Here is a 72,089-nt window from a genome sequence, read left to right as displayed (position 1 = left end):
TCCTGTTTCAGCTTAAGAGGAACACATCATATGTGCAGACTAGGGCTGTCAAAAAAAATAAATAAAACTTTGAATATTTGTTGAATTATTATAGGTGTGCGTCAGGAACCCTTATCAGTGGACACAAGATGCTTCTCAAAGCTAATCCAGCTGAAGCCACTAGATGCAGCGCTGCTATGTTATTCATTCTAAATACTGGGGGAAAAAAAACATCAATGCGGAGAAGATGTTGTTTACGTCAAACCTGAAACCAAGCCGTGCACACAGAACACATATTTATGGCATTTTCTAGAGGGACATCTATCACCATTGCACTTACGTCTCGCACAAGAGAGCCGCATGTTTAGAAAGCCTTGTAAAATTAACGCAAGTTCAACTTCAAAGTTCAACATGTCTCGAGACTTTATGGCGGTTTTTCCCTGTCCCACTGTATCTCATGTTCTTAGATAAAGAAAGTTCTCTTTGTGATTGGTTTTCGGTCCTTTGTATTAAACTATACATACATACATACATGATGCAGTTTTGTTTCTAACCGTTTAAGCAAATTAATTATTTATATATGGTTTATAAACATTATGCACTTTTTTCAAAGACAGTCGTGTTGTTTTATTGCTTTGAAGAAACGTGCTTTAGTAATATTTTGCTCGATGCGCAATCTTGTAGCCTCAGGAGAGAAGCCAAAAGCTTTATTTCCTCCTGACTGAAATTATGCATTTTAAATTTGAATATAATTTGAATCTTGATAACATTTAAGTACAAAATTCAAATTTAGTTTTCCAGCCATTTCGACAGTGCTAGTACAGACAGAATTCATCTGAGCAGCTTCTGTCAGGCCTGATGGCTGGTATCTACTGAGCTCTGTTACAGACTGAGGCTGAGCAGGATGAAGTACCGTCACACAGCCGCTCGCAGCTGCAGGAGGACACCAGCGAGAAGTCCTTGTGCGGCTGGCTGTGAGCGCACGACGCCAGCTCGATGTCATCCCCGCTGTCCCTGTCACACAGAGAGACATTCTTTAGCAACTACATCATTGCACAAAAATCAGTCTTCTTTTAAGTGTTTCATCTTTTTAAACATTTATCTGATGTCCTGGAATACAGAGTTTCTGATTGACTTCGTGCTTAAATTCCATTGTTGCTTTTTACTGTGTTTACATCAGACAACAGTTTCGATCAGTAAACAAAAGGGTTTAAACTGATGCTATTACACTGGTTCACTCTCTATCTACATCTGGTCTAAACCTCCTCATTTTCTCCCGGTGTTTTCCCAAGCTTTGCAAATCAATTCAAGTTTATTTGTATAGCGCTTTTCAGGATACAAATTGTTGCAAAGCAGCTTTACAGAAAATTTAAGTTTCTATTTTAAAGTTTCTACATTATATTTCATCCGTGTATATATCAGTGGTGACTAGTTAATGTACATATGGCAGAAATGTACAGTAAAATTCATGCAGTTAGTTAATGATGTAATCAAACAGACGGTGAACACTAGTAACTGCAATGGTTATATGCTGCGATTAAACTTATCACAAACTTTGGTAGTTTTAGGATGTTATATAATTCTTGGTTTCTAAACAAAAAAAAAAAAAAAAAAAAAAACTTGATTTCAAGATTTTTTTTTTTTTTAAACAAGTCTTACTATCGTGTTATTTTGCTTCTCAGGTAAATGCATCATGATTTAAGAATGTTTAGATGTAAGTAATGGACAACAAGTCAAAATACTAAGCAAGAAATTCTATTTTTGCATTGCTATAGACATAACAGTATGACTTTCTGTAAAGCTGCTTTGAAATCATGTGTAAATAAATTTGATTTGACTTGACAACAAGGCAACTAGCAGTAAGCTAAGGGATAATTAAATGACTCAAAACAGTTATGACCAGTGTATAGACACTAATAGTGCGTATCTTGTTTAAATCTGTGATTGTGTCTCTTGATTTTGATGTACTATTAAGTGACGGTGTTTCAGGACACTAATAATCCTCTGTCTCACCCGGGGTCAATGCAGTCCTGGATGTCAGCGACCCACGAGTTCTTCTGCAGAGAGTCGATGGTCTCCAAAATGTATTCAGCACCATTTTCTACCTACGATCCACAACACAGCATTGGTCTATGATCCACACGGCAGCATGCTTTTTCAAAGAAAAGTGGCATACATGACATGCACATGAGCATATGAGATGGAGGACTATCTAGAGTACCTTGAGCACGAATGTGTTGTCTTTGTCAGGCATCTCTAGAGGCATGGTGGTCCTCACCTCCACGATAGCAGACAGAGGGATGCTCACTTTGGGTTTAGATGTCTACAAACACAAATCAATGCCATTCAAATACACACACAGCATGTAATATGTTTGTAATATTGTTGTAGCATGTCAGTAGGAAATATCATGAAGAAACAGAACCAACTGAGGCAGACTAAATCCAGAATTGCTAAGAACTTTAAAGATGATTTTCTCAATATTTAGATTTTTTTGCTCCCTCAGATTCCAGATTTTCAAATAGTTGTATCTCAGACAAATATTGTCCTCCTAACAAACCATACACCAATGGAGAGATTATTTATTCAGCTTTCAGATGATGTATACATCTCAGTTTTATAAAATTGACCCTTATGACTGGTTTTGTGCTCCAGGGTCACATTTACATTCATTATTTCCAAAACTGTCTTTCCATCTGCTCAGCTTCTGGTTTTATCAATTATGGTCTCATTTGTTAGGAAAGAGGATGTTGTTCTGGAAACATCACAGTGAAACTGATGACTGAAGCGTTACTGCGTGAAGACACAGACCTCATCAGATTCATGACGCCGAACTCTCTGCTTCAGCTTCTGTCTCTCACGTGATTTTGACTGCATTATTTGTCCAGGGATCTCACTTACAGTCATTACAACATGCTTTATTAGTTTCTGAGGATACATGAAGACAGACAGGAGCTTGACTCAGCTCAAACACAGACACGATACGTCTGTTTATGCTGAAGTTAGCATGGATTCGCATTCACTCAGCCTCTATTTTTACCCTGTCTTTAGTTTGTTCAGGAAAAGGAAGTTATTAGTACTGTCTTGAGGGACTAAAATTGCTCTGAGATCCGCTTCCTGAAATCTCCCTGAAGCCTTCTGAACAAAACCAAAATGTGGAATAGGATTTAAAGAGGCCACATTTTAAATGAGGAAAACATTACTACTAACATACGTCTGGTTCATCTGTTCACTCGTGAAATCACCTCGTGTGTGATAGCTAACAGACTAGATCAACTCAACGGGAGGAAAAATGAACTCAAATAATTATTCATCAACCACATCCTCAATCAAACACCAACTTCAGATAATAAAAGCTGACAGACAAATATCGCATCTGTTCTGTTCGCTGACAGGCATACTGCAAAAGCACTTTTGCTAACATTACCGAGCGCACAGCAGGGTTTTTTTTATCAGTTTATCAGTCCATCAGGCTATTAAAGAAAAACTGCTCACTAGATTTGAAAAAAACAAAAACATTTAAAAACAACAATCCAAAACAAAAACAAAAACATATTTCAGAAAACCACCACACCAAACACTTGTGGATGGTCAGTCAGATGACCTAATGTGCGAGACTGCCGGTTTATTAGCCGCTGCAGGGAAATAATGAGAAGAATAACAGTAAACGGTTTGCACTACAAACCAGTGTGTTCATGATTAAGATATCACATTCAAATAATATGACAAGACACACCAGTTTGCAATATCAAGCAGCAAAACGTGCCATTTTATATAGCTAAAAATAGCAGGAAGCGGATGACACCGGAAGCCAGACACATTACATTTACAAATGGCTGCGCTCGCTCTATAGGAAAAAACAGGTGGATGCATCAAGATCTGATACTTTTTTGGTAGGGACGTGTTTGTTTTGATGATTTCAAATATCAGCAGCGTTTTCTAGAAATTGCTTAATGCACCTTTAACATACTTCATATGGTTTTTGAGTCTCAATCTGATTGCTTTATGCAAAAAAATGCACACACAAACCTTGATGGCTTGTGCATCTATCGTCAATGCAGTAAATCTGAATACAGAAAGTGAACACGATTTGAGAACTAGGGAAGTCTCCCACACCCATGCATCACGGGCTTCATCGCTGTATGGTACGGCAGCTGCAAAGCTCTTCAGGAAGTGGTGAGAACAGCTGAGCTCATCACTAGAAATACAGTCCTGGCTTTACAGCACGTTTACCAAACACGCAGTTACATCATGAAGGACTGCACTCGTCCTGCTCACCACCTGCTTGTGACACTGCCGTACCGTCGCATCCAGACAGACAACCAGCTTTCATTTTCCAAACATAAAACACAGCACATCAACAACTTATTATTCTGAACAACATTATAAAAAAAACAACACAACATCAACAAACAACACCACATGATAATAATCAAAACACCACGCTCGCCTCCATTAAATGATCTACTAAACTCTTTCATATCTTATAACTATAATAAAACTGAATAAAACAAAAACCTACTTCGCTAATATAACTTGAATTATATTGCCATTTAACCTGCATTCGAATTAGGCTTAATCATGCAGTGAATGCTTTTGGATGCATAAGCAATAATGTCAGCTCACACATTGTTAAAACAACAATTACGATATTATCATAGACGGCAAATATTGCACACCCCATAGACTCCAGGTATAGAAGAGCAGGGTTTGAATCCAGAGGGACACCAAATCAAAAAGAAACACTATTTGACAAAAAAGCCTAAGATGCCCAATACTCCAATGCAGTAGAGAAAGCTCTATCCTACAAAACAGAGGGCTTTAACCCTGCTCCTGGGGCCTGTACCATGAGGCCGGAGTAACTGGCAAGCCAGGTAAGTTTCACTTTAGTTTGCACCAATCCTGGGTTTTAGGTACCATGTAAGTGGCTTGGCTTTTTTGCGGCGTTCATTGCCATAATAACTTACACTCCGCGGCTAACCTGCTCCGAAGTAGGCTATGTTCTGAGTTTGAGATCTCAAACTGAAGTTGGACCAATCAGATGTGAGCAAAGTGACACATGTCTGACACATAAAGTCACTCCCCCATGTAAGAATCCACCCGCCAGCCCAAAAAGCAGAATCCAGCAGCCTTGTCGAAGGTTTAATGCGTATTCGGTCTTTCCAGAGACTCTGGCACACTGCATGGGGTTTTTTTCTGACTACAGATTCCCAAAGTAATGTTTGTCACTTCCCTTATATACCCAGACCAGCAACAAAGAAATAAACATAAAACAAGTTCTTGTAAAAACAAAGAACTTTTGGTATTATTTTAAAGGTCTCTGTGCGATTGGTAAAATGGTCTCAATTTCACAGTAGTCACTTGTATTCTAAGAAATATTGAAAGCTTTTATAGAATCTATCTATCTATCTATCTATCTATCTATCTATCTATCTATCTATCTATCTCCAAGCCAGGTGTGACCCTGGGACCACGAGAACCTAACAAACCAAAAGTTCTTCATGTTTTCACAACTTATTTGAAGATTTCTTTGTTTCTGGTCTGGGTATATAAGGGAAGTGACAAACATTACTTTGGGAATCTGTAGTCAGAAAAACCCCCATGCAGTGTGCCAGAGTCTCTGGAAAGACCGAATATGCATTAATCCTTCGACCAGGCCGCTGGATTCTGCTTTTTGAGCTGGCGGGTGGATTCTTACACCCAGTTCCTCTTGCTCCAAATTAAACGTCACTAATACTAATACTAAAACAAAACAAAAACACACACAAAATGTCTGGCTTTAATGACTTATTTTATATGATTTATATAATTATTATATAATTCATATTGTTATTAATCCATTACACACTCTAATAGATATAAAGAATTTTTACAACTCTTTTGCTTTAGACCATTTAAAAATGTTCAATCATTAAATAAAATGTTAAGGTTACCACTGCATATTTCTGATTTTAAAAAGGCAGTGATTAATATATATATATAATAGATATATATATATATATATATATATATAGATATATATATATATATATATATATATATATATATATATATAGTTTATTTATAGTTATTTTCACATCTTCAATGTACTGGTCATTATAGAATAACTTTATTTTTTTTTAAATTCATTCTAACAAATAAGTTCTTGTTAAAAACTAACCAAAAAATGTTATCGACCAAAATGAGTTGAAAATTATCGGCATATCGGATATCGGCAAAAATCCAATATCCTGCATTCCTACTTTAAACTTTAGATTGTCAAAATATTGCATCCTTTCCTGCATACTAAGTCCCTCTCTGTATGATTGAGCAGCTTCCACGTGTTTTTTCTGTGGTTCAGACATAGTAAATTATTAGAACAGCGTCTGCAGTAGTACATTAACTGTGCTGTTGTTTACATCCGAGTATCTCCAATAATGGGCACAGTCCGGGTAATAGACCAAACTATGGTGTATGTGCACTGATGTTTTTCTTCCCCAACCCACAAACCCACATACTAGCAAGAGTTTTATCAGAGTGCTCCTCTACCTTTGGTGGAACGTAGAACTCAAGCTGGAACTTCTCTCCTGCGTCCACTTGTGCAGCGGTCTTCCTCAACAGCAACCTGCATTTCTGCCACTGCGCCGCCCCCACACAGTTAGTGTCATCAGCCACCATGTATCGGAGCGCACCCTCCCTCTGGATCTCCAGCAGCTCCACTTTATGGCCCTGGGAGCCCCGCGGCAGCCGCAGCTTCTGGCTCCAGTGTTCGGACCCCACGGACTCGGCTCCATTGGTCCTCCTGGAGCTCCCCGAGGGGTCTGGTTCTGGAGAAGCCCTGCGGTGCCAGATCTCCTTCACCCCGTCCACCACGCTCAGACTCATGTTGCGGAGGGAAAAGCCCTTCTTGAATCGAGCCTTGCGTCGCCCCAATGACACATCCTCCGAACTCCTGGATTGGCTCACGGTTGGCATCTTACGGGTGGGGGTCTGCTGTTCCTGTCCGCTGGCTCCGCCCCCTCCGCTGTCCATGCTATCCAGCGATTCGCTCGAGGCCCCCACGTCTTTGCGCCGATGGTAGAGGTTGTGGCTGAGGGGCAGCGTGCAGCTCTGTATGCCCACGAAGGGCACAATGCTGTACTTCGGAGCGGAGGAGTCTCCCGGAGAGCTGGGACCTTGGTCAAGGGCGGCAGAGAAGCAGGTCAAGAAGTGTTGAGCGAAGTGTTGTGAGAAGCTGGCGTCAGCACCGGCCGAGTCGTAGCATGGGTTCTCGCTGATGAATCGCCGGAACTTGTAGGCAAAATCGGTGGCGGAAGCTCGAGCGTGAAGCTCACAGAACTCCTTCCAGTCGGGCAGCGTGCAGGAAGAGTGCTCCAGGCTGCTGGGAGCCCCGTCGCCATTCATTACAAGGCCATGCCAGTGCCCTGGCAAACCACTGACACACAGACACAGAGAGAGCGGAAGGTCAGTATGCAAATCAGAAAGTGTGAAGCAAAATGCCACATTTACATTACATGGTTCAAGAGACCCATTTCTTCCTCCAATGTGGCACAGATCTGATATGACACACAAACATGTAAGCAGAAAAAAAGCGCATGGATTCCAATATTCGCAGATCGGTTTCAGACCTCATTCATTTATTTCAATATATGAATCAGATATGTGCATTTGCATCTTTAGTTTCATATTCATATATATATTTAAAAAGTTTACACATGCATGTATATATTTTTGCACACACATGCATGTATATATTTTTAGAAAAATATGTTTATATATTATATATATATATATATATATAAACATATTTTTCTAAAAATACATACATGCATGTGTGTGTGAACTTTTTAAATTGCATGATCAGGGTAAATTGTACTTATCATTACCAAATGAAAATAAAATATTATTTTAAAACAAAATAATAAAAACATAAAAAACAAAAAAACCACCATATACACAAACAAAAATAAAAAAAAATTACACAACAAAATCACCCAAACCCCCCCATACCAGCTCTTAATGCATTGTTTTGCCTTCATGAGCATCAGTAAATGTTTTCCTCTTGTAATAGTTCTTTGCAATGCATGAGTCCCTCAGTTGTCCTCAGTGGTAAAATATGGATCTCAAAATCATAGTTACTGCTGGAAATGGTTCAAATATGCAGAAGATGCTGGAAAAGCAAAGAATGTGCACGAGCTGGAGGATTTTTCTGCTCAGGACTAACAAGAGACTCATGAACAACTATCACAAAATATAAAAACAGATTCAAGATTCAAGATTCAAGATTCATTCTTGTGAAGTATATATAAACATCGGTTGTGTGAAATATTTTTATTTAGAACTGTCCTGAATAAGCTAACACGCAATTTTCATGATCCCTCTTATTTGGTTAATTATTTAATATTTGCATATTCTGCAAGGGGTATGTAATCTAAATAACAAAAAAAAAAATATATGTTGTTATAAAAGCTGCAGTGTTATTATACATAATTTTTTACATTTTTGAGCCAAATCTCAAAAGTGTCCTGCGGTGTGTGACTGTCCCATACACGGTTCAATAGATCACAACTTTTATAAATTAAAAAGAAAAGCATGAAAATTTTAATAAATACCTCCGGCAATAATTGTACAAGTATCTATTTTAGTAAACAGCAATAGTTTTTCATCCATACATGTCTGAAAGCATAGGAACTTGATACATTTTGTATCTGAAACCCACGTCCTCTGGTGTGACTCCAGATCCTGGTTTAAATCGGCCAATTCCAGAGAAAACTTTGATTAGTTGAAAGACTCCACTCATGATCATGTGATCCTTTTTTTTTAACAGAAAGAATTGAGGGAGAGCAATTAGTTGAAAAGAAAGGACACGGAAATATAGAGAGAAAATGACCAGGGATCCACCAGAAGTCAGGATAACGATGCTGAGAGAAAACAGAATCAAAACGATGCCTTAAAAAGAGTAGCCATATAGTTTTACAAATCCATTCACATCTTACTGAATATAGTTTGAATATCCGTCATATTTAGCTCTGCCACACATGCAGCGAGGGGCTAGAAGAGTTTCAGTAACATACTGAGTGACTAAGAGACTGGATTTTGTTTTTGTTTTGTTTCAAAAACATGTTGAAATTGTTTGCATCAAAATTAAACTTTCTTTCTCCTTTGACATGTTCAAAATTACATAGGAATACTTTAATAACTACCATTTCCATTCTTTAGTGTGACAGTGTCCTATGGTGTGACACACATAAAAGAACCACAGATTTATTATCTCAAAATACCTTAATAAAATTAAAATAGATCTCCTAAAAAAAAAAAAAAAAAAAAAACGGTCGAGTATTGCAAAAAGGAGCGATATAATAATCACTCACTCATTAAACAGATAACAGCAAAGTTTGTCTTGAAATTATCCAAACAAGTCATGGGGAAAAATTATGTTAATTATAATTTCATATTAAATAAATAACACTATATGAAAAGTGTCTTATAATTAAGATAAATCTCTCTAATGCCATTTATATATTATTAAGAAATATATATATATTTTTTTTTCTTAATTTCTGCTATGTAACACCATTTACAAATATATGGTATAGTTCAGTAAAAATTATTATTAATAATAATAATAATAATAATAATAAATAAAAGCAAGGAAAGAATTGACGAAGTTAGTGACACTTTATATTTTCTCACTACATAAATATATGCATTTCTTCTTCTAAAAATTGTCTTTTATAAAATAATAATTTTTTAACTGCCCATTTGTCAACTACCCATACACACACACACACACACACACACACACACACACACACACGCACACACACACTTTAAGACAAGTATATTACACAAGATCAGTGTTTTAGACTGATACAGTACAATTCAATGGCCTCCACAAATATTGGCACCCTTGAAAAATACTTGCAAAACAGGCCATGGAAAAATGTTTTTTTGTCTTTCATTCAAAATATTTACACAAATCTAAACTGTAATTAAAGTAAAACAACTGAAAGAAAAATAATGTTGCATTTAATATTTTGTGCAAGCTCCCTTTGCCCAGATAGCATGCTCGGAGTCTTCTTGTATAATGTGTAGAGAGGTTGATAAACGAATGGCAAGTGATCTGAGAGCATCCCTTCAAACAGAATCTCTCCGGATCGTTCAGATTCGCAGGACTACGTTTGTGGTCTTCTTCAGCTCATCCCACAGGGTCTCTATGGAGCCAAAACCCTCGTTGTGCGCTCAGAGAAGCGTTTTGTTGATTTGTAGGTGTGCTTGTGATCGTTGCTGGAAGATCCGGCCACAGCCCAGCGGAAGCTTCCTGAGAGAGGTTTGCTGTTCGAGGACATCAAAGGCTTTGTGGTTATTTATGTGGCTGATCGTTGTTTTAGAGACGTTTCTGTGTCCTTGGACACAACCAGCATTTGCACTTCTCCAAATGTGATCTTTAAAGACTGTGTGGCCACTCAAAGCATCCTCCTCACCGTGAGACACACCTCTTCCATCTCCACTAGACTTTAAACACTCTAATTACTGCCCAGAGAACACAGATGAGCACTTCAACCAATGCACTAGTTTCTCCTGATCTGTGCAGCGGACTGGTACTGTATTCAGGTCTTTCCCACAGTCACTGATATTAGCTGAGTTACAGATAATGTACAGTATACACACACACACACACACACACACACACACACTTATATCTGAAAATAACAGATGGTAAAGCTGACTTTATGGATATTTAAGTGTTAACTGTTTAACTTACAAAGCATTTTTACAATAACATGAGGACACACAAAAATGTAAAAGAGAGTGAAAATATGAGCAATTAACCAAACTAACATTTCTCCAATAATATATTTGCGTGATGTTTTGTCTTACACATACTGTAGTTCTGCCCCAATTAGTTTACACTGATTTTGTGGCTCTAAATAAACATTTACGCATAGTTATGGGGGAATTTACATAAATACCAATTTTACCTATATTTTTTTAATTCTTGTATCATTCTAACAAATGCCATTCTATGTTCTAATAGTATTTGAGAGACTATGGCATTAATTGTTTATTTTTAACACTATTTTTTAAGAGAACTGCAAAAACTAAGAAGAGATTTAGCTTAAATGGTGGGAGAAAGTAACCAGTTACAGCTGGTCATTTACACATTTCCATTGTAAACCTAAAATCTTGCTGCTGGAGAAAGTGGATATGGTTTCCAGTGGTTTTCTGGATTTTAATGTTTACACTGGTAGGGTCCATTCTCATGTCCTTGTCTAGGGCCCCTCAAACCCCCAGAATCTCCATAAGTGTGTGTGTGTGTGTGTGTGTGTGTGTGTGTGTGTGTGTGTGTGTGTGTGTGTGTGTGTGTGTGTGTGTGTGTGTATACAGTAAGCTGCAGTGTGTTTATGCATCTCTGCACACATGCGTGTATCATTTGATAATTTCAGGTTCTCTGTTATTGGGTGGATGATACATGATGCTGTGAATTCCTGTGAATGAAGACAGTGCACGAGGCCTGAATCAATAACACACACACACACACACACACACGTCTGCATCGACACAAAACACAGTGCACATGACCAACAGTGAGGCAGCATCTCCAGAACCAGCGACTGTGGCCCGTGCTCCCCTCCACTCATCTGTCACCGCGCATGTGCCTGCATCTGAACGAGCTTCAAGCACAAATAAACACTCGCGAGCGCACACACGCAGGTAACGCTGCGCATAATGAATGAGAGCCAAGGGCCGTTCATTCAGGACGCGTTCCGACGCGGTGGTTCTCACCTCAGATAAAGGCGTCACTGCATCTGATGCCGGTGCTGTTACTCCAGATCCATCGACAGAGCTTTGTGGAGGAGTCCAGCGCATCGCATCGCTGTATGATCCGTAAGCGAGCAGGATAGAGACGGATACATGACGCGCGCGCATCTATTCTCCAGGCAATGCAGCTGCTCTTAAAGGGGACGCGGCGCGGTTTCTGATTGGTCCTTAAATGGGCCACGAAGTCATTGGTCCCCACTGAGTGAAGGTGATTCAGAGCATCCTCCTCCTCCATCAGGATCTGATCACATGAGTGTGCATACACACATGGAACACTAGCTTGTGCTTACTGTGTACGGCACACTACTTACTGTGTACTGTTTATGTACAGCCATTGCTCCTGGTCACATATCATCTCTCAGTGTTAGGGAGTAACTAGTTACATGCAATGGAATTATGCAATTTAATTACAAAATAAACGTAATTTTAATCAGTGACAGTTACTGAGAAAAAAAACAAGTGTCATTAAATTACAGTTTCTTATGAAAATGTTAACGATTACAAAGGGGGTGGCATCTGGAACACCCACATACAGATTTAATTGACTTCTTTCATTAATCGCAGTGACTGCTGCTCTAAAATATAAGACACCAGTGTTTCAGGAAATTAGGATACAGAATAAGACACGTTTTATTGTAATGATTGTTTATTTCCCATTTGGGTTTATGCATATGCTTTATTTTTTAGGTTTAAGATTATTATTTTGTTAGATACCAGTGTTTCCTTTAGCCGTGCAACGATTTGTTTTCAGAAACAGCATCATAGCTATTAAACTATCTGGATATGAATTTAAATCTGTATTTTTATGCCTAAGTCTGTTTTTGTGGCGGCTGTGCTTTAAAATGAAATGATTACAATCTTAATTCAAATGATGGAGATACAGCCAATCACATTGCCCTCACCTATTATGAGTTTAAAACACATTGATTTGGATATTCTAGAACCTTTTCACTTTTATTTTGCATCTGTCCCAACTTTTTTGGAGTGTGTTGCAGCCGTCAAGATCAAAATTTGCTTATATTTACAAAATAAATGCTGTAAGATTGTTTTCACATATAGTACACTTGAGATAACCCAAACTCAGCTGAACTACCCTAAAAAGGGATCCAGCCAAGTGACCTGTAAGTGCACTTAAAAGTGAACTCAGTCAAACCCCAAAACACAATGAGTACGGTTCAGTTGTGGGTGCTTTTATGGGCGTCCAAGAACAGTTGGTGTTTATTTGTTTATTTTTTCTGCTGGGATTGCTCAAATGAACTATAGATGTGAAAAACAACAACAACAACATCCTAAATATCACACAGGCTTCTGTCCAAACCAATAAGATGTACTAACACAGCACATATTAGCCTGGATCTCTGTGCCAGTTGCATTTCTACACACAATAACAACACAGCGTCCAAACATCACTGAGCCGCACAGGACTGTGGGAGCAGAGCGGATCCAAACGATCATGAGGAGCTGTACTCTAGACACATGTGCTATTCTCATCAAACAGCACAGTACTCAGACACACATCTGCTAAAGACTGTACTCCTGCTCATTCAAAACATGTTCTGTGAGATCCATTTCTGAAACCACACAGAATCACGTCAGAAATCTCAGATGGAGAGTAAACAGGAAAGAAAAGAGCGTCTGAGAGATTCATTATCATCAGGGCTGGGAAGGAACTTACATGTGCTAATTATAATCAGTTACAGTTACAGGGAAAAATGTGTAATTAAATTAAAGTTACTTGTGAAAATATTAACAATTACAAAGGGGGTTACATCTTTTTCACACACACACACACAAACACACACACACACACACACACACACACACACACCACACACACACACACACACCACACACACACACACACACACACACACACACACACACACACAACCCTACCCCTTACAGGAAACTTTGTGCATTTTTACTTTCTCAAAAAAACTAATACTGTATGGTTTATAAGCGTTTTGAAAAATGGGACATGGGTTATGTCCTCATAAGTCACCCTCTCCTTGAATACCTGTGCCATACCCATGTCATTATACAAAGTTGTGTCCTGATATGTCACAAACACACACACACACACACACACACACACAGATTTAACTGATTTCTTTCATAAATTGCATTGACTGATCTAAAATATGAAACAGCAGTGTTTCAGGAGTTTGGGACACATGTTAATGATAACTGTTTTATTTCTTTGGGTTTATGTATATACTTTTTTTTTTAAGATTAACTTTTTTTTCCCCAAGGCAATACTAGATGCCAATGTTTCCTGTCATAACTACGCAAAGATTTGATTTCAAAAACAGCATCATAAACTATTTACTAAACTATTTCTTGTTACACTCTTAAAAATAAAGGTGCTTAAAGTGTTCTTCACAGATGAAGCATTCAGTCAAAGGTTCTTTAAAGAATCACCTCTTTCTTATCTTTTTATAATCTGAAGAACCTTCTTTCGCCACAAAGTAGCTTTTGTGAAACAGAAAGGTTCTTCAGATGTTACAGTTTCTAAATGGAACCATTAAGACAAAAAAGGTTCTATGACATCATCAAGCCCTTTTATTTTTAAGAGAGTATGGTTTTAAATCTGAGAATGATCTCAAAGTTAGTCTGATTTTGTGGTGACTGTGCTTTAAAAATGAAATGATTATAATCTTAATTCAAGTGAGCTTTACATATTTGAAAATGCTTAACAGTTGAAAACATTCTAAATTTAGATAGAATGTAACCAGTTACTGTCATGTCTTTCTCAGACAAACAGCACAATAAATCTAAAGCATGCACTAAAAGCGTGTGTGTGTGTGTTAAAACCCTCTCCTGTTCAGATCCAGCTGCTCCTGGGAAAACTCTGCAGGCTCATGTAGAGCAGAATGAACTGCTGAGGATCTGGACTCATTAAGAGCCGTTAGATGAATTATTCAAGCACACAACACCCCGCTGGATGAAAATGATGAACCCATGAGCAGAAGCCCACTGCTCCAGCATCATCAGTGTACGTCCAGAAATATTCTCTGACCACAGGAAGCCCTTCATTTATTAATAATTAGGTTCATGCTGCTTTCAGTGTACAGGAGTCCATGCCATTTCACACATTTCATGTATTTAAAGCCACTCCACAGATGTTCCTCAGAGTCAATAAAGAAAATGTGGAAATATCTCCAATTACTGGATCATGCACAGTGCTGTTCAAAGGTGTGGAGTCAGTATGTTTGTTTTTTGGAAAGAAAACAATACTTTTATTCATTAAGGATGCATTAAATTGATCAAAAGTGGCAGTAAAGACATTTACAATGTTACAGATTTCTGTTTCAAATAAATGATGTTCTTTTGAATGTTCTTGTCATCTGTGAGTTCTGAAAAATAAAATGCATCACGGTTTCCACAAATAAATATAGTGCAGCACAACTGTTTCCAACATTGAAAATAATCAGAAATGTTTCTTGAGCAGCAGATCAGCATATTAGAATGATTTCTGAAGATCATGTGACACTGAAGACTGGAGTAATGATGCTGAAAATACAGCTGCGCATCACAGAAATAAATTACAGTTTAACAAACTCACACAGAAAACAGCTGTTTCAAATAGTAATAATATTTTACAATATTAATGCATTTTTGATCAAACAAATGCAGCTTTGATGAGCAGAAGAGACTCCTTTCAAGAACATGACCCCCAAACGTTTTAGTAATTTTATTTTATTAGTTGTAAAGAAAACACACATTCCCTAAAAGCTTAAATTTAATTTCAAGAGACTATACCTTTAGTCCCGATAGTTGAATATACAAAATGAAAGGATATCAATATAGTGCCAGATGCGTTGTGTCTAAGTATCTGGCAGACTGGCAGACCAGTAACTAAACACAAGCTCTGATTGTCATGATATAAAGATGTGATTGATGTGAACTCTAGTGGACAGAAGCCGCTACTGCAACTCATCTCCATTCTCATGGAAGCGGTGCAGGCGGTCCGAGTATCTGCAGGAAGAAAGAGTGTGTGAACCAGAAAACACACGCATTAAACACAGTTCATGTGAACACACAGTGGTTCAAAACCAGATCAGATGTCACTGAGGAATCTCAAGCACGGGGTAAAAACACTCACTTCTTTGCACAAAATGCAGCACAGTCACGACCGATACTCTCACTCCAGGCGGCTTTATACAGCACCTGATCACACACACACACACACAGGCACGACTCATGAAACAGCAGTGCTCTGTGATGGACCGCGTGAACCGAGGATCATGTGACTCACCAGGAAGACGAGGCAGTGCAGCATCAGCGTGTAGAAGAACGCCACAGTTCTGGCCGTTTGTTGGAGAGGATCACACGACCTTGAAACAGACTCCCAGCATCAGCACAGACGGCAGGAACAGCAAACGAGGAGGGAAACGACTAAACAACACTCCACTGAAAACATATGTGAGCTTAGCTCTGAATGTCTGTGCAAGCATCTGGATTTTTCCCCCAGTAACTAAAATGTAGGATCACTGTATGTTTAGATCACCAGTTACACACTGCAGATATCTGCCAACCTTGAGAAAATAGATTTGAGTACCACAATATCTCACCCCAAAAATAAAAAAAATTAAATAATATATTTACCCAAAAATGTAAAGTGCTGTGGATTACGATGATGTAGCAAATTTTAATTTTTGGGTGAACTGTTCCTTTAAATTATATATATAAAAATAATAATTAAGCCAATCGAAGAACTATGCTACTCCTTTAATTAATACCAATGTAGCATAAAATAGTAAACAGTATAAATATCTTAATAAAACTTTTCATGGAATAATTACAATGCTAATATTTATGGCTGTTGTTATTTTTACGTTTTCAAAATTTAAAGCATAGTTTTTCTCTTGATGGGAAACCCCAAGGAGACCTGAAATTTAGCATTCATTCCTATTGTGGAGTATATCGAAATGAAAAACATGTAGGTGGAGACTTGACTGGATCAGGTGATCACGATTAATCGCTAGACAGCACTGAACGATATGAGCGCAAACCCAGGTCACACACCAGACCGAGCTCTGATATCTCCGGAGACGCTCCTGAAGAGAAAACCACATTATAAACACATCACCACTAACACCTGAATGCACAGAACTAACAAACAAATCCAAAACTGAAGCTTGAACATGTTCACATTCTCACCTTTTTGCTGAAGGAGGTGAAGGGGTCGAGTCTCTCCTCATACTGAGACGAGTAACGCAGAGATCCAATAATACTACACAAACACACACACACACACACACACACACACACTTCAGTGCTCGTCATCTACTGTAACAAGACTTACAATCTCATTCATGCTCTCAACAAAACTGGCGTTTGAGATCCAATAATACTAGATGAAGTCCACATTCAGGCCGACACCATGCAGTGATGGCTCTAGTGAGGGTGTGCGATGTGTGTCATCTCCGACAATACCATTAGTGTTGTTTTAACAATGTGTGAGCACCTCTTGAGAGCAGTTAGAATGACCCCGAAATTGAAGATATTGGGGCTGTGTTTTTTCCCGAATATCAGCATCCATTAAAATTTGATACTGATTTTAAATAAATAGTTCAATAAACAATAATAATTACAGCATATTGAAAAATATACATCACTAGAAGAATCCATCATCAGTTCCACTGGGATAAAGGTCTATTCAGTGACTCATTCATAAAGAATTACTTGATTCATTCATATTTTAAATTTCTTTGAAAAAAAATATTTTTTTTTCATAATTGTAATTGCAGTGTAAATGCATTCATGCCAACTCCGAGCTGCATTAATCAATACATATGATTACTTCAGATGCAGCTTCTGTGCCACGTCTGGAGTGCTTTACTTTATTCGTCCTCCACACCGGAGCGAGGTGATGGTCGACTCGCCGTGACGTGACTTACTCTGTTTGGGTAGCTCTGCAGAAACTTGATATCTCTCCCTCTGACTGGAGATGATGGACAGCAGAGAGTCCATCTGACCCTGAGGAAGATCCGTCTGAGGAGAGCCGCCCACACCTCAACACACACATGCACACAGCTGTATGAGCATCTCGTGACTCGAGCGACTGATGACAGACTGTATTGTGTGTCCATGAGCATTATATGGTGAGCCGCTGGTATGAATGTGCTTTAGTTTACCTGAGAACAGAGCGCTGGCCTCTTTAATGGGCTCAGGGACGATCGCCGCGCTGCTGTCTGCACCCTAGATGACAAAAAACAATCAATCGTTATCACAAACAACAACTTTCATTTGGAATAGATTCACAAACGGCTTTTTTAACTCCTCCTACAAAGTGCATCAGTATTCTGAATATTAGGAGAAAACACTATGTTAAAGCAACTGTATTAATGTTTTTCAGTCTAGTGAGTGAGTCAGAATAGTGAGTGATTTTTCTTTTTGTGTTTTGGTTCACCCAAAAATAAAATACATTTAATTTATTAGTTATTATTTTTAATGTTCCTTGAGGTTTATCTATAATGTCATATAATTTTTTTTTAAATTATTTTCAGCCCTCATTCTGACCATCCGTCCGACATTTTCTCAGTTCCTTGTATTTTGTCAGTAAATCTTTGTCAGTATTTTTAAGGCTGGATAATGTTAATTTCTGCAATTAATATGGACAGTTTAGCATGTTAAAAATTCATTTCCTGAGTCTATGCTAATGTTTTTCCCCGAACTTTAATAGAAAAACATGAACATAAAGCTGTCGATGAAACAGAAACAGCAGATGGAGTGATGACATCATCTGCTAGTAAATAAAGGCAAAGCTAAATGATTATTGTGATAATAATAGGCTCCGAAGCTCATACTTGCGTCTGACCTCAGCGTCGGGTCGTGACTTCGTCTGGATGGTGCTGAGATCCTGCTCCAGTCTGAGGATGAGCTCTTTCTGTTCAGCGCTGGTCTTCACTGCTGCAGAGAACTCCAGCTGTAGAGACGCATAACGGCCTAAACACACACACACACACACACACACACACACACACACACACACACACACAAAAAAAAAAACAGACACAGACACACACAGACACACACACACACACAGACACACACACACACACACACACACACACACACACACACACACACACAGACACACACACACACACACAGACACACACACACACACACACACACACACACACACACACACACACACACACACACACACACACACACACAGACACACAGACACACACACACACACAGAGACACACACACACACACACACACACACACAGACACACACACACACACACACACACACACAGACACACACAGACACACACACACACACACACACACACACACACACAAAGACACACACACACACACACAAAGACACACACACGCAGAGACATGCAGAGACACACAGACACACACACACACACACACACACACACACACACACACACACACACACACACACACACACACACACACACACACACACACACACATACACACAAACACACACAGACACACACACACACACACACACACACACACTCACACACACACACACACACAGACACAGACACACACACACACACAGACACAGACACACACACACACACACACAGACAGCCACAGCCATAGCCACACACACACACACACAGACACACACACACACACAGACACAGACACAGAGACACACACACACACAGACACAGACACAGACACACACACACACACACACACACACACACACACACACACATACATATACACACACACACACACACATGCACACACACACACGCACGCACAGACACACACACAGACACAGACACACACACACACACACACACTTTAGCTGCTCTGGTACCTGTCTGCAGGGTCTGGGCTTTGAGTTCAGCTTCCTGTAGTTTACCAACCAAAGACTCATGTGACTGCTGGAACTTCCTGTTAGAACACAACAAGAGATACTTTACTCACCAACAAAACCGACGGGACACAGTAGCAAATGATGAGTCATTTGTGACAACAGACTCCGATTACATAATGCTGCTATTTAAATCTCCAGGCCTGATCAATAAGGCCTGAAAATCACAGGCAGGTGAGTTTGATCAGGGTTAAAAACAAAACACTGAAAGAGCTTCAGAATTACTTAAGTTAATCGCGTGGACAATTTTAACAACCTGCTAGACATCCACACTCTGAAGTGGCAGAGTAGAACTTTTAATGCTATTCAGTGGCTGGTCTAGTGCTCTGATGACAGTAGAGTGAGGTGACCGCTCATGAGTTTAGATATCTTAAGCTGTGTATTATATAAAGTTGAGATGGAGCACGATGGGTACTGACCTCTCCTTCTCCTCATAGTCTTTATGAATCTGTTGCTGTTTCTCCAGGGCCAGGTTCTCTGCCTGGTTCCTCATGCTCTGCTCATACTCTCTGATCTTCTCCTTTAGTGTTTTAATGGTCACCTCTACAAACAGATCGCAAGTTTCAGTCGAGCTGTGACTAACACACACAACCTGTGCTAATACACTCCTCTGATTCTCAGCCAGGAGCCTGCTGTTTAAACAGCCTTGAGAAATGAAATGATGTAGAGGGTTTGTGCTGCTATGACTGCTATGACCAGTTCAAGCAGAAAACAGTGTGCATCACAGTGTTCGTGCACATACTGTAGTAGGGGTGTAACATCATCCCTTCATATTTATTACTAGTTTTAATGCAAAATAAACATGAATGAACATCTGACCCCTCACAGTAATCGCTCAATCAGTGTTTCAACTACGAAAACACGACACTAAAACAGCTTAAACAGTCTTAATTATTTAATGCATATGTTTAAATAAATATTTCATGAAACAAGTCATGACTCTGTAAATTATTATATTTCAACAACAAATCGCAAGTGAAAAAAATATAAATTAATTCAAAAAAAATTTACAATTTTACAAATAAATTTAATTAAACAAAAATTAATATTATTAAAAATTAAAATAAATAGTAATTTTGACCTTGCATGCATGTCAACCTGTTGCTGGGGACTCCCAAAACCACAATATGAACCTTTCATAACTCATAATAGGGGCAATTTAACATAGCAAAGTAATGCAGCATGGTTCCAACAGCACTTTTTTCCAGAACAATATTTTTATGAACCAGGCCGTGTTATTTGAGTCTAAGCCAAAGCTCATCTCCACTTCATCATACAGGATGTTTCCAGTGTTGTGTGTGTGTGTGCGTGTCTCACCCTGGTTCTTGACCTCAGCAAACTCTTTGTTGTACTCCTCGAGCGTCTCACGCAGCTTCTGGTTCTCCGTGTCTATGTCGTGCATCCTCTGGAGCTTCAGCTGCAGCGACAACTCCAACGCCGGCACCGGATCTACACACACACACACACACACACACACACACACACACACACACACACACACACACACACACACACACACACACACACACACACACACACAGTTCAAACAGCTCATCTACACAGGCTCTTATAACAGACAATCTGCAAATCAGGGTATATGCAAGTTTAAAATGCTACTCAAACTGGTTTATGTACCAATATACCAATTAGGGATGATGCACCAATTAGGGCTGTAAATATAAAAAAAAGTGCACTCTTTTGGTGTTTGGCCAAATAAGCGTAAAGACTGAATAAACTGTACCGAACGATGATGTGACGTGATCAATATCAACCAGCTAGAGAGAGAGGCACGCACTCTTTACAGTGCAGCAAACATGTCAGCAGTGTCTGAGAAAGATCCAAAAATCTTTACCGACAGCCAGAGACGGTTTAGCACTGCATCTCATGTCTTCGATGAGAAGAGGAGGGTGGTTTCTGGTTACTGTGTGATGATTGAAATGGCCTTAAACAATCAGCAAATAAACCACAGGACGTTATGTTTTCTAATACATGCACAAATCGAAGAAAAATTTGAGATAAAATATGCATTCTTACAACCAACTAAAACATTACAATATAAACACCATAAAGTAAACACGGTCATGATTCACCAACAGTACTTCATAAGCAATCTATCTAATATACATTGATTATAAATGGCAGAATGCAGAACGGCAGCATGTTTTCCCGTGCAGCGCTCTCATTTAATTCAGTCATAGTCTTCTGAAGTGTAATAATCACATAAGGCCAGATCGCGATTACTGCTCTTCCATCCCCAAAATGTAAAACCTCTTAAACGATAGTTAAGACTTTTCTTACACCATTTAAGAAAAGTAAGATATTTTTACAACCCTAAATGTCATAAAGCCTAATTTTATGAAGGGCCCTTGAGAATTCTGGGGTCTTTGTAATGTTTCACTGCAGGGTCAGTGTCAACTTCCGGCTTTATATCTACAGAAGTCTTGAAAGAGTGCAGTCAGTGTGTTAATGTGGCTCATCTTCTGACTGGAAATGAATATTACTGCAATAAGCATAATAATACCTACCGTTATTGCATCATTAAAGGCAGTATTTGAGGATTGTGATGTTTTAATCACCCAGCTCATCTGGTTACGACACAGCATCAATCTAGAAGAGACACAGATGAGAAAACATCACCCACACACACACACACTTGTTCCCGACAGTCCCTCAAACACATCTACTCATAACGACTGTCCGGTGGTGTCGTCGTGTGCAGACTAATTAAATCACACCGCCTGAATAAATCCGTCATGCATCTGCTGGTTTACTTTTTTCATGGTTCAGGAGAAACCTCACCTCGGCCTGGAAGCTCTTCAGCAGCGGCGCCACAAGCTTCCTCAGATCCTGCACATACAGCACACAGACACTGTTAGCGAGGAGGAAGCAAGCATGCAGGAATAAACATGATCTGACGCTCATCATGACCATCATGCACACTTCAGTGCACTTACATGTGCACCAAAGGCCACAAAAACACTAAGTTATGTGCTAGTCTGAATGTGTACATCTCTCTCTACTTATAACAACACACTAGAACAGACATCTTAAGCACAGTGGGTTTACAAAACAGCATTGTAATGTCATTATAAAGTGCACACTCTGCACTTTTGTTCTCCGGTCCGGACCACAGGCTGCTGCAGCTCTAAATGCTCAACCTTTGTGGCCAAAATATAATTGAAGTATATGCTAAATATATGTTGCAATAAATAGGGAATATATTTTTGAAATAGGAAATATTTTATTTTCAATCTTCCTATAGCAAAATATTTTTCTAAATGTATTTCTGGGGCAAGAAAATGCATTTTCTTGGACTGAAATACATCGAGGTCCAAATATATTTTTGAAATGCTTTTAAAAATATACATTTCTAAATTCAAAATATATTTATAAAAATGGCCCCAAAATGCACTGGTAGAAAATAAATTTACTTAAATATATTTTAACAAATATAGCCTATTCTTTTGGCCATTTTTTGTATATTTTGAAAATATTTTTTTTTTTTGCTGTATGGGACAGCTGTCACTAAGGTCCTTGTGCCCATCTCTACTTTTATTTATTTAGGATATTTGATTCCAGTTCCAATATGTAGGTGTGTACACAGAATCAGAAGCAAACATCATCTGAAGTTCTGTGATGGATCGTGAGCGAGGAGCGTGTCCCAGAGACACACACCTAAATTTTTATTTTATTTATTTACATTTTTTTTGCGGGATTCCCCTGGTAAAATTCGCATTTCAGAGGCTAAATGTCACGTTATTGGGGTCGCTTCAACCCGCGGCGACAGTGTTAAAGTGGCCCAACTCCACGGGAAAACCGCAGACTTGGCAACACTGCACCGTTACACTCATCGAGCCGATTCAAAACTCACAACGCTTGTGCATAAAACAAAAAGTGCGATTAAAAATATAAAAGGATCGGTATCCAGGGTGCAAAATAAAATATGCCCCAGCGATCTCAATTAACTTAAATGACTGAAAGGAATACCCAAACGATAATTACAAACAACTGCGATTGGTTTATCCTGGTAAACGATGAGAAAAGTAACACAACACGTCAACGCGCTGGCAATATATTAGACCTAAAAGTTTAACAGACATTAAAATTGCCTTTGCTAGAGGCAGGTGAGAGTATAAATTATATTAAAGATGTCTTATGACTGCTTGTTTTCATGGTACTTTTCTAAAGTTTTGTGGCTGTAAACGTAACTAGTAAAGTAACACATTACTTTTTAATACTAGTTACTTTTTCAAATAACTAACGGCTGTTACTTTGTTTTCCCATTTATTGATTGACGCTCTCCTGTCCCCATGTTGAGAGAAACCAGTAATGTGTTACTGTCGTCTAGAATAAATGTGAACATGCATTAATTCAGCTCACTTGCAAAAAATCACAAAAAAAACAAAAACGATTTGTCTTCCTCAAAATGAATAAAAACCATGAAATGCGACTCCGAATATGACACAAACCTGCAATAATTAAATGTTAACACAAATATTTTAGTTATTTAATCACGTTTTATTAACCAGTGCCTTTGCTGCTGACCTTCGATGATCCAATTCAACCATCCTAATAAGCAAAAATGACTCTAAATAATCATTTGTTCTTCTTTTATTGCTGAAGTGTGCTGAACTTTCTCCTGCGTTCTACTGTTCAGACGTTAATTTACTTTTCCTTCAGTCTGAGGCTTATTCATTTCACTTCTGGTGTGAAGGGGCTTTTACTTTTGCTTTAAAAATAAACTTTTTTTTTTTTTTATTAAAAACAAACAAACAAGCCCTGCCCAGATTTAAAAAGTAACTCAAAAAGAATGTAAATAAAAAGTAACTAAGTAAAGTTATTGGTTACTTTTTTAGGGAGTAACGCATTAGTTTTAAAGTAACTTCCCCTGGGCTGGGTGTCACGTGAGCTGCTGTTATTGTAAGAGATTGACTGTAGTTGTGTGTTCTCCACAGGAATACTCTGAGTGCTCCGCAGCTCTCTCCTCTCAGGACGGGGCTGTGGGGGGATCGGTGTATCTGGGGAAGAGAGGCAGAGACTTCGAGTTCTCTCAGCTGTCCAGTCGAGTGCAGCGCACGTGGAAGCAAAGGAGATGGAGATGCTGATATCGAGGCTCTAGAGAAGTGCCTGGCCAAGCTCTGAAGAGCTCAAATCTCCACAACTAGAATTAATTTTAATTCAGAAACTTATGTAGAGCGGTTTCAGCAACTTCAGTACTGTTGTACCAATCCAAGAGTATACAGCACACTGTGTGTTCAGCCAGAATCAGTGTGTATCGTATGAATGAAGACACTTGTTTGCCTTACTCTTTTCACTTCAGGGCTCTCCGGAGTTAAAACTGGTGTCAGGTCAACATTGTACTTCTGTTCAGCTGTGTTGTGTTTTGTTTCGCTAGAGGCAAGAGTGAGTGTAAATTATATTAAAGATGGCTATGAGTGCTTGTTTCCAAAGTTTTGTGGCTAAAATGTTCAAGCTGTACTTTATTTTATTCCAGGTTCGAAACAAGTTCAGCTCTGGGTGGCCTGAGGCGATCTAAAGTCATTTGATAAACAAAACAACTGAATGTCTGTAAAGTTTATACAATATGGAGGTAATAGGGCTCAAAGCAATAATGTCAGCACTGACAGATGGTGAAATGGCACGTTAGACTACGAGCACAAGGCTGAGTATATTGCTTAAATGAGGTGAAACCTATTATTTACCACACAACCCATAAAACCAAAATGTTTTCCAAACACTGGGACTTCTCCAGGTGACATGCCTACACATCTTCAGCTCACCTCAAGCTGCAGTCGGTCAAACAAACAGGACAAAAAACTCAAATGCATTTAGTCTCCCTGAAAATGGCCAGAGGTGGACAGTAACAAAGTGCTTTTCAGCATATCTGTTCTGGAGACTTATGACTTTTACATTTGAAAGACAAGTATGGTACTTTTCACTCTACATTTGTATCAAAGTCCTTGAAGCAGAAAGTCATTACTGTGCAGCTTTGAAAGTCAGTGGCTGATTTTCCAGCACTTTCTGAACACTGACCAGCTGCAAATGAGATATTTATTCACAACAATTGAATAAGTTATTATTGTGAGTGATATTAGACACACGACTGTCTGATTTTGCAAAATTGTGTAAAAGAAAATATCACCTATAAAGCCACAGTAGAGCTGTTGTGTGTCTCCTGATAAAACACACGAGTGTTTGACTCGAAGACTGTTCTGTGTGGCATCCATATAACGTGAGAGTGAATAGAAAGCATTTTTTAAATGTTTGTTTTGATGTCAAATAAATCTTGCTGTTTTGCTAAAGCAGTGTTGCTGTTGTAAAGTTATACAGGTACTGTTGTGCTGCTGGGTTTCAAAGCAGGTTGTTTTGTTTATCTACAGCAGTTTCACTGTGAGGTCATTATCATCCTGCTTCTGTGGGGGCGTTAAATAAACTTTTTTTTTTTAACATTCTAAAAAAGCTTTTAATTCCAAAGTTACTACAAGCTAGTCGGTGTATTCAGTAGGCCTACTATACTGTAAGTTGCTTCAGAGGCATTGCAAGTATTACATACAATAATAAAACAGTGCATTGACATAAAACAGGAAAGGTACTTTTGGTAATTAAGTACTTTTACTCAAGTACTCAAGTCTTCACAATGGAATAATATTTGTGTTTGTATTTTCAACCAAGTCATGGAGTACTTGGTCCACCTCTGAAAATTGCTAAAATCAGACCAATGAATGACTGCGAAAGGCGTAATCTAAGCTGTAGCTCTTGCATTAAGTTGACATGATTTTAATAGGATTTCTCAAACATTATAGTTCATCCAGCGAATACACAGATGGACTGGAGCTCTGGTCTGTTACTATCAGACTCGGCTTTCCCTTTAGCACAGCTGGACAAACCCAGTTCACCTTCTCCCCGTGATTAAAAGACTGTTTTGGCACAGTTTTTCCACACGTCTCTGAACTACAGGAAGCACTGCCAGCTTCTGCTTCCTCGCCGCTCATCTGTTGTTTCTGGTGCTGAACTTCAGAGACTGCCTTCGCTCTGGCTTTAGGTTTCTTTTTGCGGCTCTTGCGCTTCCTCTCATTGGCCACCAGAGCGTCTTCACTGAGGTCCCAGAGAGCCACGAGGCCGTCGTTTCCTCCGGTGGCCAGCCAGTACGGATGGGACAGGAAGCTGATGAAGTGAGCCTGCGATGCTCCCTGAGAATGAGCCTTGAACATCCCTCGCTCCCTGAGCCTGGAGTCCTCAGACACCCGCAGGAGGTGGACGAAGCCGTCCTCAGCGGCACAGGCAAACACGTTCCCGCAGGACGCGACATCAACGCAGTGCGCGAGAGGAGGGTTGAACATCTGCCCCGCTCTCTGAGGACGAGCGTCTTCTTCCTGCGTGTCCTGCAGACTGTAGGTCCAGAGCGGACGCACCTTTGGCAGGCTCCACAGCATCACCTGCAAGCATCACACAAACCAAACAAGCTCTTTCATTCAGCATCACGAGCTTGATTTCTCAAGGCCGGTTTTAATTACTGATGCATTTACAGCGAGTGGGCTGGTTCTATTAATAAAACATGCTGACTTTAGCTATCTTAAATGCAATATATGCCAATACTGTCCATTCAAAAATGAGGAAAAAGCACCTTTCAGGCACCGTTTCTCCAAAGTTTGCATGAGTGTATCTCAACAAGAATTAAATATATCTGAATGACCTTTTAAATTCGGGGTCTTAACAAACTTTACTTTTGTCATCTTAATTCTAAAGGCCCTGCATGTTTCCATTCCAGAGATATTGGGATCTAATTGTTAAATTGTACACATTTTCAGTGGTCAGAAACCAAATGTATGTCACTTTACATACAGACGATACTTTTTTTTTTCTTTCAAAGAGGAATGTCTGAAGAACAAATATTGACACCAGAAATGTATCTTGTTTCCCTCTATTAAAATAACTGCTTAGAAGAGCCCTGCCCAAATGACATAAATATTACTTTCCCAAAGTCTGTGTGCTTGTAACTCAAGTTGTATAAAATATATCTCATTATCCTTTAGATGGTTTGGTTCTTAAGAAACTTTATTGTTTATTATTCATTAAAAAGACCCCTTGAAAAAAAATGATGGTCACACTTAATTTTAAATTCAATTCTCGCCATTAACAAACCATTAACTACGACTTTTGCTTCAATAAACCTCTAATTTGCTGCTTAATAATAGTAAGGTACCCTGGTCGTTAAGTTTCGCATGGAGAGATTAAGGATGTAGAATATGGTCATGCAGAATGTGCTTTAGAAATAGCCAATATGTTAATAATAGACATTTCTAATAAGCAATAAAGCAATCTAAATTAAGTGATTTCTCTGACATGTTCCACTCTGACTTTAACACATCAGAGAAGACGGCATTTCTCAAGCCCATCCACAGGAACTGTAACAGACTGTTTTGTGCGTACGCATAACTCACCTGCATGTCGAGTCCTGCAGACACTAAACTCTGAGGCCGGTGAGGTCGGAAGGTCACAGACGAGCAGATGTTGTCGTGTTTCCGCAGAGTCCTGATGACTTTCTCCAGCTGTAGGTCAACGACTCTCACGGCCCCGGAGTCGTCCGCCGCGGCGAGCAGAGCCCCGCTCTCGCTCACAGACAGAGCGTTTATCTCCTCCTCACCCACGTCTGTCAGCTCGCTCACAGCCGTCTTCAGGTTCCGGGTGTCTAGTGCACTGACCGTGCGTCCGTGAGAGGCGTACAGCATGCAGGGGGTGGACGGAGAGAAAGCCACGCACGTGACATCATCATCATCAGCGCTCAGGTGCAGCTGAGAGACCGGCGACCCGTCGTGAGTCCACAGGGTCAGATCACCTCCTTCTGCTCCAGTGGCCACCACATGCTCTGATTCAGAGGAGACTCTAGCACAAAGCACAGGTGTGGAGTGACCCCCCGTCCATGAGTGGGACATCCTGGTCAACACACAAACACAGAGTCACATAATCAGATTACTGCTGTTTCAAGTAACAAGTAATGCATTACTTTTTAATTTAGAAGGAAATATCTGCGTTACTTTGTTTCTCATGTGTTGAGTGACAGTTCTGCTGTTGCCATGGAGACAGAGATCAGGAGTCAGTGCAGAGTGTTGTGTGTGAACATGATCTTACTGTAGCTCTAGACTAAATATCAACATGTTTTACCCAAAAACACATTCAGTGTTCCTCAAAGTGAATAAAAACAGTCAAATGCTAAAAACTCAGAGTATGATGCAACCCTGCAATAATTAAATATGTTACATAAGGCAAATATCATTTATGTATTTGATTGCATTTTATTGACCAGTGTCTTTGCTACTGATCTTCGGTGATCCAACTCACCCATACTAATAAACAAAAGTGACATTTGAGCGAGTTTTGGAAGTAGAAAGCTGACGCTTCGAAGCCATGGAGGAAGCTGTAAACACGTTAAACGTGCACGCCAGTCGTCTTCACTGCGCATTTTGACCATAACCTAGATCACGAATTAAATGCGGTGTGCTTTTATATTCTTGTTAGCGATAATTAGAATCTTTTTTTTTATTTTGCTCTACGCAAACAACGATTATTAAACTCCACAAACCTGTTACGAGCTGCAGTCACTCGTGCGCGAGCTGATGACGTACGGGCATAGCCAACTCTCGCGAGACAAATAAGCAACCGCAGCTTCAAAAACAAGTACAAAACAAAGCCCGATATATATATTTTTTTTTATCATCAATTATTTATTATCAATTATTTATTTCCAATAGCTGAGCCTGCAACATATTAAACTGAATTTACCCCTTTATCTGAAAAGCAAAAACATAAGTTATTTTACAAAAATCAGCAAACTGCAACAAAGCAGGAACAAAACTCATCTCCAGTCACCTGTGAGCAGAGTAGGATTGAAGAGATGGAAAAGACCAAATATAAAATATATAAAAAAAACAAATATACTCTAAGTATTAGTAGGCTATAGGCCTACTATATACTGTAGGCTTACTTGTTTTTTATTACAGTGATAAAACATTGTAAAAAAAAAATAAAAATTAGGCTCCCTTATAAAGGAAAGAATGTGATCCCACTCCTCTGCATCTACTACTATCATTGCTTGGATTACAGCGTCATGCACATTCTTTTTCAATGTGATTTTTCTCCAAATCCTCATTGAATATAGGCAGAATATTTGGCAAATTATGCTTCAGCGCTTATATTTTTGCACTGATTGGCTATTAACTGTGAGCAGACAGAGTGTCAATCAATGCATTGGCGAATACAGTGAACATAAATGAAAAGAAACGAAGTTGCTTGTCAGGTTTTCCTAACAAGCAACCATATTGTATAAAATAAGCCCAAAAAAACGCAACCTGTGACCCAGGATTTTTTCACGCAACTTTACCAGAAAAAAAGAAGCCCAACGTTGAGTATAATACGCAGACTTGGCAACCTGCTGATGACGTCGCATACGGTCTTATAATCATTTTCATGTTGTTGTTTATTTAATATTTTAATTATTCTGATAGTGTTCGTGACATGTAAACTTATGACAGCAACTGTACCTGAGGAAAGAATTCCACAAGTGAATTTTTTTTTTCAATTTATTTCCAAAGCAAAGAGACAGACACAAAACATAATTCACACGAGTATTAAAAAGACCATCGATGCAGAAAACAAATGGACCACATCAATCTTGGCAGACACAGCAGATGATCCCATTGTCTCTTTATTTTTAACCTCTTCCCACAAATCATATTTCAGAAAGAAACCCCAAAGACTAACATTTTCATTCAGTTTATTACAATTTCCCCATTATTTCAGATTTAGAGAATACACAAATACTCCCAGGCAGCTTTTGTCAGGGTGCGTACCTGAAGATGTCAGTTTTACCGAGTCGAGTACAGACATCGTTTCCACATTAGTGCTAACAACAAAACAACTGCTCACCACAGACGTCTTCTGCAGTGAAGATCTGCTGCTATAAAACTGAGGTAATATAAAGCAGTTAATACCCCAACCCCGCAAAAACTGCAGGTCGTGGATCTCAGTTATGCATTTCTGAAAGGACGAGACTTTCACAGTTTTCCTCCTCTGTGTGTTCCAGACGTCCTCACTATACACACACTATCAGACCATCCTCTGGCGCACCACCTTCTCATCTTCAGGGCTTTTCAAGCCGCTGCCCTCCTGCAGCAGTGGAGAAATCTCTAGAGAAACACACACACATTCACTTACAGTCAGAGATCAGTGACATCTTCACTCTTTACTCAAGACGTCACTACTCTACCTTAAACCTTCCGAGACCGGACAGAAGGCATTCAAGTTCTTACATATAAACAGCTTAAGAAAATAATAGTCTGTGTTGTTTTTACACTTAATCAGGTGACTGTATCGTGACGAACTGATAGTTTAAGGCCATGTCCACACTAATACGTTTTCGTTTGAAAACGCATCTTTCTCTCTCCGTTTTGGCCTTCCGTCCACACCGAGACGGTGTTTTTATCAAGAAAAATGGTGCTTTTTAAAAACGCTCTCCAAAGTGGATCAATTTGAAAACGCCGTTTCCGCGTTGTAGTGTGGACTGCAGTGTTGCCAACTAATCTTCAGAGAAAGTTGCTAAAGGAAGGACAATTTGTTGCTAAAAGTTGCTAAATGACATTGTGATGTCATTGTGCGATGACGTAATTGCGTAATCACGATGCAAAATTGTCATGACATCAAATCTCAGCAAAAAAATAAAAATATTTTATATATATGTCAATATAGATTTGTTTGTAAAATAATATGCATAATAAAATTAAATATAAATAACTGTATTTTTAAATACATTGAATTATTGAACACACATTTTTGAATGATTACAATTTGAGTTTTTTTTAATAGCTAGTTAACTAGTAATACTACACATTCACAACAATTATGCTTTAAGCAGTGTATTAGTAGTTAGTTAGTATGCTACACTTTAAGAAATGTCTGTAAAAATAGGGCACGACGATCCTAGTATGTTAATATGAAATCATTTTCCGTATTGTTTTTTTACCTGCATTTTAAATTACGCATTGTGTTTTCAGGTTACAGTGGATAATGGATAATGTTATTATTATTAAATTCAATAATTGCAAATAGCATCTAACCTAATTCATGTGATGTGTGTACTGCTAGGCATCTTTGGTTTCCTCTTTTTGTGAAATTTGGATGGAAAACGTGTCACTTATCAAAAGTTGCTAAAAGTTGCCAAATAAGTTGGCAACACTGGTGGACTGTGAAAACGAAGGCTTTTGAAAATGATGACGCAAGTTTCCTCATGTGATGTACATTATACCAATAGATATCCGTGTTTATACTGGTATTGTGCACGTTATGTGCTATGCACTTCACACTATTGCTACAGATGTGTTACTTTGTACACTCTTCATATCACAGTCCTGCAAAGATGAAAGCAAATTTACTCGCGATCGCTAGTTGCGTTACAGAATCGTGAGTGTGCGCGACCTGGACGCGTCAGTGAATGGTGAGTTCTTTTCGTAAATAAAATATAGAATATTTCCTGTCAGAAAAACTGCATGAAAACGTTTCATGTCTGTTCCATGTGTATAATCTGCAGTGAGCTTTTTTGAGGCTTTACGCATGCGCAGAAAGTAGGGGTTGCACGACTACTGATTTCTGCTAGTCGATTACTTATTTAAAAAATACTTGAGTTACTCGACTACTCGTGGTTCATGCTACTGTAAATGAATTGACATTAAATAGTTTTTATCAATAAACGTTTATTAATTAACTATTAATTAATAGCCTAATGCAACATTTACATAACATACGTAAACTGTCAAAACTTTATAATTATGACAATACATATTTTAATTTCCATGTAACCAGTATTTGTATCTGTAACAGTCACAAAATTATTAGTATCTGTTTTTGGATAAAACCATGTATCGTACAGTTATCACAGAACAAATATGCTGCGTTAAAGTAAAATAATTATTCATTTAAAAAAATAAATTAATCATATAAGCAGAGATGTCATGACAAACGTTTAGTGATCATTTGAACACGACTGAATGAATTCAAGGCGCACATTTTTATTACTCTTTAAGCGAGTCTTTTTGAACTTACTAAACAAATGTGCATGTGCCACGCAAACCAGAAAAAAATAAAGAAGCAAACATAGAAAATCTATCTGCATCTAAGCTGATTATTAGCCTACTTTTAAGAGAGAACTGGCTTGGTTTTGGAGAGACTGAGACGCGCAACGTGGCTGTTTGATTGGTGAGCGCGCTGTTTATTCCATTCATTCATGTATCATTTCGTAGCTTACGGTTTAAATCATTGCCTTTTAAATATATACAAATAATAGACTGTGTATGATGTATTATTATAGGTGATATTACTCTGTGCCAAGCTCTGATTTCTGAGAGATGCACGGAAGGCAACATCCAATGCGGTGTTTGATTTGCGCTCTTTTCGTTCATAAAGAATTATTCCATATTCATTCACTTCAAACACTCATTATTGCGTGACTTTAGGTCTGTGTATAATATTGCACTGATCCCCTGGCTCAACTGTTGTCTAGCAAACAGCAGAGTGTGAAAGCTTCAGTTGAATATTCAGGCAGAATTATTCCTTATCCGTTATTCGTTTTTTAAGCCATTTTCCGTGCCACTTCGGCTTCGGGCACACCCCTAATTATTAAATTATATATTTTAATTTTACATGTAACAGAAAAAGTGATAGAAAGTAACAGCGACACGCAATATTGTAATCCTACAATTTGCGTTGTAGGCAAATTGTGCATGCATTATGGTTAATGCACGCTCGAGTAGTCGATTGTTTCCGACAGCGCCAACTAGTGGTTAAAGCAGAAAGCGAATGTAACTTTTTCTGATGTTTCTGTGTGGATGAGACACTTTTGGAAAACGCTTGAAAACGCTAGTGTGGACGGAGAGTGTTTTAAAACGAAAACGCCGTTTTCAAATGTATCCGGATTAATGTAGACGTAACCTAAATGGACTTGTGGTTTGACACCTCAATGAAGTTGTTTTTAATGTAAAGCCGTGTGAGAACAAGGCTTTTTATTTTTCACTATATGTCCGATTGCCCTGGCGTTATGAGTTTTTTGATGAACTAAGAAATCACGCATCCATGAGCGCCGATTTATTCACTTTATACCCCAGGTGCATTATATGCACACTTCTGAAGTATAAAACACCACACCTTTCATTTCAGCGTCACCATTGTTGGCGCTGGAGATTTTCCGGTCCTTTTCTGGCAATTTTCCGTCCACCACATCTGTTTTAACCTGTCCGAGCGTCTGCAGCAGCTGCATGGTGTCAAACGAGTCGTCTCCACGCTCTTTCAACAATGCCATCCAACAACACCAAAACAACAAACCAAAACATACTCAATAACAATTCTCCAGAACAATGCAGTCGATAAACAAATGCATTTTGAAATTGATTCCATAAAAAAATTGTAAGATTACAGCTAAACTGAATGAATGATTGAACAGGGATCGAGCGATCAACACACCTTCAGGCACTTGTAACTCTTCAGCTCACTGAGGTTCTCCTCCAGAAACAGCAGGTATAGTGCTTGATCATCCCAGGTCACCTGCCCAAACTGCATTACCCCTATAGTGGGTAACATCTCGTACGGTTTCAGGAAGCCCATGGTCCTTCTGAACGGAACCAACATGGCGTACAAGCACAATGGCACCAGCAGCAAATACACACACAGATTGATGTAGCTCAGGAGCTGAAAGACGCCCACGGCCACCAGCTTGCACTGCATGGCCGGAGGTACTGAGGAGTCGCTGAGAACCGCTCCAGTCCGGATGTCACACTGAAACTCATCTGTGAAGGAGAGACGGATGTAATAGCAAAGGTAGATGCAGGCCAACATGAGGGCCAAGAATGTGATGAGGCGGCAGAGGAGGTATCGGATCAGTAATCCTCGCGAGAAGCGCTTGGTCCTCAGGTACTGCTCCACCAGAGGATATTTAAAGTAGCTCTCGGTAAGATCTCTCACAGAGCTGAAGAAAAAGACAACATACAAGAATAGCAGGATTTAATGTTACAGGTGTGTCATAGGAATGGGCATGATTGGTGAGAGATAATGAAAGTGAAAAGAAAAAGTTTGTGAAAAAGCAGCTTTAACAGAAACATAATGTTGCGAGGTTAGTCTGTGTACGTGTGTGTGTGTGTGTGTGTGTGTGTGTGTGTGTGTATTTCAATAACTCTCTCAGAGTGAAACCATGTGACAGCCACGTGTGCTCTCCGCAAGTGTCAAGAAGAACTGTCAGACACGTGTGTGTGTTAGGGCTGTGCAAAAAATCGAATGCGATTTTCATGCGCATCTCATCAGTAAAGACGCTCCTGTGATTAGTAGTATATCTCCAGCATGTGCGTTAAGATCAGGGTTGCCATGTTACAAAAACAAACCATTCCCATCCGCTTCCCCCTTCCTCAAGCTAAACCAACACCAAAAAAAATGATAACTAGACACTAAAATGCCAAAAATGTGAACAATACCAAGGCAACCCTGCCAAAAAACGTATATTTTAACCCTGGGATGCAATTTTTATCGGGGAACCTCCTGGAAACGTGATTGGGCTAGTTTTGGACTAGTTTTGAGAAGCAACCAACTGGGTTGAGGGATTTGTTGTGAAAACCTGGCAACCCTGATCTTAACGCACATGTTAGAGATATACTACTAATTACAGGAGCACCTTTACTGATGAGATGCGCATGAAAATCATATTCGATTTTTTTTGCACAGCCCTAATTTTACCTTTTTTATCCCAAGTGGGCTGACTCTGTTTCCCGTTTACCTACCCCGTAAACCGATTAACAGCAGCTTTAAAGCTATTTAAAAAGTATGATCCATCTCTTATAATTATAAATCCAATACAAAGAACAGCATTTTATAAAGGTCAGATCAGAAGACAGCACAGGAGCTCCTGTAAACCGCCAATACAACGCTGGCAAGTACACTGACACTGCCACCAGCAGCAGCATGTAAGGGAAGAACTGCAGAGAGAGGGGAGAGAAGTGCATTTAAGGGGCTAAGAGTGCTGCAAGGATGTGTGAACCATTAATATTTGCTGTAACAGGTGGAATAATATTTGTGTGTCAGGTGCTATGCGGGTCGGATGGATGACAGGCACGAGGGCGTTGCATGTCGTAATATGATTGTACACATATTTTAATATTGTTTTTGACACAATGGATGTCCCACTCTCTCTCTTTCTCCCATTTTTTGGAAAAAATATTCTTTATTATTGTTTGAAGTGAATAAAACTCTTCACTTCTTGTGAAGCCTCTTTAGACTTCTGTACGTTGGAGACAATCATTATTTTAGCAATTTAAGTGCCAAAAATGCACACACTTCACCTTTAAGTAACCGGGGGGATAAAAAGTTTGTTTGGTATTGTCTCAGCTTTTGCATATCCTCACACAAACTTTAGAGATTTAATCTGTCTGTTATCACTTTGCATTGATAAATGAAGAAGTGTTATATAAATCACATGTCCATTATGGAGTGCCACAAGGCTCAATTTAAGGACCTCTGTTTAAGTTAGTTTTAATTGTTAAATTGAGGATAGACAGCCTTATATTTCCCCAAGGCCTCATAATATTTAAAGCTAGGATACTAGTCATTTTGTACCGCTTAACTCCAAAAAAGAAAAAAAAAAGGCCTTACTAATTGGACTGAAAACCTCCAAATGTAAGACTTAGAACACAACCTGTCTCGCCGAAAAAGTTAAGCCACACATTAATAATCTATAATAATGTAATAGGCCTGTAGCAAATTATCTCAAAAGGGAAATGTATATTAATCATTTAAATTATGATTAATTACATTTATATCAGCTGCCAGGAGTAACTGTAGCAGAATTAAATTGTCATCGACTAATCTGTTCGTCCAGCGAACATTCAGTGAAAGTTCATATCAACTCTAAAAAATGTTTAGTTGAATGTAAGATTTTTACATCGCCTTGAACGAGTGTCCGGATGCAGTCTCGGATGAAAGTTTAAATGGTTTGAAGGTTGATGAACTCTGAAAGATGTTATTCTGGCTCGGTAGTTACCTCCAAAACTTAACTCCAAGACAAAAGAGATCAGAGGAACAACACACATCTCGCAGAGACATCTGCTGAAACCCTTGGTGAATAGAAAGACGAGGCTGCAGCCTGAGACGACCTTAAGCTGTCCTTAGAAGAGTTCTAGCTCAGCATCCTCATCCTCTCAGGATCTAAGAGAACCACAGACTGAGCTGTGTCTGGGACTTAGCAACCAGAAGATGGGAAGGTGATGAGAGACGAGCGAAGAGACGAAAATCCAGGCGGGTCACTGAAGTAAAGCCTTCTAAGTTCCGTGGAGGTCACACCTCTCAAGGGTCAAAGAGCCAATGGTGACTTGCCCTTTTGGAGTGAAAGTTTACGACTCTTTGTCTCCGAATGTGGTAATATGTAGGGCTGGGGCAATAAATCGATGCATCATGATTCGTGGATCGATTCTGAGATTTTCTGAATGCATCGTGATTCTCTGTCGAATCGATTCTGAGTTTAGTTTTTAACAGCAGATGGCGCTCTAGGATAGTTTTTAACTGCACACTCAAATGCTCATGAAGAAGAGCGCTTGTGCCTTCTTGCACATCGGCTTTTATGCTTTTATGATGCGAAATTAATATAAACACAGCCCACTGTGAACATCCTTGTATTTCGCTTCAACCTTTTTGAACTTTATGAATGATTATTTTAGCTTCAAGTGGTGTGTGTGTAAGGATCTGGCAGCAAGCAGAATACGGCTGTTTCTGAAGCACGCAGTACTGTAGCTCTGGACTACAACACTAAGGGGAAGCCAGTAAAAAGTGTGAACGTGTTTGATGGGTTTACCTTGTGCAGCCACAGCGGCAGGCCTCCGGTGTCCTGTGTTTGCACTGCAGCCCAGCAGAACGAATCCACATAAGCAGCCTGACGCCAGGAGAACTTCGTGGGGGAGAAACAACTAATCTGTGTACCTAAGGAAAACAGAATCAGAGTTTTAGACTTTTGCATCTTTTTCTTTAAAGCTTGATGTTGGTCATTATTCACTGTCATTATACTGTATGGATGTGGTCAGGAAAAGAACGATGATACAGCATTAGAACAACACCAGGGGGAGAAAATAATGGCTTTTAATTTGGGTGGACCACCCCTTTAAACCTAAATTAAAACGATAGAGTCTCTTCAGAGAATTTGGACTAAACTGCTCAATTCATATGGAAGAGTTGTTATGATTACATTATGAACTTTATGAAGCGTCAAACTGATAGTCACACAGAAATCGCTCAGACCCCATTAAAAATATCTTCATTTGTGTTCTGAAGATTAACGATACTTCAAAAAATTATACGGTATGATTTCGATACAGGATAATATCGATCAATATTATTTTATTATATACCTATTTTAAACAACCATCTACATTTTTATTAACTCACAAATGCAACCAAAACATATAACAAGAACATTTATCTTAAATTTTCACATCCTGTTCCTCAGTTTGGGACACTGACAAAAAAAAAAAATAGGCCTACACTTTTTAAAAATAATAACAAAGAAAGAAATAAAATAATAAATAAAAGTAATAATCAAGTCACAAACAAGATCAGTAATCTTAAGATATGACAACAGTCAAGACAAGGTTTCTGTGATAAAATATGCAATGTGTAAAATAATGTAAATCCTCATTAGGAAACAACACAAAAACTTTAAAAAATACATTTTATACTTTCTATTATTGCCATCATTGCAACAGTGCAAAAGAACCTTTTCTACAGATAACCAAATGCCAAATAAGCAGTGCATTTTCATCTGCTAAACAAACTCGAACATTTGTGCTTGTAGTGTTTGTTTTTTTACCATCTTCCGTCTTACTCTATGAGAACAATCTCACTTTAACATTCATGTTATTGTTATTTATCAAAAAGTAAAATGACTCCAGATACATTATTATTCAACTTCTTCTTATTTTCCATCAAACCCTTTTAAATGTTTATTTGATGCTAAATAAAAATTATGATCAAACTAAAAAAAAAAAGTGTAAAGTAAGATGTAGCATGTATATTTTTTTAAAATATTTTTTTAATGCAGACTTATAACTTTTTAATGCAGAACTTCATGTTTAAATTGGAAAAAATAAATAATCATTTTGTGAGATAGTATACAATAAACTTCACTTATAATAATGCAAAAAAAATAAAAATCTCTCTCTCTCTCTCTATATATGTATAACTTAATGTAATGCACTCTGCTGTCACACCTACTGAAGCCAAATCCCTCTGAAGAAGAGATTTAGGGTATATTTACCTGCAGCAGCAGGAGCATACCTATCCAGAGCAGCTTCTGTGCAAAGAATAAGCTGCTATAACTACTTCTTGAAAATGAAAGTTAAAGAAACTCGTTTACTCTGTGCAAACACACATGCTTTCTGGAATCCCCCAGGTGTGGGGTGCTACCAGTTCAGTGATTATACTGGAAACTGATCTGTCATTGAACAGGTTCTACAAAAACTACCGTACAAACACCAAAAGAAAACATGGCACGTATGCAATTCAGAGCATGCATGAACAGAACAGCATCATCAGCTGGAAAATGGTTCCTAGGTGAAGTGAAACTCTGAGAAACTAAACAGACGAGCTAGATGTGAGTGAGAGTGACTCACCGACAGACACCTCCTGAGCGAAGGCGAGAGAGATGAGCAGCAGCGGCAGCCCCACCGCGACGCAGGTCACCATCTTATCCAGGCCCAGCTCCAGCCGGATGCCCCGGTACCGGTTCTCTGACGCGGGCTCCTTCAGCACGAAGTCCGTGAACACATAGTCTGTGGCGGCGTGCGCTATCGCCATCACCCTCTCTGTGATCACTACAAACTCCAATCACGAACATCCACAGCACTTTGACCTGACTGAAAACAACGCGGATCTGCTCAAAAAGTCCTCATTGATTCTCCCAGTTTGTACTGAATAGTTACACGCTTTATGTCTGAACAGATACAGTAATTGGCTTTAGAGTTAAATACGCAAACAACGACATTATTTCCGCAAACATTTCGCTCTTCTGGATCTTGTTGTTGTTGTTGTTCTTCTTCTTTTCTTCTTTTGGAGTTTTATGGCGGTTGGGAAACCATCACTATGCAGTATTGCCGCCACCTACTGGGCTGGAGTGTGGACCATTGATAGAAGAGGAAGAAATACATCAATAAAAAAACTACAACTTCTAAACCCTGTTAAAAAGATTTACTTTTTAAAGTATGTAATTAAAGCATTATATATTTTATAATGATTCAAGCCATTATTCAACAGAGTTTTAAGTGTAATATTTTCTATCCCTATTCCTTTATTTTTTATCGGCTTATTTATGGGCTTATTTATCGGCGGTTTTATCAGCTTATTTATCGGCTTATTTATCAGCAGTTTTATCTGATTATTTATCGGCGGTTTTATCCACTTATTTATTTGTGGTTTTATCGGATTATTTATGGGCGGTTTTATCGGTTTATTTATCTGCAGTTTTATCGGATTATTTATCGGCAGTTTTATCGGATTACTTATCGGCAGTTTTATCGGATTATTTATCGGCGGTTTTATCGGCTTATTTATTGGTGGTTTTATCGGCTTATTTATTGGCGGTTTTATCGGCTTATTTATCTGTGGTTTTATCGGCTTATTGGTGCATTACCGCCACCATCTGTTCCGGAGTGTGAATCAATCAGTGGTTTACAGTCTAATTATACACGATGAGATGACGATTTAGAAACAAAACATTATTTATCCATCATATCTTATAATAAAGCATAGTATCCCTTAAAAACGAACAGTTCTCTAACCTGAGCTCTTTCTGTCATCTCTACACCCCTGTCTCCTTAAGATTATTTTCCATCATCTCTCTGTGTGTCTTGTATTTCCTACACTGTAGAATTACATGCTCTGACTCTTCTTCTTGACAGACTAGACTGGTGTTTATCTACCCTACCAGTTTTATTTAGAGCACAATGTCCCAGCATCAATCAATAGTTTCCGCTTTCCTGTTCCCAATTCCAGATCATGCTTTTCACTTCTGCTTTACTGATTCTTATTTTCATTTCTATGTTATCCTTCTTCAAAGCCTTTTTCAACCTCCTTATATACTTTTTCATTCCCAATCACTCCTACATGCGCTGGAACCCTTACCAAAAAGTAGTATACTTCAAGTTTATTTTATTAAGTATACTTAAGTAAAGTTCAAGAATATTTTTAAGTATACTTTATGTAGCAAGTATACAAATATCAGTGTTCTAGTAGTATACTTGTAAGTGTACTGTTTCAATACTCCTTAGGACTAAATTGGTCCACTTTCTAGTATATAAAAGTATACTTTTAAGTATAACAGTAGTAAACTTTGAGTACACAACTAGTTTACCTTTATGTTTGTAGTTTGTACTGCAATTATACTAAAAGTGAACTTATAGGTATACTGATAGTTTACTAATTAAATACTTTGTACACTTTGAAGTATAGTCTCAGTAAACTACTAATTTAGTAGTTTTTATACTGCAAGTATACTCATAGTTTTTCTTTAAGTGAACTTTACATCATACTTTAAGTATACTACTATGTCCCTATTTAGGTTTTAATTTGTATATATTTTGTTATATGAATATCTGTACATACAAAACATCCAAAAAAGAACAGGGTATCTGCTTGTAAACAAAAACATTTTACTCTAGCTTCATGTATTCTTTTTTTTAAACACTTTAATGTGGGAAAATCAAAAAAAAAAATAAAGAAATAACATTTTTGAACAAAAAGCTGAAAAAACACTATGAATTGGATTCAGAATGATAATCAAAACGTAGATGGAGTCGATCAACACCCCAAAGCTTGACTGTAATTATTACTTCTTCGTCGGTCAACATTCTATTCCATAACGTTACAGTTTTGATGCTGTTTCATATCAGATGATCATGTTAAATAATGTGTTAGTATCTGTTGTTTCTTTTTCTTCTTCACTTGTGTTTTTTTTGGAAATTCTGTACTGAGGATATGTACTAGTGCCCTCCACTGTATAATAAAGCCAGTTTCCCTTTTCCTGTTCCCAATTCCAGATCATGCTTTTCACTTCTGCTTTACTGATTCTTTTTTTCATTTCTATGTTTTCCTTCTTCAAAGCCTTTTTTGCCACCTTATCTACTTTTTAATTCCTCTTTACTCCTACATGCACTGGAACCCTTACCAAAAAGTAGTATACTTAAAGTTTATTTTATTAAGTATACTCAAGTAAAGTTAAAGTATATTTTTAAGTATACTTTATGTAGCAAGTATACAAATATCAGTGTTCTAGTAGTATACTTACTAGTAAGTGTACTGTTTAAATACTTCTTGGGATTAAATTGGCCCACTTTCTAGTGTATAAAAGTATACTTTTAAGTATACTTTAAGTATAACAGTAGCAAACTTTGAGTACACAACAAGTTTACCTCTATGTTTGTAGTTTGTACTGCAGTTATACTAAAAGTGAACTTATAGAAATACTGCTAGTTTACTAATTAAATACTTTGTACACTTTGAAGTATAGTCTCAGGCAACTACTAGTTTAGTAGTTTTATACTGCAAGTATACTCATAAGTTCCCTCTCGAGAACGGTCTCTCGACATGGCGTTAACGTCTTGGGGACTCCCTTCCTTCCTAACCTACCTGAAATCTTATTGCACAATGCCAGTGAAGTTGCAACTCTCACTGGCCAATGCCAGCCAAGACGGTGAATGGGGGCCGGGCCCTGCCACTATATAATGCGGAGTATTGGCGGCATAAACTCAGAATCTTCCTCTTTCATGTATCCTACTGAAGACAGCTATAGACCCATCGAGGACCCATCAAGGCCCTGGACACCCACGAGTTCTGCATCCGTTGCCTGGGTCTCGCCCATGTGGAGGCAGCACTCACAGGGTCAGGTTGCCCGCACTGCGAGGAATTCACAGTGCGGGTGCTTAGGGCCCGGAGGAACATCACCCTCAGTGATTTCTCTTGGCAATTTCCCACCGCCGCCAGTGAGCCGCTGATGGGACGACAGCCGCACGTGGGCGACCGCGCAGAATGGCACAATTCACCTCACCCCACTCTCCAATATGCTTGGCAGAAGAGAATCTTTAACCCACCTCTGGCGCTTCGGAGATTATATTGTTCGGTGCGGCGGGGGAAAAATGATGATCTTGACGAGGCGCTGTCCCTAATGGTGTCCGAGAAAGACTGGGCCCACTCTCCAGAGGAGCTCTATGAAGTGGAGGGACACACTGCGTTTCAGGATGAACTCGTCCAGATTCTCACCAGGGCCATGAGCGATCTCGGCCTAGAGTGTGAATCCCCCGATGAACCAGCTTAGAGAAGCTGGATTCATGGTTCCTTCACTCGGGCCGCCGGCTGCTGCTCCAAATCGGCTCACGCTCACGCTGGTGGGTCGGAGATCTTCACTAAAGTCGACGGAGTGGAAGCCCGAGGATACACGGGCATTCCGTCCATCGAGGAATCCATCACCGCACACCTCTGCCCCTCCTCCCCCTCCCTGAAGACAGGTGCTACGCTGCTGTCAAGGCCCTGCCGTCTGACTGCACGTCGCGGACAAAGCGTACACTGCCTCGGGAGAAGTGATCTCAGCTCTGCACACGATAGCAGCACTCCAAGTTTTTCAGGAACAGCTTCTGAAATCCCTGGACGAGGGTGGGGCGGATCCCGAGGTGTTTAAAGATCTGCATGCAGCAACGGATTTCACGCTCAAAGTCACAAAGAAGACAGCCCAAGCGATCAGGCGGAGCATGGGCTACATGGTCGTGCTCCACCGGCACCTGTGGCTGACACTCACCGAGCTGAAGGACGCGGACAGGAGGGCGCTGCTCAATGCTCCTGTATCTCCATTTGGCCTATTTGGAAACGCAGTAGACGGTATTGTGGAGTGTTTCTCAGAGGCACAGAAATGCTCTAAGGCGATGAGTAACTTCCTGCCACGCCGGGCTGCAGCGCAGCCTCCTCCGTGCAGTAGATCCTCATCTGCTTCCAACCAGCTGTCGAAGCGGCCCCCCTCTGTTTCCACTTCATCAGCACCAGACCCGGAGCCGTCTGTTCGCGCCAAAACTCCTTTGCAGAGGACACAGAAAGAAAATTGTCACAGATTTCTAGAAAGGCGGAAACCGTCCCGGGGGAGCTCCTCCATGGGAACAAAAGCCTCGTTCCTGACGAGAGGGTACAGAGGAGCACGATCACGATCCTCTCTAACACACAGCGCTCCCACTCGTCCCGTGAGCTTTCTGAATATGACCCCGGTACGCAGCAGCATTGTTCAGAATTCAGAGGGCGAGGCACTCCGCCCTCTGTGTCTTTTTGCAAGAGCATGGCGGTCCATTCCGGGCATTTCGGTTTGGTTGCGGAACGCCATAGAGATGGCTACACGTTTCAGTTTCGACGCAGACCACCCCGGTTCAATGGTGTGGTCATGCCACCCTGTAGCACTGAATGAATATCAGAGGCTCTTGGCGACGGCCGCAAAGGTCTGTCACCTCGGTCTACTCTATATGCGCCCCCTCCAGTTATGGCTGAAAACACAAGTACAGAGAAGGGCATGGAAAACGGGCCGTGCCCGCGTTGTGGTCACTCGCAGGTGCTTAAGAGTGCTGAAACAATGGCAGAACCCTGACTTGTACCAACGTGGTGCCCAGATGGGTCTGGTAGTGCGGTGGAAAGTGGTCACAACGGACGCGTCGACGACGGGCTGGGGAGCTCACTGTGACGGCTTACCGGCCTCGGGCTACTGGACAGAGTCGGAGAGGACATGTGGCACATAAATCGCCTCGAACTGAGAGCGTTTTTTTAGCTCTTTCAGAGTTTTCTCACGCAAGTCCAGAGGCATCAAGTCTTGATTCACACGGACAACATGTCGGTGGTATCGTACATAACCCGCCAGGGCGGAGTACACTTGAAAGCCTTTTACAGACAGGCAGCACGCCTTTTGCTGTGAGCCGATCACCATCTGCTCTCCATTCGAGCAGCGCATGTTCCGGGATGCCTGAACAGTGGCGCGGATATGCTTTCGAGGAACTGTAAGGATCCACCCGCCAGCCCAAAAAGTAGAATCCAGCGGCCTGGTCAAAGGTTTAATGCGTATTCGGTCTTTTATTTGCGCTTCTGAATTTATCAGGATTTAGTTTGAATTTTAGTCTAGCTCTGTGTTTAATCTGACTCCAATTTCACGTGATCATTAAATTTAGGCAATATTTCTATCAAAAGCTGATGACAGATATCGATTGTTTATTAATTTAGATATTTGAGTATTCTGAAAATCCCATACTTTCAATTATTCGTTCACTGCAGACCCGGTATCGCTTTAGAAGTAACATTTCGGCCGATTGAATGCTCTTCCCGAACACAAACTTGTCAGTCTGATCTTAAAGATTGGATGCAGGCTAAATATCTACCTTTAAGTCGGTCGCGCCCTGCTTACTCGTACAAAAAGCATAGTTTTTATATATTTACGAAAACTGCAACTTATTTAAGACAGTGATAGTCAGAAATCGAAATGGACTCAATTGATGTGCCCCATGCTCCATCTATTAAACCTTTCGTATGAACAATTCTGAACACAGATTTGAGGTAATACCTTCGCTTTAATCTACTTGTAATAATGAATTAAGAATAATGCAGAATAAATCAAATATAACAATTTATTATCAGTCAGGTAAAATTGTATCATGCCAATTACATAATGAAAATAATTAGAAGCCAATTTAGAAAGGATAGTGTAATTGTAAATCACATTGTAGTTGTGTTGCAACTTTGCTCCTGCACAAAGACACTGTAGCCATATTGGGAACGGCCAAGTGATCCATGCAGGAGGCACACAAATTTAACATAGTCACACATGTAACAGTTATCCTAATTTAAGACACATGGTCTAAAATGCATAGCAAAGCACTCAGGTGTTTTAGAGAATAAACTTAACTAGCCAATGTGTACATGTAGTAGCACAAACAACTATACAGTGTGCTCTGTAGGCACAATGTGTTTTACACAATTACATAATAGTATACCTGACTTCAGGAAGATACATAGTATGGAGCATATGAAATACACTCCACACTATGGGCTTTCTGGCAACAGAATCGCCCAAGGTTTTTGTCACTTCCCTTAAATACTCAGACCAGATAACAAAGAAATCTTCAAATCAGTTGTAAAAACATAAAAGACCTTTTGGTTTTTTAGGCTCCCGTGATCACATAAGGGTCACACCTGGCTGGAGATAAACATTCTCAAAGACCCCTAAAGGGGGACACACCCCCTTCTCAGCAGAACACAATTCTACAAAAGTTTTCAGTCTTTCTCATAATACAAGTAACTACTGTGAAATTGAGACCATTTTACCAATCGCACAGACCTTTAAAATGATACCAAACATGAAAAGTTTACAATCATGAATCCTGAAGATATAGTAAATGTTTTATGTGAGCGTAACAACTTTTAGTTGCCTGGACCATGTGCCCTGGGGGGGAAGGATGGATGAAGGTACCAAAGAGCAAATGGTCTTTCTTCCAGATCTTCCTATCTGTTTGTTTGGCTCCATGAGGAGATCAAAGCCCATTGTTTTGGTGCATCTGCATTTGCATTGCGAGAGTTCCTGAAAGTCTGGCTTCACAAATAATTCATTTTATAAGGAAATAATTTCACTCCTTACAGGGATTCCTCATGGAGAATGGAGATTGAACCCTGGGACAGTGAGGCTGATCTGGGAACGGTTTGGGAAAGCGGAAGTAGACCTGTTCGCGACACGCATTGCCCTCTTACGATGCCGTGGCCGAATGCCCATCTGTATGCATTCCTCCCGCTGAAGATTTTGTAACAAGTGCTTCACAAAATCAGAGCGGAGAAGGCGTCAGTGTTATTAGTCGCTCTGTACTGGCCGAACAGGCCTTGGTTTCCCGATCTTCTGGAAATACTAGCAGCTCCCCCATGGCCGATCCCACTGAGACGAGATCTCCTGTCTCAGGCGGATGGCTGGATATGGCACCCCAACCCAGAATGGTGGAAACTTCAGGTGTGGATGGTGTGCAGGAACCGGTAAACCCGGATTCGTTGTCTCGCCGCGTGATGGATACGTTTGCGGAGGCGCGAGCCCCTTCTACGAGACGCCTGTACGCTTATAAATGGACAGTGTTTGAGAGATGGTGTGAATCGAATGGTAGGGACCCGAGAAACTGCCCCATGTCTGACATTCTGGATTTTCTGCAACAATGAATAGACGGCGGCAGTATGCCCTCCACGCTTAAGGTTTACGTTGCAGCTATCTCAGCCTTTCACACTGCTATTGACGGGGGCTCAGTTGGGAAACACGAACTAGTGATCAGATTTTTGCTGGCGCGAGAAGACTTAAACGCTTCCGCCCCCCTACAATGCCATCCTGGGATCTGGCTCTGGTGCTGGGAGCGCTATCCCTCCCGCCATTCGAGCCACTTCAGTCTGTCGGCTTGAAGGAGCTCTCGCTTAAAACCATGCTGCTGCTCGCCCTTGCTTCGGTCATGTGCGTGGGGTATTTGCAAGCGCTCTCTGTGAATGTGGACTGCATGCAGTTTTGACCAGTTGATTGTAACATCATGCTCAAGCCAAAATTTGGCTACGTGCCTAAATCGCTCTTGACACCGTTCAGAGCACAAGTGGTGGCTCTTTCTGCTTTCACTGCAGAGTCGGAAACTTCATTAGATAGCGCCCCCAATCAGGTGATGTATCCGGTGAGGGCTTTACGACTCTATATCAACCGCACGGCTCAGTTTCGTTAATCTGAGCAGCTGTTTGTATGCTTCGGAGGTAGCGCCAAAGGGCAGCCTGTCTCTAAACAACGGCTGTCACATTGGGTGGTCGATGATATTGCCTTGGCATATTCCAGCCGTGGTATGGAATGTCCTATTGTTGTCAGAGCCCATTCGATGAGGGCGGTCGCCTCCTCGTGGGCGTGGACTAAGGGAGTTTCTATCAAAGATATTTGTATGGTGGCTGGATGGTCTTCGCAGAGTACCTTCGCCAGGTTCTACAATTTGGATGTGCAGTCATTAGCCTCACAGGTCCTATCCGTGAGTACAACCCATGGTTCTACCTGCAACCACTAGCCGCTTGACTGCGCTGGTAGTTTCAACTAGGTCCTGTAGGGAGATCGGGAGTGGGACCATCGTCAGGGTCAGACTGTGGCACCTCGATGCGGCCATTCTCCATTTGTGTTATATTGTGCCCGGCATTTCCACTCACATGCTTGTTGCACTGTTTACTACATGCTTGTATGTGTTCACAGGACAGTAATGTCTTAACTTTGTATGGCGACGTTGCTGCATCTTTCTCTCAGAGACCTGTCGTTAGACATGGATTCTAAGTAACCTGATTGGATCCCCATACGGAAATCTACATCCAATCCCCTCGAGGCATGTCGCAGGGTCGTATCTGATTGGTTGGGGATTAATTTTTAGTGTCTTACAAGAATTATTCATGGTAGCTCCGCCGAGGCTGAGCTTTTTTACTTCGCTGTTTCCATGGCGTTGTTCTATACAGTCCCCAAGGCATTAACTATGGGAAGCCAAACACACCGAAAGTAGGATGAAACAGCGCAGCATTAAAGTGTTGCTGACCGGTCACTGGCACGGCTCAATCGACCGAGCTGCGCGACCAACTCGACAGCACAGAGAGATTGTGTTTACCAGCGCCACCGAACTGACAGCACAGCACAAACTAATCTTACCAGTGCAGCTTTGATAAGTTACAACAGTGCAGCGCGAAAATTACTCTTCTTCTAAAAACGTTATATGGCGGATGGCAAACCAACTTTTGGGGCATTTACCGCCACCAACTGGACTGGAGTGTGAAGCACTAACAAGCAATGAATGTATACATATTTATATATATATATATATATATATATATATATATATATATATATATATATATATATATATTGTGACGCGTATCCTGAAGCCTCATCAGCGTGGCCCTGGAAACGCACGAGAAACAGCTGGAAACCTCATCACGGACTGATCGGTCACGGCTGCCGACAATCTGACACACAAGTTAGTGATCACTCCAGAAGACTGGATGCTAATGCTGTTCTTCGTGTTCCCCTACAGTGAGCTCGTGACCGATCAGCACCCCACACACGGACACGCCGCACCTGGAACACCACCACGATCAGCACACCAGCACTTCCCAATTCCGACCACTAATACCTTTCTAAAAAAAACCTAACCTTACTCCTCGCTGTCGTGTGATTCTTCACCCCGTTACACTGGTGGAGAATGTGGGCAGAAGCATGAAGAATCACAGACAGCCACCATCACCTTGCTAAAAAAAAAACAACCTTTTTTTCCCCTCATTGGTGTTTTCTTTTCTCCCTCTCCCCATCCAGGCGGACGCTCCTCCCCTCGTCATGGAAGAGCTTCTCAAGCACCTTACCGAGGTCAGCATCCGCCAGCAACAGATTGTTGAACATCTCGCCAGCCGTCAAGGGGAGATGGAATGCGAGCTTGCCATCCTCCAGGCAGGCCGACACACTCCGCCGCCTGATCCCCGTGTCCAGGCCGCGCAGCTGATACCCAAAATGACCGGCCATGATGATGTGGAGATGTTCCTGCAGATGTTTGAGAACGTCGCCATACATGAGCGTTGGGAATGCCCGGGCTGGGCCCGACTGCTCGCCCCCCTCCTGACCGGCGAAGCGCAGCGCGCCTACTTCTCCCTCCCACCCGAAGTCGGTGAGAGTTATGAGGAACTGAAGCGGGAAATCCTGGCTTGGGTGGGATTGTCGCCGATCGCAGCGGCACAACTGTTCTGCGACTGGGAATACAACGCAAGGACCCCAGCCCGGGCCCAAGCGGCAGAGCTCTCCCGGCTTGCGCGGCACTGGCTGCTGGCCGGGGATCCCACCGCTAGCCAGGTGGCGGAGCGTGTAGTTATCGACCGGCTCCTGCCCGCACTACCCCGTCCCCACCGTCAAGCAGCAGGAATGCGGAACCCCACTACTCTCGGCGAGCTGGCGGATGTGGCCCAACGACGAGAGGCTGGGGAGCGAGCGCTGCCATTTCCCCGGAGGGTGGTCCAGGAGCGACGCACGCCAGAGGGCGCCTCACGACCAGTGAGCAGGCCGGCGGCTCCCACACCCAAGGACAAGCCCACGGGGACACCCAAGAAGTGGTGGCACGTCGGGTGACCATTTCGGCAGCTCCAGGATCTTGGCCGGTTGAGGTGGGGATTGTCAAGGACCTCCCTGTGCCAATGCTCCTGGGGAGGGATTGGCCCGGATTTGACCGCCTCCTCCTCGCCGCCACCCAGCCTGCCAGCCCCTGTGGGAGCCGCTGAAGACCCCTACGGAAGAAGGGGGACCGACGTTGTCCTGTGCTGCTGGCATCCGACAGCGCCAGAGAGGGTGAGTCCCCGAGTGATCCTAACCTGTATCTTGATGTCTTCCAGCAGGTGTCAAGAGAGGGTGACTTCAGCAAGGCCCAGCACGAGGACGACCAGTTGAAGCACTGTTGGGCCCAGGTCCGGGTCATTGAGGGGAAGGAGGTCCGGCCAGGGCCCCACCCGGTCCCAGACTTCATCGTCGGGAAAGGCCTGCTCTACTGTGTCGCACTGCGAAGGGAGGAGGAAAAAACCTTGTTGGTGGTGCCCCGGACGAAGACAGAGACGGTGATGGAGCTGGCCCACTCACGTCCCATGGCCGGCCACCTCGGGGTCCAGAATACCATCCAACGGATCCGGGATCGCTTCCACTGGCCCGGCCTGGACACCGAGGTGAAGCGGTTCTGCCAGGCGTGCCCGACCTGTCAGCGGATGTCACCACGGACCCCTCCCCCCAGTCCGCTGATTTCACTACCCATCATTGAGGTACCCTTCAAGTGGATCGGGATGGACCTAGTGGGGCCGCTGCCAAAGTCTGCCCAGGGACAAGAGCACATCCTGGTGATTGTCGACTACGCCACCCGGTACCCTGAGGCTATTCCCCTGTGGAAGGCCACCGCCAAGGCCATCGCCCAGGAGCTGTTCCTCCTCTGCAGCCGAGTCGGCATCCCAGCTGAGATTCTGACCGACCAGGGGACCCCCTTCATGTCCCGGCTGATGGTGGACCTCTGTCGGCTCCTCAAGGTGAAACAGCTCCGGACCACGATCTACCACCCTCAGACAGACGGCTTGGTCGAACGGTTTAATCAGACCCTCAAATAAATGCTGAGATGTGTGGCCGCTGAAGACAGATGGGATTGGGACCAAATGCTGCCCTACGTCCTCTTCGGCATCCGAGAGGTCCCGCAAACATCCACGGGTTTCACCCCCTTTGAGCTCCTGTTCGGGCGGCAGCCCCGGGGCCTCTTTGGATGTCGCAAGAGAGGCGTGGGAGCAGCAGCCAGCTGGCCATCGGTCGTCGATCGAGCATGTCCGTTTGATGCGGGAGAGGGTCGACAAAGTGATGCCCTTGGTCCGGGAACACCTCAGTCAAGCGCAGCGGGCCCAACAACACCACTACGATCGGGCGGCGCAGCCACGGGAGTTCCAACCGGGAGACCACGTCCTGGTCCTGGTCCCCAACGCGGCTTGCAAGTTCTTGGCCACCTGGCAGGGGCCATATACCGTGACCGAGAAGGTGGGCCCGGTCACCTACAGGGTGCGTCAGCCCGGGCGAAGACGGGAAAGCCAATTCTACCATATCAACCTGTTAAAAATTGGATTGGAACCAGGACCCAGCTCTCCGCCCTTGCCACCTCCTCTCCCGTGGTTGTGGACATGGAGCCCCAACTGTCAGCCGCCTAGAAGATGGAGCTGCAGCACCTGGTCGGTCAGTTCTCCGATGTGTTCTCCCCCCTCCCTGGGCGGACCAACGTGGTACAGCACGACATCCGAACACCACCAGGACTCATCGTAAGGCAGCCGCCCTAACGTGTTCCGGAGGCTCGGCGACACGCCATCGAGGAGGAAGTTAAGGAGATGCTGAGGTTAGGGGTAATCAAACCATCCCGGAGCCCCTGGTCCAGCCCCATCGTCCTGGTCCCGAACCCCAATGGCACCCTCCGGTTCTGTAATGACTACCGTCACCTAAACGAGGTCTCGGAATTCGACGGCTATCCAATGCCCAGAGTGGACGAACTTCTCGACCGACTCGGGAGGGCCCGGTATATTTCCACCCTCGACCTGACAAAGGGGTACTGGCAAGTCGGACTCACAGAGGAGGCCAAGCCCAAGACCGCCTTCTCCACCCCAAGTGGCCACTGGCAATACCGGACCCTCCCGTTCGGCTTGCATGGGGCGCCGGCAACCTTCCAGCGCATGATGGACATCCTTCTGCGGCCCCATCAAGCCTATGCGGCCGCATACCTGGACGATGTCGTCGTCCACTACGAGCGGTGGGAGGACCACCTTGAACGGCTCCGGAGGGTGCTAGGAGAGCTTCGGAGGGCTGGACTTACTGCCAACCCCCGGAAGTGTCACCTCGCCCGTACCGAGGTCAAGTATCTGGGGTTCCAGGTGGGCCGCGGCCTGATTAAACCCCAGCAGAAGAAAGTAACAGCTATTCTCTCTGCGCCACGTCTCAGCTCCAAAACGCAGGTACGGGCTTTTTTGGGGTTGGCAGGGTATTACCGTTGCTTTATCCCTAACTTCTCCTCCTTAGCAGCCCCCCTGATAGACTTGACCAGAAAGGGGCAGCTGGAGAAGCCATCCTGGGGCCCTGCAGAGGAGGAGGCGTTCCGTCGGATCAAGGCAGCCCTCACGACGGAGCCAGTCCTGCGGGCCCCGGACTTTAACTGCCCCTTTCTGTTGCAGACGGATGCCTTGGACACGGGATTGGGAGCCGTCCTTTCCCAGGTACAGGAGGGCGAGGAACATCCCGTAATCTACATCAGCCGGAAGCTGACCCCCGCGGAACAGCGCTATGCCACCGTGGAGAGGAAGGCGTTGGCCGTCAAGTGGGCAGTCCTGGAGCTAAGGTATTATCTATTGGGAAGGAAATTTACCTTGATTACTGACCATGCCCCCCTGCAGTGGATGGGCCCGGGCGAAAGATACCAACGCCCGGGTAACTCGGTGGTTCCTAGTGCTCCAGGACTTCCACTTCAGCGTACAACACCGAGCCGGGACAGCCAACGCCGACGGACTCTCCAGGATTTGGTCAGCTTGCGCAAGTCTGTCAGGGCACACTCCCCACCCACCCCCAATCTCCCCGTTGTACAAGAGGACCAGGACAATGCTTAGGGGAGGGGAGTGTGACGTGTGTCCCGAAGCCTCATCAGCGTCGCCCTGGAAACGCACGAGGAGCACCTGGAAAACTCATCACCGGCTGATCGGTCACGGCTGCCGACAATCAAGCAGCCGCCGCCACTGACACACAAGTGAGTGATCACTCCAGAAGACTGGATGCTAACGCTGTTCTTGGTGTTCCCCTACAGAGAGCTCGTGACTGATCAGCATCCCACGCACGGACACGCCGCACCTGGAACACCACCACGATCAGCGCACCAGCACTTCCCACTTCCGAACACTAAAGTTTGTTTGATTGTAATAAATCCACCCTCCGGGGCCTTACTTTTTTTTACTCCTCGCTGTCGTGTGATTCTTCACCCAGTTACTATATATATATATATATATATATATATATAAATTCTCCTGATTAATCCTAATTATTTAATGTATTTAACAATAGCACTATATATTTTACCTTGTTCAGCATGCTCTTTCAAAAAGCTTGACAAATTAAATGATTCAACACGTTTCTTACTTTCTTAATGAGTTTTAACCTTTCTTTTCATTTGTTTTACATTTTATTAAAACATGCTTTATTGTTTCTGCCTTATTACAAATAATACATTGACCTGTTTCATGTTTTCCTATATTAAACAGAGAGTTATTTAATCTAGTATGCGAACATTACTCTCCACAGAAGTTCTTGTTTTTTTCCGGCACATAATATAACGAAGATCAGTATTAAGTTATTACATTTCTTTTGCTTTTATCTTTCATATCACTACATTTAAACAGTAGTGTTGGATACTTTAAAGCACATAGTATATATTTAGTAGTCACGTTCACAGCAGAAGTAAAAGTGCAGTAACCATGGATTAATTGTAATTTTTTAACCCACAGTTTAACTACAAATACATGGTTAAAAGGTTAGTGTAATAAAATCATGGTTAATTTTAATGTGTTTTCTGATAAACCTAAAACACAATGCAGTGCAAAATTCAAAATACATCATATTGAATTTACATACACTGTCCCCAGTTTTTAAAGAGTTTTTTTTAATTAATTAAATTGTAATTATTTAATTTGGAGTGTAGAGAAAAGCCTTACAAACCGTATCCATTAGTCTATATAAACTGCAACGTTAAAGTTAAATAACAACTTTCCCTTTACTAGAGACAACAAAAATCCAATCCCAAATATATAATATTTAATAATATGTCAAATTTAAAATGGGCAAAATTGTGCTGATTGTAGAACTTGACTACAATAACAGTAATAAGTAAGTACAAAATAACAATATATATATATTTTTATATATATTAAGAAACATGGGAAGTAAGAAACATGGGTGTTGAATCATTTATTTTGTAAAACATTTTGAAAGAGCATGCAGAACAAGGTAAAATATATGGTGCTATTGTTCAATACATTAAATAGGATTTAACAGGAGAATTTTGTTTTTCTCTCAGGGAACCGAGGTTACAACAGTAACTGGAGATGTTTTCTTTAAGTGAACTTTACATCATACTTTAAGTATACTACTATGTCCCTATTTAGGTTTTAATTTGTATGTATTTTGTTATATGAATATCTGAACATACAAAACATCCAAAGAATGAACAGGGAATCTACTTATAAACAAAAACATTTTATTCTAGCTTCATGCATCCTTTTTTTAAACACTTTAATGTGGGTAAGTTTCATAAAAAATAAAGAAATAACATTTTTAACAAAAAGCTGAAAAAAGAATGTAAAAGAAAGAATCATAATCAAAACGTAGATGGAGTCGATCAACACCTCAAAGCTTGACTGTAATTATTTCCTCTTCATCGGTTGACATTTTATTCCATAAAGTGACAGTTTTCATGCTGTTTCATGTCAGATGGTCCTGTTAGATTACATGTGTTAGTATCTGTTGTTTCTTTTTCTACTTTACTTGTGTTTCATTGGAAATTCTGTACAGAAGATGTGTACTAGCACCCTCTACACCATATAACAATGTAAACACAGATTCTAAGAGCACAAGTATAGACCAAATATGTTTAGACTTTTTGTAATTATAAGTAAAGTATATTTAAATGTAATTTTAAGTATATTTCTGAGGAGTACATAAAAAGTAAACTAAAAGAATACTTTCCTATTTTTAGTTTAAAAGAAGTATACTAATAGAACACTTGTATAACCTTCTTTTTCACAAGGGAACCCATAACAATTTAATTTGGCCTCCCCGATTTGCGTCATTCTTGTTCTTCTTCATTATTAATTTCTTCTATGAGTTTTACCGTTGGGCTGCAAACTAAATAGCTGCTGCGGGACAATGCAATAGCATGCTTTATTGGTGAACTATACTGATTATAACTGAACTATAGCAGATAAGTGTATTCTGCTTTACAGCTGAGTTGAACTCATGTCATAGTTGATGATCTTTACAGTCTTTAAACTGAACTGAGTGAACACTGAACTGACCTCAGTAGTCAATAACCGCCAGCAAATGACAAAATGATTAATGAGTTTGACCTTTGACATATTAATTATGTCCAGATGTGCACTTTGCCCTATTAATAACGTCCATATGCGGAACCCCGGCGTGCGTGAAATCCATCCGTCATCCTTTGTGCTCCGCGAGGTGAAATGTGTTGTTTGTTCAGTGACCAAGTGATGAATGAGATCCCTGAAGAATGTGTTTGTAGATCTTATACACACATTCTCATATCTGGACTCATCTGCGGACGCGTCTGTGCGTGTGGTACGTGACAGAGGTATCAGGTTGCGGTCTGTAATGCCCAGCGTGCGCGCTCTCTCTCTCGCTCTCTGTCTCTCCCGGTCTCTCTCTCTCTCTGTATGGGGGCTGTGAGAAAGATATTGGTTTTAAGGTCAATAATTAATAAACAATTTTAACAGATAGTGTGTGTGTGTGTGTGTGTGTGTGTGTGTGTGTTTGCATTTAATAATATGACTACGATATAAAAAAGATTCTCAACATATTAATAAACTGAGAATAATTCAATAAAAAATATTAACTCCACATAGGAAAACCAGGACGTGTTGATGAAGAAGAATAAACAGAATAAATAATTTTAACAGATCGTGAGATCGTGTCTGTGTGTGTGTGTGTGTGTGTGTGTGTGTGTGTGTACGTACACGTGTGTGTGTTTTCATTTAATATGACTACGGTATAAAAAGAATCTCAGCCTATTAACAAACTGAGAATAAATCAATAAAAAAAATATAAATTCCCCTTACATTATTTTCGCGAAAGTCTTCCTCGCGCAGGCATCACGATTCTTCAAATGATAGGTTTACAAAATTCTGGTGTTTAAACTCCGTGCGTTCTCTCTCTCTCTCTCTCTCTCTCTCTCCGCCTGCGTAAGAGAGCTCTCCCGTCATCTCGGCCCGCTGCGAGAGACAATGCGGATAAGTTGGCAAAAACGTTTTAAATGCACTACATCTAACTCAAAGAGCGATATTACTTTAATGTTTAAATAACCATACTCCCTTTACAGCTGTTATCCGGCGGTTCTTGTTTATAATTTAATTACGTTTCTTATTTTAATCATGGTATTCTTACATGATCTAGATTCTATAATAATAGATAGTTTTTTTTTTTTTCCATCGTATCTAATTCCGTTTCAAACGTGGTTCAAAACGTTTTTTAATTGTTTAGCTAAAATTACATCTATTTTAAATATTAATCAGCTTTTATTCTCGCAATTTGGCGTTGGGTCCGGTTATTTGACAGTGTTTGTAGCTACGGTGCAGACACGGCTCGTCCTATACAGTAGGCTACATCTTATTTTCAGAAAAGTGGTCCAGAGAACATTGTTGGAATGTTTACCGACAGGTCTCATGCGGATATCTTTACCACCGTAATCTTACACTCTGTTTTAAGAAGCTTGTTTAAATAACATCAAGGTAGCTTAGAGTATGTTTTCGGATTTAACCGTGACGACGTGGTTGTAAAATACACAGTCCTGGTTATTTTCACAGACTTCAGGCTCTGTTTGTAAACAGAATGCTATGTTTACCCATGTGGAAGTAATCACACTGAAACTTTTACAATGTTTCACACAAACCTTTTACAAATGAAAATGTTTACCATCACACCTTATATCTCTACAAGATGAAGAAAAGCAGTATGATTATTAAAAAATAAGAATAAGCACACAATGACATAAATTTTGTTTTAACAAATAAATTAAATTTTGTAGTTTTTCAAACCTAAAACCATGATGCTCTAATACAGGGGGTTAGAAGTAGTCAAATGAGCCTCTGATGAATGCAAGCCGCTTACAGAGACTTTTCTTTATGAATTAGACCTAGACTGAAAATCAGTTGTCATAAGTTTGTTTGTAACAAAAATAACTTTTAGAAAGGCGCTACGAATGTCTCGCAGAATCTTTACAACAGATTACACTTTCTTTCTCACTAAAAATTGTATCATTAACCATGATGTTTAAATGCACCATATTTATTTTCTCACTATAATGTTTTACTTTATTAAAATAAAAACAAGAGGGTCTATACAGTATTATATTACTAAGATTTGATCAAATAATTGCTAAGAAATAATCAGATAATCAATAAGTCAAACTTATCACCCCCACCTGATTTGTCTGATGGCTTGTGATGATATAAATATCTTACTGATACAGACGTGTTAAGATGTTTAACTATAATGTGTAAAGGTCAATATTATTGTTCAAATTGTTTAAAATGTAATCTTTTTTGCTTTAATGTCCACACTCAAATCCCTAGACAAATGAAAATAGAATGTATGAAATATTTTTCTCTAAGATATTTGTAATTACAGACTAAAAGCTTTAGATTTATTAAAACAATTGAGTTTATACATTTCTCTTGAATACGTATACGGCAACCAGCGAGTACATGAAACAGTATGAATACATAAACTCATAAATTCATTGTGATTCTCTCATATTAATGAATATAACTTAATTTATATACATATCTGACTTTCTCTTTCAAACACAACAAACTTTCTTATGACCGTTTTTTTTATTTGTTGAACAACAACCGGTTTGTTGGGGGAAAACACATACTGTAGTGTTATGTTTCTAAGGTAGGATGTTTGTAGTTAAATCACATCTTTAACCTAAAACATTTTTCATTCAAACTCTCTAACGCACACACTTACACACACACACAGCTTTCACAGACTCCCACAAACTTCAAACAAAACATTTTTAAGTTTGTTTTTTATCACTTAGCTGTAGCTTAGAACCTAATGGAAATATTTTAAGCATTATTACAAGTATAGATACTGAAAGAGCTCATTAACCTGTTTAACTCTAAAAATGTGAATAATGTCGCTTAAGACTAGTTTGACAAATAAGAGTATGCTCATAAAACAAGCCTGGACCCAATTTGAAGCATTCTAACAACGAGTTCAAACATTGCAGAAAATGTATTATAGCATTGCAGTAAGATATAACTCTGTATGTGTGATTGACCAACTTATCAGAGGTTCAGCATATTATTACAAGTCCCTGCTTACCTAGTTTACGATGAAACTAAAGAATATATGCATGAGCTAACAATCACCTTCAGAGAAAATCAACAGCAGGACAGAGTATGAAGAGTCAATACAGAAAAGCTGAGCGGATGTGACGGAAGAAGAAACTTGAAATTTACTATAGCATCTATAAAGACAGCCTTCATGCTTTCAATGTGGAACTAACCACAGCTACAGACAGACCTTATTCTCAAACCTTATAACTTACACAACACTCGCATACAAAGAACAATAGCAACATTTTGGAAGAAATAGTACAGCACCCTTAAATCGTCAACCTGCTATCTTGGCACACTTCTCACATCTTTTTTCAAAAGTGTGTTTAACTGTTTAGAAGCAGATGTCTTAGAAGTGGTGAATGCCTCTTTTTTTTTTTCTGGGGGTTTTCCAACCCCCCTGAAAACTGCAGTTGTTAAACCCCTTCTGAAAAAGAGCAATCTTGATAACACCATATTGAGCAACTATAGACCAATATCAAATCTTCCTTTTACTGACAAGACTATTAAAAAAGGTAGTTTTTAATCAGCTGAACAGCTACTTAAACTCAAATGGATTCCGGGACAATTTTCAATTTGTTTCGGACCGCGTCTCAGCACAGAGACAGCACTCATTAAGATAATACATTTTTTTTAAATATTTGCTTAAATTCTGATTCTTGCAAAATATCAGTGCTTGTACTACTAGATTGCTGCATTTGACACTGCCGATCAGAACATACTACTAGAGAGACTGGAAAACTGGGTCAGGCTTTCTGGGATGGTAATCAATTGGTTCAGGTCATACTTAGAAGGGAGAGGTTATTATGCGGGTATAGGTGAGCATAAGTCTAACTGGATGTCCATAACATGCGGAGTCCCGCAAGGCTCAATTCTTGCACCACTCTTGTTTAGACTGGATATGCTCCCACTAGGTCAAATAATGAGAAAGAACCAAATTGCCTATCACAGCTTTGCAGATGTTACCCAGGTTCACCTAGACTTGTCACCAAATGACTATAGCCCCATTGACTCCCTCCGCCAATGCGTTGACGAAATTAACAATTGGATGCGCCAAAACTTTTTTTCAGTTAAACAAGGAGAAAACTGAAGTCGTTGCATTTGGTAACAAAGATGAATTTCTAGGGGGCAAACAACTAAAAAGCGAGTCAAGAATGTTGGTGTGATTCTGGAATCAGACCTTAGTTTCAGTAGTCAAATTTTAAAGTACTTTTACTTGTTTATGAATCACTCAATGGCCTATGACCTATATACAATGCAAATATATGCTTGCTGAATATAAACCTAACAGACCACTCAGATCATTAGGATCAAGTCAGTTAGAAGTTAGAAATACCAAGGTTTCACTTAAAACAAGGGGAGTCCACTTTTAGCTATTATGCCGCCCGCTGTTGGAATCATCTTCCAGAAGAGATCAGATGTGCTAAACATTAGCCAAATTCAAAACTCATCTGTTTTAGCATGCATTTTTACTGAATGAGCACTGAGCTACGTCCGAACTGGTTGCACTGTATTTTATGTATAACCATTTTCTATTCTTAACCGTTTTAATTAATTTTAAATCAATTTTTTTAATCATTTAAAAATATATATTTTTTAATTCATTGTCTTACTGTTGTGATTATTATTATTTCTTATGATTATTTTACTTCCTTTTAAGTAAAGCGCTCTGAATTATCATTGTCTATCAAATGTGCTATATAAATAAACTTAACTTGCCTTGCCTAAATACTGGTCACGCTCAATGAGATGAAGACATGCAGAGGTAGAGAACGCAACAAACATACCCCTTTAAGTCATGAAGCAGCCTGCCTACCACAACACATATTCTCCAGAATGGGTTAATGATGGCTTCATTATCTCATGATGAAGACAGACTGAATATTCAGATACCACATGGGATTGTTCCGACTTTTTTCTTAAGACAAAGACAATTGTTTGATTTCAAGAACACACAACCAAATCCTAATGCTATTTCAAGAAATAACACAACAACGGCTGATCCATTATAGTGCATACATGGCACGTCTGTTTTATAGGTATATCATATTATTCTTGAATATAAGTGTTTAGTCTAAATATGTGTTAGACAAATCTTTTTTTGGGAAGTTAATTTTTTTTTTTTTTTTTACAAAGAAGTTAAATTTAACACGTGTAACTATACCTCATTGAAATGCTACAGACTTCTAGGTCAGAAACTACAAATCCCAGCATAAACCTCAGACTTCAGACATGGCCACCAGGCGCAAAACCCCACAATACTCATACATGGCAGGGGTCTAAAACGTTGGACATCTAAATATATGCATGCTCAGATACCCTATATAAAAAGACTCATATCTCCGTACTATTTGTGATGTTACAGTTTAGTGATGTTAGTGATGCAAAGTCCGATTAATTTTCGCGAACCGATTCTTTCGGGGAAGTTGGGGTCAGTGAAGCGCTTCAGAGAACAGATTCGTCAGTTCCTTTAGTCATCATGCAGTGATGTCAAGTATACATTTTCTTTTCTAAACAACTAAGTGTCATGTTATATCAATGAAACATTCAAATAAAGTTATATCTGTGTGAACGCATATTGCTGATTATTGTCTTTCGTTCCTTTTAGTTGATGTTTATATACCCCCATTTTTATGCATTGATCCTTCATGTCAGATACGAGTCACGACTGGGCAATTTTGACTAACCTACACATAAAAAATACGGATATTGTTCTACATGTCTAAAGTATAAGTCTATAGAAAGAATAAAGCATCCTGATAAACTCATTGATTTAGCTTAACAACATAAATATAATCTGTATGCACGATAAACCGTATGCTCTTAAAAGTGATAGTACACAAAATATGTGTAAAAGGACTGATAACACATTAATGAGATGTTTTGGTTCGTGTCTTACACGACTGTGTGTTACTTAACAAATTTTTTATTAAGTTTTAATATAAAAGATAATAGTTTGTTTGCAATTTCGATGCTTTTATTATGAAATCACACAAAGAACCATTGTTTGTTAACACAGTCTTAATTGAAATAACACTATGTGTTTCATTTCTGGTCTGTCCTACGAAAACTGCCGCGAGACACAGAGCCTCCATCTTACTATTTCTCTCTGTACATTTAAAACACTTAAAGGTGAAGATGGTGTGGACACACGATTCTCTTTGTATGCGCAAATCAGTTTTGTTTTAAGCAAAAGCGATGATTCAGTCCGTTTTATTTCAGTCTTTGTGATTTAGGGCCCTCGGACTTTTAGGTTTTGTCCCAGGAAACAGTTAAGTGTACATTGTCATGTTTGGCTGTTCATGTTTTTAAGAAAACAGAGGCCCGATCGTCCCTTAAATTCTCTTATGTTTCAACTCGTGCAAATGTTTGTTTAGCTTAAGTATTAGTTTATAGTCGTTACAAATGTGTCAGGAGTGGAAGCTTAACGGTTTTTTTTTTTTGTAACTAATCATAATAAAGTTTACAGGTTTAACGGTATGTTTGGAAGAACAACTCTGGCAGAGTGTTTACCTCAAACAGTCCTCTATTAAAAATAATCTCTTTCTGGTTAATTGCTGAGTCCGAACGGTTAACATTCAAACATATCATACACTAACATGCTCAGCTAGTTTAATGTTTTAGGACCGGTTGTTTTTTTTTTGGAAGACAAAATGCTGCCCTAAATCCTATTCCGGCAGCTTTGAGGTATTGCACACAGCCCGGGGTTTTTAGGTCCATATCAGTTTTACTGTTCGGCGCCTAAGCCCAGATTAATCTATGGATAGTTCTTACTGAATGGAATTCAGTAAGTCACACAATCCTAATTATGATTCCTCGATCGAGCATGTTCCGTTTGATGCGGGAGAGGGTCGACAAAGTGATGCTTGGTCCGGGAACACCTCAGTCAAGCGCAGCGGGCCCAACACACCACTACGATCTGGCGGCGTCGCAGCCACGGGAGTTCCAACCGGAGACCACGTCCTGGTCCTGTGTCCCCAACTGCGGCTTGCAAGGATTCTTGCCCACCTGGCAGGGGCCATATACCGTGACCGAGAAGGTGGCCCGGTCACCTACAGGGTCGTCAGCCCGGGCGAAGACGGGAAACTCCAATTCTACCATATCAACCTGTTAAAAATTGGATGCGAAACCATGGACCCAGCTCTCCGCCCTTGCCACACTCCTCTCCCGTGGCTTGTGGACTGGAGCCCCAACTGTCGCCGCCTAGAAGATGGAGCTGCAGCACCTGGTCCGGTTCAGTTCTCCGATGTGTTCTCCCCCCCGTCCCTGGGCGGACCAACGTGGTACAGCACGACATCCGAACACCACCAGGATCTCATCGTAAAGCAAGCCTGCCCTTAACGTGTTTCCGGAGGCTCGACTCGCGACACGCCATCGTGTAAGGTGAGGAGTTAAGGAGATGCTGGAGGTTATGGGTATCAAACCATCCCGGAGCCCCTTGTTCCAGCCCCATCGTCCTGGTCCCGAAGCCCAATGGCACCCATCCGGTTCTGTAATGACTACACGTCACCTAAACGAGGTCTCGGAATTCGAATGGCTATTCATGCCCAGAGTGGACGAACTTCTCGACCGACTCGGGGGCCCCGGTATTCTATATTTCCACCCTCCCACTAGACATACCTGACAAAGGGGTGTACTGGGCAATCATCGGACTCCGCACACATAGGAGGTGGCCAAGCCCAAGACCGCCTTCTCCACCACCCAAACGTGGCCACTGGCAATACCGGACCCTCCCCGTTCGGGCTTGCATGGGGCGCCGGCAAAACCTTCCAGCGCATGATGGACATCCTCTGTCTGCGGCCCCATCAAGCCTATGCGGCCGCCGTACATGTGACATATGTTCGGTCGTCCACTACGAGCGTGGAGACGCACCACCTTGAACGGCTCCGGAAGGGTAGATCTAGGAGAGCTTCGTTAGGGCTGGACTTACTGCCACCCCCGGAAGTGTCACCCCTCGCCCGTACCGAGGTCAAGTATCCTGGGGTTCCAGGTGGTCCGCAAGCCTGATTTTAAACCCCAGCAGAAGAAAGTACAGCTATTCTCTCTGCGCCACGTCTCAGCTCCAAACGCAGGTACGGGCTTTTTTTTTGGGGTTGGCAGGGTATTACCGTTGCTTTATTATCCCTAACCCTAACTTCTCCTCCTTAGCAGCCCCCCTGATAGACTTGACCAGAAAGGGCAGCTGGAGAAGCCTCCTGGGGCCCTGCAGAGGAGGATGCGTTTTCCGTCGGATCAAGGCAGCCCTCACGACGGAGCCAGTCCTGCGGCCCCGGACTTTAACTGCCCCTTTCTGTTGCAGACGGATGCCTTGGACACGGGATTGGGAGCCGTCCTTTCCCAGGTACAGGAGGGCGAGGAACATCCCGTAAGAGTCGACATCATCAGCCGGAAGCTGACCCCCGCGGAACAGCGCTATGCCACCCGTGGAGAGGGAGGCGTTTGGCCGTCAAGTGGCAGTCCTGACTAGCTAAGGTATTATCTATTGGGAAGGAATTTTACCTTGATTACTGACCATACAGGCCCCGCCCCTGCAGTGGATGGGCCCTCGGCGAAAGATACCAACGCCCGGGTACTCGGTTGTTCCTAGTGCTCCAGGACTTCAAAGCTTGACTGTAATTATTTTCCTCCTCTCATCGGTTGACATTTTATTCCATAAAGTGACAGTTTTTCATGCTGTTTCATGTCAGATGGTCCTGTTAGATTACATGTGTTAGTATCTGTTGTTTCTTTTTCTACTTTACTTGTGTTTCATTGGAAACTTCTGTACAGAAGATGGTTGTACTAGCACCCTCTACACCATATAAACAATGTAACACAGATTCTAAGAGCACAAGTATAGACCAAATATGTTTAGACTTTTTGTAATTATAAGTAAAGTATTATTTAATGTAAATTTTAAGTATATTCTGAGGAGTACATAAAAAGTAAACTAAAAGAATACTTTCCTATTTTCAGTTTAAAAAGAAGGTATACTAATAGAACACTTGTATAACCTTCTGTTTTCACAAGGCTTTGCCTTTGACATATTAATAATGTGCGCCCATTCCATATGCGGAACCCCGGCGTGCGTGAAATCCATCCGTCATCCTTCGAGCTCCGCGAGGTGAAATGTGTTGTTTGTTCAGTGACCAAGTGATGAATGAGATCCCTGAAGAATGTGTTTGTAGATCTTATACACACATTCTCATATCTGGACTCATCTGCGGACGCGTCTGTGCGTGTGGTACGTGACCGAGGTATCAGGTTGCGTTCTGTAATGCCCAGCGTGCGCGCTCTCTCTCTCGCTCTCTGTCTCTCCCGGTCTCTCTCTCTCTGTATGGGGGCTGTGAGAAAGATATTGGCTTTAAGGTCAATAATTAATAAACAATTTTAACAGATCGTGTGTGAATCAAAACAATAAAAATAAACAATTGATGTGTTTGCTGAATGTCCTTATATAAAAAAGATTCTCAACATTTAATAAACTGAGAATTTCAATAAAAATATGGAAAACCAGGACGTGTTGATGAAGAATAAACAGAATAAATAATTTTAACAGATCGTGAGATCGTGTGTGTGTGTGTGTGTGTGTGTGTGTGTGTGTGTGTGTGTGTGTGTGTGTGTACGTACACGTGTGTGTGTTTTCATTTAATATGACTACGGTATAAAAAGAATCTCAGCCTATTAACAAACTGAGAATAAATCAATAAAAAATATAAATTCCCCTTACATTATTTTCGCGAAAGTCTTCCTCGCGCAGGCATCACAATTCTTCAAATGATAGGTTTACACAATTCTGGTGTTTAAACTCCGTGCGTTCTCTCTCTCTCTCTCTCTCTCTCCGCCTGCGTGAGAGAGCTCTCCCGTCATCTCGGCCCGCTGCGAGAGAGAAAGCGGATAAGTTGGCAAAAACGTTTTAAATGCACTACATCTAACTCAAAGAGCGATATTACTTTAATGTTTAAATAACCATACTCCCTTTACAGCTGTTGTCCGGCGGTTCTTGTTTATAATTTAATTACGTTTCTTATTTTAATCATGGTATTCTTACATGATCTAGATTCTATAATAATATAGTTTTTTTTCCTTTTGTTCATCATATCTAATTCCGTCTCAAACGTGATTCAAAACGTTTTTAATTTTTTAGCTAAAATTACATCTATTTTAAATATTAATCAGCTTTTATTCTCGGAATTTAGTGTTGGGTCCGGTTATTTGACAGTGTTTGTAGCTACGGTGCAGACACGGCTCGTCCTATACAGTACATCTAATTTTCAGAAAAGTGGTCCAGAGAACATTGTTGGAATGTTTACCGACAGGTCTCATGCGGATATCTTTGCCACCGTAATCTTACACTCTGTTTTAAGAAGCTTGTTTAAATAACATCAAGGTAGCTTAGAGTATGTTTCGGATTTAACCGTGACGACGTGGTTGTAAAATACACAGTCCTGGTTATTTTCACAGACTTCAGGCTCTGTTTGTAAACAGAATGCTATGTTTACCCATGTGGAAGTAATCACACTGAAACTTTTACAATGTTTCACACAAACCTTTTACAAATAAAAATGTTTACCATCACACCTTATATCTCTACAAGATGACGAAAAGCAGTATGATTATTAAAAATAAGAATAAGCACACAATGACATAAATTTTGTTTTAACAAATAAATTAAATTTTGTAGTTTTTCAAACCTAAAACCATGATGCTCTAATGCAGGGGGTTAGAAGTAGTCAAATGAGCCTCTGATGAATGCAAGGCGCTTACAGAGACTTTTCTTTATGAATTAGACCTAGACTGAAAATCAGTTGTCATAAGTTTGTTTGTAACAAAAATAACTTTTAGAAAGGCGCTACGAATGTCTCGCAGAATCTTTACAACAGATTACACTTTCTTTCTCACTAAAAACTGTATCATTAACCATGATGTTTAAATGCACCATATTTATTTTCACACTATAATGTTTTACTTTATTAAAATAAAAACAAGAGGGTCTATACAGTATTATATTACTAAGATTTGATCAAATAATTGCTAAGAAATAATCAGATAATCAATAAGTCAAACTTATCACCCCCACCTGATTTGTCTGATGGCTTGTGATGATATAAATATCTTACTGATACAGACGTGTTAAGATGTTAACTATAATGTGTAAAGTTCAATATTATTGTTCAAATTGTTTAAAATGTAATCTTTTTTTGCTTTAATGTCCACACTCAAATCCCTAGACAAATGAAAATAGAATGTATGAAATATTTTTCTCTAAGATATTTGTAATTACAGACTAAAAGCTTTAGATTTATTAAAACAATTGAGTTTATACATTTCTCTTGAATACGTATACGGCAACCAGCGAGTACATGAAACAGTATGAATACATAAACTCATAAATTCATTGTGATTCTCTCATATTAATGAATATAACTTAATTTATATACATATCTGACTTTCTCTTCAAAACACAACAAACTTTCTTATGACCGTTTTTTTTATTTGTTGAACAACCGGTTTGTTGGGGGGAAACACATACTGTAGTGTTATGTTTCTAAGGTAGGATGTTTGTAGTTAAATCACATATTTAACCTTAAACATTTTTCATTTAAACTCTCTAACACACACACACACAGCTTTCACAGACTCCCACAAACTGCAAACAACATTTTAAAGTTTGTTTTATCATTTAGCTGTAGCTTAGAACCTAATGGAAATATTTTTTAAGCATTATTACAAGTATAGATACTGAAAGAGCTCATTAACCCGTTTAACTCTAAAAATGTGAATAATGTCGCTTAAGACTAGTTTGACAAATAAGAGTATGCTCATAAAACAAGCCTGGCCCCAATTTGAAGCATTCTAACAACGAGTTCAACCATTGCAGAAAATGTATTATAGCATTGCAGTAAGATATAACTCTGTATGTGTGATTGACCAACTTATCAGAGGTTCAGCATATTATTACAAGTCCCTGCTTACCTAGTTTACGATGAAACTAAAGAATATATGCATGAGCTAACAATCACCTTTAGAGAAAATCAACAGCAGGACAGAGTATGAAGAGTCAATACAGAAAAGCTGAGCGGATGTGACGGAAGAAGAAACTTGAAATTTACTATAGCATCTATAAAGACAGCCTTCATGCTTTCAATGTGGAACTAACCACAGCTATAGACAGACCTTATTCTAAAACCTTATAACTTACACAACACTCGCATACAAAGAACAATAGCAACATTTTGGAAGAAATAGTACAGCACCTTAAATCGTCAACCTGCTATCTTGGCACACTTCTCACATCTTTTTTCAAAAGTGTGTATAACTGTTTAGAAGCAGATGTCTTAAAAGTGGTGAATGCCTCATTTTTTTTCTGGGGGTTTTCCAACCCCCCCTGAAACTGCAGTTGTTAAACCCCTTCTGAAAAAGAGCAATCTTGATAACACCATATTGAGCAACTATAGACCAATATCAAATCTTCCTTTTACTGACAAGACTATTAAAAAAGGTAGTTTTTAATCAGCTGAACAGCTACTTAAACTCAAATGGATTCCGGGACAATTTTCAATTTGTTTCGGACCGCGTCTCAGCACAGAGACAGCACTCATTAAGATAATACATTTTTTAAATATTTGCTTAAATTCTGATTCTGGCAAAATATCAGTGCTGGTACTACTAGATTGCTGCATTTGACACTGCCGATCAGAACATACTACTAGAGAGACTGGAAAACTGGGTCAGGCTTTCTGGGATGGTAATCAATTGGTTCAGGTCATACTTAGAAGGGAGAGGTTATTATGCGGGTATAGGTGAGCATAAGTCTAACTGGATGTCCATAACATAGCGGAGTCCCGCAAGGCTCAATTCTTGCACCGCTCTTGTTTAGACTGTATATGCTCCCACTAGGTCAAATAATGAGAAAGAACCAAATTGCCTATCACAGCTTTGCAGATGTTACCCAGGTTCACCTAGACTTGTCACCAAATGACTATAGCCCCATTGACTCCCTCCGCCAATGCGTTGATGAAATTAACAATTGGATGCGCCAAAACTTTTTTTCAGTTAAACAAGGAGAAAACTGAAGTCGTTGCATTTGGTAACAAAGATGAATTTCTAGGGGACAAACAACTAAAAATCGAGTCAAGAATGTTGGTGTGATTCTGGAATCAGACCTTAGTTTCAGTAGTCAAATTTTAAAGTACTTTTACTTGTTTATAAATCACTCAATGGCCTATGACCTATATACAATGCAAATATATGCTTGCTGAATATAAACCTAACAGACCACTCAGATCATTAGGATCAAGTCAGTTAGAAGTTAGAAATACCAAGATTTCACTTAAAACAAGGGGAGTCCACTTTTAGCTATTATGCCACCGCGCTGTTGGAATCATCTTCCAGAAGAGATCAGATGTGCTAAACATTAGCCAAATTCAAAACTCATCTGTTTAGCGTGCATTTTACTGAATGAGCACTGAGCTACGTCCGAACTGGTTGCACTGTATTTTATGTATAACCATTTTCTATTCTTAACCGTTTTTAATTAATTTTAAAATAAAAAAATTTAATCATTTAAAAATATATATTTTTTAATTCGTTGTCTTACTGTTGTGATTATTATTATTTCTTATGATTATTTTACTTCCTTTTAAGTAAAGCACTCTGAATTATCATTGTCTATCAAATGTGCTATATAAATAAACTTAACTTGCCTTGCCTAAATACTGGTCACGCTCAATGAGATGAAGACATGCAGAGGTAGAGAACGCAACAAACATACCCCTTTAGGTCATGAAGCAGCCTGCCTAACACAACACATATTCGGTTAATGATGGTTTCATTATTTCATGATGAAGACAGACTGAATATTCAGATACCAGATGGGATTGTTCGACTTTTTTCTTAAGACAAAGACAATTGTTTGATTTCAAGAACACACAACCAAATCCTAATGCTATTTCGTGAAATAACACAACAACGGCTGATCCATTACAATGCATACATGGCACGTCTGTTTTATAGGTATATCATATTATTCTTGAATATAAGTGTTTAGTCTAAATATGTGTTAACAAACCTTTTTTTTTTTACAAAGAAGTTAAATTTAACACGTGTAACTAATACCTCATTGAAATGCTACAGACTTCTAGGTCAGGAAACTACAAATCCCAGCATAAACCTCAGACTTCAGACATGGCCACCAGGCGCAAAACCCCACAATACTCATACATGGCAGAGGTCTAAAACGTTGGACATCTAAATATATATGCATACTCAGATACCCTATATAAAAAGACTCATATCTCCGTACTATTTGTGATGTTACAGTTTAGTGATGTTAGTGATGCAAAGTCCGATTAATTTTCGCGAACCGATTCTTTCGGGGAAGTTGGGGTCAGTGAACCGCTTCAAAGAACAGATTCGTCAGTTCCTTTAGTCATCATGCAGTGATGTCAGTATACATTTCTTTTCTAACAACTAAGTGTCATGTTATATCAATGAAACATTCAAATAAAGTTATCTGTGTGAACGCATATTGCTGATTATTGTCTTTTGTTCCTTTTAGTTGATGTTTATATACCCCATTTTTATGCATTGATCCTTCATGTCAGATACGAGTCACGACTGGGCAATTTTGACTAACCTACACATAAAAAATACGGATATGTTCTACATGTCTAAAGTATAAGTCTATAGAAAGAATAAAGCATCCTGATAAACTCATTGATTTAGCTTAACAACTTTTAGAATATAATCTGTATGCACGATAAACCGTATGCTCTTAAAACTGATAGTACACAAAATATGTGTAAAAGGACTGATAACACATTAATGAGATGTTTTGGTTCCTGTCTTACACGACTGTGTGTTACTAAACAAATTTTTTATTAAGTTTTAATATAAAAGAAAATAGTTTGTTTGCAATTTCGATGCTTTTATTATGAAATCACACAAAGAACCATTGTTTGTTAACACATTATTAATTGAAATAACACTATGTGTTCATTTCTGGTCTGTCTACGAAAATGCCGCGAGACACAAGGCCTCAATCTTACTATTTCTCTGTACATTTAAAACACTTAAAGTTGAAGATGGTGTGGAAACACTATTCTCTTTGTATGCGCAAATCAGTTGTTTTAAGCAAAAGCGATGATTCAGTCCGTTTTATTCAGTCTTTGTGATTTAGGCCTCGGACTTTTAGTTTTGTCCCAGGAAACAGTTAAGTGTACATTGTCATGTTTGGCTGTTCATTTTTAAGAAAACATGAGGCCATCGTCCCTTAATTCTCTTAATGTTTCACAACTGCAAATGTTTGTTTAGCTTAAGTATTAGTTTATAGTCAGTTACAAATGTGTCAGGAGTGAAGCTTATATGTTTTTTTTTTTTAAATAAAATAATCATAATAAAGTTACAGGTTTACGGTAGTTGGAAGAACACTTGGCAGAGTGTTACTCAAACACTCCTCTGTGTTATCTTTTAATAAAATATTCCATCGGACGTCACTAAGACAAATTCTGTAACAGCGTTCCATAAATGAATATAAACATTCAAATATTTATAGAGGTAATAAGAACAATTCGGTCTAACAACACAAGCACAAATGCTTGCTCTAACTCTTTCACACACTAGTCTTATTCCTGGTAAGTAAGCCTAAAATTGATAGATATCTTGACTTTATCCTAGTGTTCAAAGGCGCTACTGCGACCGTCACAGCGTTGTGAGTTATAAACCGCAACATTTTTCATAGGGTTACACTTTGAAACAAGAACGACTTTATATGTCTCCATGATTTTGTTAGTTCTTTCTGTTTGAATTTGTTTACCGCAGTTTTGCCACTCTTCTAGTATTTCCCCATCTAATTGTAATTGTTAGGCCTTGCGGTTTGTTTCCTAGTTTCTGCTGTCACGTTAGAGATTTCTGTTAATTTGCTTGTTTTAATAATATATCGCTTTAACCCTTCGTCTTCCTTGCTTTAACCATTTATTAATAATTCTCTTCCGTCAATATTCTATTCAGCTACTGGTTTTCTTTTTATTCAATTACGTGTTCTGTGTTAGACTATCACACCACTTAGCCCTCAACACTTCCTCATTTGTAAGTCGCTTAGGATAAAGGTGTATGCATAATCAATAAAATCAGTAAACTGAACTCGGAGAAAAGAATAATGAGTGATTCAAACTTTTATTTTTAACAATACATTGTTGAATTTACATGCATACATTGAAGTAATGAAGAAAATGATCAAATTGTTATTACAAACAATAGTAATGACATCACAGGTTATCTAGCCAGAAAATAAATTTTACACAGACCAGTATGTCTCGGGCTAGTATAAAATCGACTAGCGTCTCAATAATTTCACATATCTCAGTATCATATTTTTTTGTAACCAACCACACGCATAATTCTGACACATACGTACACATACCCAGGACCTCAGTAACTCCAAATTCACCGTTACATTCAGACATCCCTGACAGAATTTTTCTGACAGTTACACAGATTGGCCCTTTAATGCCAATACTGACTCTTGTCAAATCAGCCCATGAACTGCTTAGGTCTCTTGCGTCATCCATTTCATTTTTTAAGTTTGTTACATGCTTGGGATCTCCCGTACAATCATGATTCGGATCGCATGCATGATCGATGACCGTGCGCATCAGATCAATCATTT

At 40.2% G+C, this 72,089-nt stretch overlaps 2 protein-coding genes, 2 long non-coding RNA genes and 1 pseudogene across 6 annotated transcripts in view; 1 reads left to right on the top strand and 4 right to left on the bottom strand.

Annotated features, from left to right (window-relative positions):
- Window positions 1-11,920, bottom strand: part of LOC109081654 (SH2B adapter protein 2-like) — a 16,489-nt gene extending 4,569 nt beyond the window's left edge. The window contains exons 1-5 of the mRNA XM_042738991.1: window positions 11,746-11,920; window positions 6,508-7,393; window positions 2,201-2,302; window positions 1,993-2,084; window positions 893-993 (exon numbers count right to left, since the gene is read on the bottom strand). Of these exons, the coding sequence (XP_042594925.1) occupies window positions 893-993; window positions 1,993-2,084; window positions 2,201-2,302; window positions 6,508-7,362 (1,150 nt within the window). The 5' untranslated portion in view covers window positions 7,363-7,393; window positions 11,746-11,920. The remainder of the gene's footprint in view (window positions 1-892; window positions 994-1,992; window positions 2,085-2,200; window positions 2,303-6,507; window positions 7,394-11,745) is intronic.
- A 3,515-nt stretch (window positions 11,921-15,435) lies between these two features.
- Window positions 15,436-17,003, bottom strand: LOC109063013. The gene is made up of 4 exons (XR_002013170.2): window positions 16,945-17,003; window positions 16,040-16,841; window positions 15,887-15,951; window positions 15,436-15,759 (listed from the first exon to the last, which is right to left on the bottom strand). It is a non-coding gene; the product is annotated as an uncharacterized LOC109063013 (long non-coding RNA).
- Window positions 17,004-26,274: 9,271 nt separating this feature from the next.
- On the bottom strand, window positions 26,275-29,331 carry wdr53 (WD repeat domain 53). 3 transcript variants are annotated; one of them, XM_042738989.1, is made up of 4 exons: window positions 29,253-29,289; window positions 28,708-28,813; window positions 28,114-28,606; window positions 26,275-27,108 (listed from the first exon to the last, which is right to left on the bottom strand). In XM_042738989.1, exons 3-4 carry the CDS (start codon window positions 28,603-28,605, stop codon window positions 26,470-26,472), a joined length of 1,131 nt encoding a protein of 376 aa, XP_042594923.1. In that variant the 5' UTR covers window position 28,606; window positions 28,708-28,813; window positions 29,253-29,289; the 3' UTR covers window positions 26,275-26,469. The 3 variants fall into 3 exon arrangements, with proteins under 3 accessions (XP_042594923.1, XP_042594924.1, XP_018972027.1); XM_042738990.1 differs by lacking the exon at window positions 29,253-29,289 and adding an exon at window positions 29,012-29,220; XM_019116482.2 differs by lacking the exon at window positions 28,708-28,813 and having other exon boundaries at window positions 29,253-29,331.
- Window positions 29,332-30,383: 1,052 nt separating this feature from the next.
- Window positions 30,384-39,809, bottom strand: LOC109103144 (annotated as a pseudogene).
- A 15,606-nt stretch (window positions 39,810-55,415) lies between these two features.
- LOC122139773 lies at window positions 55,416-64,818 on the top strand. The gene is made up of 2 exons (XR_006156522.1): window positions 55,416-55,538; window positions 64,545-64,818. It is a non-coding gene; the product is annotated as an uncharacterized LOC122139773 (long non-coding RNA).
- Window positions 64,819-72,089: the final 7,271 nt, after the last annotated feature.

The sequence above is a fragment of the Cyprinus carpio genome, chromosome B15 (assembly GCF_018340385.1).
Source record: "Cyprinus carpio isolate SPL01 chromosome B15, ASM1834038v1, whole genome shotgun sequence".
NCBI lineage: Eukaryota > Metazoa > Chordata > Actinopteri > Cypriniformes > Cyprinidae > Cyprinus > Cyprinus carpio.
Note: the sequence above shows the minus strand (reverse complement) of the source record. Positions and strands in the feature narration are given on the sequence as shown.

Bases quoted from the DNA above. Each gene is read 5' to 3' on its own strand.
- wdr53 (XM_019116482.2), bottom strand. From the start codon at position 28,605: ATGTCCCACTCATGGACGGGGGGTCACTCCACACCTGTGCTTTGTGCT. The intron at 27,109-28,113 runs GTGAGTTATGCG...TGATGCTTGCAG, and splicing joins CTGCAGGACTCGACATGCAG to GTGATGCTGTGGAGCCTGCC.